Source organism: Chelonia mydas, chromosome 11 (assembly GCF_015237465.2).
Source record: "Chelonia mydas isolate rCheMyd1 chromosome 11, rCheMyd1.pri.v2, whole genome shotgun sequence".
Taxonomy (NCBI): domain Eukaryota; kingdom Metazoa; phylum Chordata; order Testudines; family Cheloniidae; genus Chelonia; species Chelonia mydas.
Genome location: NC_051251.2, coordinates 1900814 through 1970792, shown reverse-complemented (window position 1 = coordinate 1970792; position 69979 = coordinate 1900814). Strand labels below are relative to the sequence as shown.

At 55.5% G+C, this 69979-nt stretch overlaps 1 protein-coding gene and 1 non-coding gene across 5 annotated transcripts; one reads left to right on the top strand and one right to left on the bottom strand.

Moving 5' to 3' along the window:
• Positions 1-15908: 15908 nt before the first annotated feature.
• Positions 15909-67389, bottom strand: CFAP65 (cilia and flagella associated protein 65). 4 transcript variants are annotated; one of them, XM_037913094.2, is made up of 33 exons: positions 67334-67389; positions 66519-66600; positions 66084-66271; positions 64975-65077; positions 63015-63181; positions 60105-60304; positions 59363-59508; positions 53612-53834; positions 53012-53277; positions 51873-52073; positions 51057-51419; positions 50019-50156; positions 48831-49076; positions 44383-44607; positions 43692-43850; positions 43044-43209; positions 42223-42351; positions 41467-41692; positions 40445-40573; positions 39720-39896; positions 39011-39077; positions 30526-30636; positions 29726-29917; positions 28620-28778; positions 25211-25354; positions 24642-24758; positions 23914-24051; positions 23322-23387; positions 21541-21755; positions 19766-19912; positions 18739-19062; positions 18031-18168; positions 15909-16843 (listed from the first exon to the last, which is right to left on the bottom strand). In XM_037913094.2, the coding sequence occupies exons 2-33, from the start codon at positions 66591-66593 to the stop codon at positions 16720-16722; spliced, it is 5469 nt and encodes a 1822-aa protein (XP_037769022.1). In that variant the 5' UTR covers positions 66594-66600; positions 67334-67389; the 3' UTR covers positions 15909-16719. The 4 variants fall into 4 exon arrangements, with proteins under 4 accessions (XP_037769022.1, XP_043381523.1, XP_043381522.1 ...); XM_043525588.1 differs by lacking the exon at positions 67334-67389 and adding an exon at positions 66942-66987; XM_043525587.1 differs by lacking the exons at positions 66519-66600; positions 67334-67389 and having other exon boundaries at positions 66084-66480.
• On the top strand, positions 33399-33513 carry LOC114019621. The gene has a single exon (XR_003564651.1). It is a non-coding gene; the product is annotated as a U5 spliceosomal RNA (small nuclear RNA).
• Positions 67390-69979: the final 2590 nt, after the last annotated feature.

The following is a 69979-nucleotide window of genomic DNA, read 5'->3' as shown; positions in this document are numbered from 1 at the left end:
TGGCGTCTCCCGAGCCGGAATGCTGTGATGCTGGCAAAGCACCCAGGGGCAGTGCCAGCCCCTGGGGCGGTGCGACCCTCCTGGGTGGGGAGGACCCATTCATCACCCTCCTGAGAGCTGCAGGGGTGGAGCTGCGGAGCCGGCAGGCGTCCGCAGGGAGCAGCCTCTGCCCCGGGCGTCTGCACACCCCCGTGGGCAGCTCGGCTGCACCCGCCCTTCGTCCATCCGTCCGTCCGTGTCCCCCACGGGCTGCCGGAGAGGAGCCTTTGGAGGTGCCCCACTTGGTACTTAGCCCTCCCCAGAATCCCCCAGGCCCTGGCGCCCTGGGGAGCCTGTGAGCAGCCAGCATCTGCTCCCAGCCAGGCCGTGCCCGGCTCCACCTGGCTGCCTCTGCCCACGGCCTGCTTCCCCGCCAGCCAGCAGCACCTCCAGGGCACAGCACGCTGCAGAATCACAATCACACACACGCACAATCACATTCATACATAATGACACACATGCACCCTCACACACACACACAATCACACAAATGCACAAACACACGCACATACGATCATCCCACACACACAACTTCACGCACACACCATCACACATGCACACACCCAATCGCAGGCTCACACACTGTCCCGTGGCCGCAAGCACACACAGTCTCTCGCATACAGTGGGGAGGGGGGCAGCAAGACGGTGACAGCTCCTCAGGCTCCCCCCAGCCCTGTGGCTGCCTGTTGCCGTTGCCGTGTGGGTCCCAGGATATTAGACGGACAGGGTGGGGGTGGGACCATCCTTTACTGGACCCACTCCGGGGGAGACGAGGGCAGAGACTGGAGACGGGGGTCTCTCTCACCAACAGAAGCGGGTCCAGTAAAAGCTCGTCTCTCCCCTGCCCTGCCATTTGGGAAGACGCAATCGCACACACATGCCCATGCAAATGCGCCCAGCCCGAATCCCACACACACTCTGCCCCAGCCATGCAAATCGTCCCGGCCCAGGCCAGGTCTCATACCCACATACACAAAACACATGCAAATCCCTCCCCACTGCCCCAGGCTGAGCCCAGCCTGTTGGTCCGGGAGGCCACAATACCACGCACTCCAGGCTCCCTCCCGGTGTTGCTCACACCAGGAATCACAGCAATATTCCGGCTACGCCCAGCCCCAAAGGACCAGTCGCTTGCCTCAGGCCAGTTACACCTGAGATCTCACACCAAAGAAAACACTTGTAGCCAATCCTATAATAAACTATCTCGAGGTTTATTAAACAGGAAAAGGAAACAAGAGAGTTATTTACAAGGTTAAAGCAGGTAACCACAGCTACACAAGGAGTTTCTATCTTAAGTTTCCAAAGGTAAGGGAAGGGGCTGTGATAGACAAGCTTTCTATGGCCGCTCGGGCTAACCCAGGCTGATTACCAGCGCGAACACACAGGGGAGCCAGAAAGGGAGAGATAATGGACAGAAAATATCACAATGCCACTATCTAAATCCATGGGACTCCCACACCTTGAACACTGCGTGCGGATGTGATCGCCGCAGCTCAACAAAAGATACATTGGAATGGGAAAAGGTTCAGGAAAGGGCAACAAAACTGATGAGGGGGATGGAACGGCTGCCGTATGAGGAGAGATTAATAAGACTGGGACTTTTCAGCTTGGAAAAAAGACAGCTAAAGAGCGGGGCTGGGCGGATGTCACGGAGCCCCCGGGCGATGCTCTGGATCTGCTCCCCATGAAGCCAGGCAGGAATCTGGGGAAGTCTCCTCTCGGGGAGCAGCCTGTCTGCAGGACACACAGCTCCCCCGGCTCCACCTTCCTGGGTCTGACCTCAGAGCATTCAGCCTCCTCTGCCCCTCCCTGCGCTTCCCCCAGCGAGTCCGCCCGGTGGGGTCCTGGGGAAGCCAGAGGGTCCTGCCCCCCAACTCCGCAGTCAGACGGGACTCTCAGCCAGCCAGTAAAACAGAAGGTTTATTAGCCGACAGGAACATGGTCTAACACAGAGCTTGTAGGTGCAGAGAACAGGACCCCTCAGCCGGGTCCATTTTGGGGGACGGTGAGCCAGACAACCACATCTGCCCTTCACTCCATGTCCCCAGCCAGCCCCAAACTGAAACTCCCTCCAGTCCCTCCTCCTCTGGGCTTTGTCCCTTTCCCGGGCCAGGAGGTCACTGGATTCCTTTGTTCTCCAACCCTTTAGCTCTCACCTTGCAGGGGGGAAGGGCCCAGGCCATCAGCTGCCAGGAAACAGGGTGTCGGCCATTCTCTGTGTCCAGACCCCTGCACACACCTGCCCTCTAGGGCTCTGCAATGATCATACACCCTTACCCCACCCCCTAGATACTTCAGAACTGCATTGGGGAAACTGAGGCACCCCCACAATATTCAGAGGAAACATTAAGAACAGTCCCACTTCATCACAGCGGACATGACAGAGGTCTACAAAATCATGTCTGGTGTGGAGAGAGTGACTAGGAAAGTGTTATTTGCCCCTTTGCGTAACACAAGAACCAGGGGTCACCCAATGAAATTAACAGGCAGCAGGTTTAAAACAAACAGAAGGAAGGACTTCTTCCCTGTGACAAAGTGGGAATTTTTTGTAATATTTTTCCGGCGCCTCAGTTTCCCCAATATGCTGCATTGTTACCAGGGGGGTGGGAGATCTGTTCGCTGTCTGGGCAGGCTAAGACACAGGTGTGAATGGCTCCCAGCTGTCTGGCCTCAGGTCCCACATCAAGGGAGCTCTTGAGAAAACAATGGCAGCTCCAGTCGCCCAGACATGGACACCTAGCAACCAAGGAGGCAGAGAGATATGGACTTCCCCGCCTCTCAGCAGGGGGCTGAGTCACATCTCCGCAGCTCGGGAACAAAGGACTGGGTCAGGGGGGTGAGGTGACAGTCAAGTATGGGCTGTCCCTGCAGATGCTTACAGAGGTGCAGTGTTCCCTAAGATGGTACACGTCTCCCTCCGGGGCTGCCTCAGCTGGCTCGCTGACTGGAGCTCGCAGTGTGAAGCAGGGGGGCTGAAGGACCAGGGGCCCAGTCTGAGGAAGTGGTGAAGCCACAGGGCCTGCCCTGGTGGGGTCTGGCTCACTGACCCCCAAGAGATTGTTCCAAAGGTGGGGTCACAGCATTGGTCCTGTGGATATGTGACATTCACACAACGGCCAGTACACCTGTGGAACTCCTTGCCAGGGGATGTTGTGAAGGCCAAAAGTATAACTGGGTTCAAAAAAGAACTAGATACGTTCCTGGAGAATAGGTCCAGCACTGGCTACTAGCCAGGATGGGCAGGGTCACAACCCCCTGCTCTGGGTGTCCCTAAGCCTCTGACTGCCAGAAGCTGGGAATGGGTGACAGGCTGGATCATTCGATAATTGCTGAGTTCTGTTCATTGCCCTGAAGCGCCTGGCACCAGCCCCGTCGGACGACAGGACACTGGGCTCGATGGACCATTGCTCTGACCCAGTCTGGCCATTTTTATGCTGGCTCATTCCTGGACCCATGCCAAGCCTCACGCGTGAGTTGGGGACGGCGATGGGCGTGAACCAAGCGTGGCTGGTGAACTGTTGTTATTAATCTGTTCTGCGGGAGCCTGGAGCCCATGGCCCCGCAGAGCCCAGTGCCGCACACACAGACAGCGCAGGGATGGGCCGGCTCACGTCCCCGTCTGGGGACAAGACAAGAGATGGATTCTTGGGCACTGGGCCCGCTGCCCTGGCAGGCGCAGGGATCCCCAGGCCGGCTGCTGTTTGTTTCCATGGGGTTGGGGAAGCAGGACCTTGCGCACGCTCTTTGTGAATAAACAAGCCTGCCCCAGAGAACGGCCCTGGCCTGCAGCATCCATTTCTCCTCCTTGTGGAAGGCCCCAAAACCGGGGGAACTGCTCGGGCATCGGGCACGGCCAGGGTCCTCGCCCTGGTTCTGCCACTCCTCTGGCCTTGGGTGAGTCGCTGCGGTCTCTGCTGGCGCCTCGAGTTACCGTAAGGCCCCTGAAGACGCGCAGGGTTTGCCAAAGCACTGACGTGATTTAGGGGCAAGGTCCAGTCCAGTGGGACACAGTCCTACCCAGCGCCCGTCTCCCGTCTCTTTAGGGCGAAACCTCCCGAGGAGGACGAGCGGCGTCTGGGCCGGGTGTCCTTATGTACCTGGCTGCGGAGCTGTCACTCGCGTGCGGGGCTCTCCCCCGCAGCCAGGTGTGTTATCTGAGCAAGCCCGGCGTTAGTGAAGGAGGCAGGGGCCTTGGGGCGCCTGGCTTTGGTCAGGACTCGTGGCAGGGTGGGGTGGGGTCGGGCTGGTCTTTTTCTGGGCTGTGTTTGTTGCAGGGGTTTTTCTTTCTTTTAACTTTGTCAGACTTTTACTGCAAAAGGAAAAGGGGAACCGGGGCCAGAATCCGAACTCAGAGGGAAGCCCAGGGCTTGGCCACGGGGGAAACCGGCCAGTAGCTATTCCGGCTTAGCTCCTGCTGCAGCCGTACTACTGCGGAATAGCTAGTCCGGGCGAATCCCCACGCGGACGAGCCCCCAGAGCCGAGCTCGGCAGGGTACAAACAGTCCCTTCTGGCTGTAACCGAGACCTGTCCACTGGCAAGGGCCTTGCTCCGGTCGCATGCTTGGCCGATGGCCACCCCACGTCCCCCGGGGTGTGCGCTCAGCTGCCCCGGCATGGGGATGCCCTCCAGGGCCACTTGTGTGGGTCAGAGAGCCCACCAGGCAGGTGCACCTCAGACAGCGCCCCCCATGGGGCATCTGATGCCAGGTCAGCTGCATCCAGCCCTCAGACAGCTGCAGTCGGTCGAACCCACTTCTGTGCAGAGGGAACCCCCCGCCCCCTGGCAGCGCGGCCTCAGCCCAATGGGCCAGCAGGGCAGCGGGGCACTGCCCCCACATCCCAGCGGCTAGAGCTGCAGGAGGCCCATCAGGCTGGTCCCTGGTGTTAAGCCCGCATGTCGGAGTCGCAGGTGCTGGGCACTGGCTGGTTGCCTCGCTGATGCAGCCCCAGTGGGACCCCACCCAACCTGCAGGGCTTGGACTCCACGTCTTTCACCCACCCACCATCTCCACCCTGGCCCCTCTCTGCAGCAGGATCCCCGCTGAGCTTGCCAGGACTCCCCCGCTCTGGGGAGCCCCAGGCTGCTGAGCCAGAGGAGGCCAGCAGAGGTGAAGGGGCCACCTCCAACAGCTCCCTCAAATCACATCCCATCACCAAGGCGCTGCTCAGGCTGAGCAGGGCAGCCAGAGGCAAAGCGCCAGGGCTGGGGGGGAGCAGGGCTGGCCAGTGGAGGGCGGTGCTAAGGGGAAGGGGGCAGCGAGGGAGTGCCAAGGTAGAGGGAAGCATGGGGGTGTCAAGCTGCCCCAGCAGAGGCCTCTGTGGCTAAGCCAAGGGCCCTCCAGGGCAGCGCCAGGCTCAGGGGCTCCCCCCGGCCTTCGCTGCTACCCACAGGGACGTTCTGAGCCCAGCTCAGGCCAATGCTGCTCCTAGGCCTGTGAAACGGCTGCATCCCCCCTCCGCTGACCTTCCTGCAGACAGTTCCACAGGTTAACTAGGACCAAAGGCCTTGCCTGTGCTGTAACTGCCTTTTAACCTGCCCTGAGGTGGAGGCTGTGGGTATGTCTCCGGGGGAGGGGGGTGTCAGCAGGAGCAGTGATTTGTCCTGCAGTGTTGCCGAGGGGCCCTAGGCTGGGATCGGGGCCCATAGTGCTGGACAGGTGATGACAGGCAGCAGACAGTCCTTACCTTGCTCAGAGACAAAAACTGGAGCCAGCCAGCTGAGGGGGCACAAGGGACCAGGGCAAAATCCATCCTCCCCCTTCCCAGCTGCCCCAGGGGCCTCCTCAGCCTTGACTCGCCCAGGAGAACCGCCCTGTGGGTCTCCCCGCTACGCCACTATGGGGCAAGGTCCTCCCCAGGGAGTCCTAGTGGCTCTGGGGGACCTGGGCTGTGGAGCCTTCCAGCTCCGAGTCCCTGGCCCCAGCGTAGCCCGGGTTGCACAGAGGACAGCCCGATGGTGAAGTGACCCAGGGGGTCTTAGCTCTGGCCCTAGAGGAACCAAGGGGTGCACATCACACCAGGCCCTGTGGCTGGCAATCCCAGCAGAGAGCTCTCTCGCCCCCCAGGGTCCCTCTGGGGAAGAGGGGGTGCTGGGAAGCTCACCCAGGCACGGCCTGTGCTGTGGGTAAGGGCTTATCTTCCTGTACAGCGGTGGGGGTCGTCCCCCACCTCCCCAGAGGGTGGGCACTGGGCGAAGCTCTGTGCTGGCTGCCCAGGGGCTCGGTCGGTATCACTCCGTCGCCGGGGGCTGGATTTTTCACACCCTGGTGATGGAGTTACACCGATGGGTCTGCAGCATAGACCCAGCCTTCGGGGAGAGCAGGCTCCCTGGGGCCCCCAGCCCTGCCCTCGCCCCTATGCAAAGTCAGTTACCGAGCATCTGACTGGGCACTGGGGGGGGGGGGGTAGCACAGGTGAGAGCCAGGCGCCCACCGCCCCTGCAGCTGGGGCTGGCTAAGGGGACAGAGCCATGGGGGCCAGGCCCTGCTCTGTCACTGGGCACAAGGAAGCAGCTGGCTGCAAATACTTAATGACACCAAGTATGGGGGAGGGGGCTGAACTGAGAGATGCGACCCCCCACCCCATCCCCCTACCGCTGCCCTGCTCGCCCTCCCTGCCCCGCGGGGCTGCTGGCAGCTGCTGAGAGTCCCCTGAACTCAGGGGAACAGTGAGACCTGCCTGGGGCGAAATACAAGTGAGCACCACCCCGCTGAGCCGGTCCCCGGCGGCACGGCAGGTGAGCTCCCGCTGGCTTTGAATGGACGGGACTCACGGGCAGGGGGTAACTCTGGCATTCCCCTGTCTCTGCCCCCAGACTCTCTGCCGGGAGCTCCCCGGGGCTGCATGGTCCCTTGCACGCCGGAGGTGTGCACACTGTGTGGCTGGCACATTTCACGGGTGTACATTGCGTGTACCTCATCTGACATGTCTGTAGGGTCCCAGCATGTTGGCCGGGGGGCTGTATGCCACTCGTGTATAATGCATGTCACACATGATTCGCAGGTCATGGCAGTGACACGCTGCATGTCCACCGGGTGTGCACCTTGCACGGGCATTGCACACGTGTCACAGGTGTGTCACAGGCGTGCCGACAGGCTGGACCTGCCTAACGCGAGCCGAACGAACAAAACGTTCACGTCAGGTCTTGCACGTGGGGCTCGACGCCAGGCAAGTGCAGAGGTTGCTCCGGGCTCGGCCTGCTTGCGCCCGTCCCTGGCCCGAGCCGACAACCGGGCAGGGGGAAGACGCCTGGGCGGGTCCCTCTGCCCCTTGGATCTGACGTGCAGGAGCAGGGGTCCCTGCCATTGCCCTGGGCTTGGAACCGGTTCACCCCGGGGGAAAGTCCGGAAGGTGCAGCCTGGGGGAACAAACAGAGCAGGGAGAAGGGGAGTTAAACGGCTGGGGGCGGGGGCAGGGGCAGGAGAGCAGTGAAAAGAGAAGGAAGGAAATTAAATCCCCAGGGAGAGAGGGGCAGAGAAGGGCAGAGAGCAAGAGAGGAAGGGAAAAGCGAGGAGAGGGAGCGAGAGAGACACCGAAGGGGGCAAAGCAGGCGGATCGGTGACTCCGGCCGAGCCGAGCCCCGTTCCCTCTGCTCTCTGGGGCGAGTCCCTGGGGCATCGGAGGAAAAGTCCCTGGGATTTCAGAGCCTCCCTTGCAACCCGACGGTTGGGGTGCAGCCCCCAGGAGCCCTGAGCCCTGACCCCTCAGTCTGAGCCGAGGACAGTCCTGCTCCCAGCCGCAGCCCAGGCCCCGAAGGCAGCAGGGCTGGCAGGATCTCACCTGGTTCCGGGGACACGCTGGCAGCTGGCAGGTGAGTCGCTCACCTTCTCCGGCTGGCTCCCGAGCAGAAAATGAGGGCGCCGGCGGCTCGGTGGGGCTTTTATAGCCCTGATAAAAATAGCGCTGACTCCCAGGGAGCAAGGGGGGCCGGGGAGCTGGGGCTGTGCAGAGCCCGGGGAGAGGGCTGGGTCGGCAATGGAGAGCTTCTCCCAGCACACCTGTCACAGGCTCTGTGTTTGCTCAGCGCAAATATTGACCCAGAGGAGGCAGGCTGGGCAGGGGAGGTGATTAGCCCACCTAGATTAGAGCCAGAGCAGGGCTCTCTGCAAACTCCCCAGGGCTGCTTTGTTAATGGGAGCCTGATGGGCTGACAGGAGCCAGGAGCCTGGGCGCTGGAGGGGGGGCGGAGGGGGCCAGAGGAGGAGACACTCATTAACCTGCCCTGGAACAACACCAGCTGTCACTTTTCCGCCCACCTGCCTGGATCACTTTGCAGCCACGGGGCGGGGCAGGGGGGACGGGCGGGGGAGCAGTGGGGGTGCGCAGAGGAGCCGGGCCTGAAGGCAACCTGCATCGTTCCCAATGGAAAGGAAGGAAGGACGGAATGGGGCAAAGGAGCGAGAGATGGGGTGAGGATAAACGGCTCCCCTCCTGGGCAGGCTCTGCCAGGGCCTGGCAGAACATGGGTTTGGCTGGCACTGGGAAAGCCCGGGGAGAGTCCCCCGTCCTCCATGCGGCCTGCGTTCCCTGGATCACTCAGGATCAGGGACCTGTCACTTCATTATTTACCCCTCCCTCCACTCCTGTGTCACCTGCAGACCGTATCCGGGAGGTTTGGGGGTTTTCTCCCAGGTCATTGCCAAAGATGTTAAACAGCGTTAGGCCAAGAACCGATCCCTGCGGGACCCCACTGGACACTCCCTGGTTCGAGGGGGAATCTCTGTTCACAATTACACCTGGAGACCTCCCCGTGAGCCCGTTTTTAATCCATTTCATGGGGGCCCTGTTCATTTGATAGTGGTCTGGTTTTTTCATCGAAATGCCGTGCGGTACCAAGCCAATGGTAATGCCAGGGGATTAAGCAACCACATCTCCAGTTCCAGCAGACGCCCCCCAGAACGTGTCCAAGATACAGCAACAGGCTCCAGGAGAAACGCTCCAGAGCTCCCTGCCCGTAAGGCGCCCGCGGGATCCCCAGGGCCTGCTCCGACTCTGAACTACGCTGGGGTAAAGCAGGAGTCGCTCCCCTGCAGTCGACGGAGCGACCCCAGCGTGAACACAGTGGGGGTGAGGGGCTCAGTGCCAGGCAGCCATTGGATGAACTAGCTTCCCTCCACTGGCAGGAGCCCTGGCAGGCAAATCGATGCTGCGGCTGTGTGTGACCCTTTCTCCCAGACAGACCGCACTGGAGCCCGAGTCCACTATGTACCCACACAGCAGGGGCAGGACAAGCTTCCCCCAAACCCGCCAAGGGATGGTGGGCTTGTGATGCAGGCCCCTGGCCCCCCTAGGAACCAGACTGAGACACTCCCCGCACCCAACCCACTGCAGACACCAAGCAGCCATCAGGGGAAGGGCCTCCAGTCCCAGGTTAGACCAGCCAGGGAGGCTCCAGGCCCAACCCTTAGAGCAATCCAGTGCCCTGTCCCAGAGCACTGAGTTGCTGGAGCTGTTTGGCCTAGTGGGTGGGGGCTGAGAGTCAGTTCGATGCCTGGCTCCGCCACTGTCCTGCTGCGTGACCTTGGGGAAGTTACTTCATCCTCTTTCCCCTCTCATCCTTTGTCTGTTTGGCTATTTACACTGCAATCTCCTTCAGCCAGGGACTGTCTCGTGGCATTTGTACAGCACCATGCGCGCTGGGGTCCTGATCTGCACTTGGGTCTGTGCAGCACTGTGTGCACTGGGACCCTGACCTGCGCTGGGATCTGTACAGCATCATGCGCGCTGGAGCCCTGATCTGTGCTGGGATCTGCACAGCACCCGGCACACGGGGGCCCTGACCTACGTTGGGGTCTGTACAGCACCATGCGCGCTGGAGCCCTGATCTGTGCTGGGGTCTGTACAGCACCATGCGCGCTGGAGCCCTGATCTGTGCTGGGGTCTGTACAGCACCATGCGCGCTGGAGCCCTGATCTGTGCTGGGGTCTGTACAGCACCATGCGCGCTGGAGCCCTGATCTGTGCTGGGGTCTGTACAGCACCATGCGCGCTGGAGCCCTGATCTGTGCTGGGGTCTGTACAGCACCATGCGCGCTGGAGCCCTGATCTGCACTGGGGTCTGTACAGCACCCGGCGCGCTGGAGCCCTGACCTGTGCTGGGATCTGTACAGCACCATGCGCGCTGGAGCCCTGATCTGCACTGGGGTCTGTACAGCACCCAGCGCACGGGGGCCCTGACCTGTGCTGGGGTCTGTACAGCACCCGGCGTGCTGCAGCCCTGATCTGCACTGGGGTCTGTACAGCACCATGCGCGCTGGAGCCCTGATCTGCGCTGGGGTCTGTACAGCACCCAGCGCACGGGGGCCCTGACCTGTGCTGGGGTCTGTACAGCACCCGGCGCGCTGCAGCCCTGATCTGCACTGGGGTCTGTACAGCACCATGCGCGCTGGAGCCCTGATCTGCGCTGGGGTCTGTACAGCACCCAGCGCACGGGGGCCCTGACCTGTGCTGGGGTCTGTACAGCACCCGGCGCGCTGCAGCCCTGATCTGCACTGGGGTCTGTACAGCACCATGCGCGCTGGAGCCCTGATCTGCGCTGGGGTCTGTACAGCACCCAGCGCACGGGGGCCCTGACCTGTGCTGGGATCTGTACAGCACCATGCGCGCTGGAGCCCTGATCTGTGCTGGGATCTGTACAGCACCCGGCGCGCTGCAGCCCTGACCTGCGTTGGGGTCTGTGCAGCACCCGGTGCGCTGGGGTCCTGACCTGCGTTGGGGTCTGTGCAGCACCCGGTGCGCTGGGGTCCTGATCTGCACTGGGGTCTGTGCAGCACCCGGTGCGCTGGGGTCCTGACCTGCATTGGGGTCTGTACAGCACCCGGCAAGCTGGGGCCCTGATCTGTGCTGGGGTCTGTACAGCACCGTGCGCACTGGAGCCCTGATCTGCACTGGGGTCTGTACAGCACCCGGTGCACTGGGGTCCTGACCTGTGCTGGGATCTGTACAGCACGGTGCACGCTGGAGCCCTGATCTGTGCTGGGGTCTGTACAGCACCCAGCGCACGGGGGCCCTGACCTATGTTGGGGTCTGTACAGCACCCAGCGCGCTGCAGCCCTGACCTGCGTTGGGGTCTGTGCAGCACCCGGCGCACGGGGGCCCTGACCTGCGTTGGGGTCTGTGCAGCACCCGGTGCGCTGGGGCCCTGACCTGCGTTGGGGTCTGTGCAGCACCCGGCGCACGGGGGCCCTGACCTGCGTTGGGGTCTGTGCAGCACCCGGCGCACGGGGGCCCTGACCTGCGTTGGGGTCTGTGCAGCACCCGGCGCACGGGGGCCCTGACCTGTGCTGGGATCTGCACAGCACCGTGCGCGCTGGAGCCCTGATCTGCACTGGGGTCTGTACAGCACCCGGCGCGCTGCAGCCCTGACCTGCGCTGGGGTCTGTGCAGCACCCAGGGGCCCTGATCTGTGCTGGGGCCTCTAGGTACCACCACACTAATAATGAATTGTGCAGACCAAGGGGACATCCCCATACAAGGGAAAGGAGCCCAAGGGACCTAGGGAGCCATTCATTGCTCCTCGGCACACGGTGCCAGGTAACCCACGGCGAGGACTATCTCTAGGGCTGAGGCTCTCCCCGTCTTTCTGCCACACACGAGGCCGTGCTGGCGGGACGGACGGAGCGCGTCAGCAGCAGGCCCTGGCGGGGCTGCGGAGCCGTGCGGTGCAGACACAGGGTTCTCACCGGTGCTCCCAGCCCAGGTGCTGTTTTGTTCTCATCTCATTGTCTCCCAGACAATGGCATGACGCGCCTGGTGTTAAATGTTTTAAGGAGTCAGGATCCCTTCTGTTCTCCCCCCTCGGGCTCTCCCCAGAAGCGGGGCCCCGGCAGCAGAGCAGCGGGCAGAGAAGAAAAGGCTGGGTGTGCATATCGGATGAAATCCATGGCGACGGATCTCTCTGCTATCTAGCACCGGGCGGAGAGCATCTCATTAGCTGCGCCGCTGGTGAGAGCTCCCTGCTCCTACTCAGAGGAGACGTCAGTCCTCAGCCCGAGGAGATCTATCGATTGCCCTCCTGGGAAACATCCAACACCCCAACCCGCAGGGAACAGACCACAAAAGTGCTCCCTTCTTTCCCTCCAAACATGCCCCAGGCAAAAGCAGGGCCTGAGTCTGCAGCGCCTCCCAGGGCTGGAAATGACACTGCCCCGGGTGCTGGGCAGCCAGCATTCAGGCCTGGCCTGAGGGCAGGGTTAACGTGTGATTTCTCAGCAAACAGCAAGGCTACGTTCCCAAGCTTTCTCCCAGCAGAGCTGGGCAAGCAGGTTTCCAGTTGTCCCTCCATCCCTGCGGCTTCTCACGGTGTTTCCCTCTGTCCCTGGAGCTTCTCGTGATGACAGGTCACAAAACAATGGCACCCTGGCCCATCTTGAAATGGGCGCTTGGCATGTCTACAGCATCTTCCATCTCATGGCCCCACTTCCCAAGCCTCGGTGAATTCAGTCTCTCCTCCATGAACGAGCAAGTTTCCGTGTTGCCCATTGTACAAATGGGATAAACAAGATGAAGCCACTTGCCCAAGATCACATGGCAAACGGATAGAAAAGCTGGGTGTAGAACCCAGGAGTCCTGGCCCCCACTCCCTGTGGTGGTGCCATAAGGTTTAGCAGCTAGCTGGAGACACTCTCCAAGCTCTTTAGACCTTTGGCAGAAGTTTTGTAATTGTATGCACGTTCTCCTGTCATGCCTGGCTGTGGTACCGATGGCAACCTGGCTTTGCAGGTGGAGGGAGATGAAAACTGGCACCAAAGCAAAACGTTCAGCCACTTTTCTCCAGAACGGCCAAGGCAGAATCCATGATGGCGGGGGGCGCAAGCTCTATTTCCAACTTGTTAGCATCGTCTCTCAATCCCTCTAAAGAGATGCTCCCTGGAGAGCCAGCACCATCTCTGGCATAACTCTGCTGAAGCCAGCAACCCCCGAGATTAAAACGGCCCAGAGAGAGAGAATAAGATTAGTTGTACCTAACAGCCATGGACCAGTGTGTGAGAAAAGGCCAACAGGGCACCAGAGCTGGGGGAGTCTTGGTTCATCACAGCCTGGTGGCAGAGAACGGACAATAAACATCAATCTCCTCAATCTCCTCTTTCTTGAGAAGGGTCGGATCTGTCACCAATAACACCCCCCACCCCCACCCCCCAGTGCCCAGGACAGGATGTGAGCTGTTAACAACAGGAAAGCTGTTCCCCAGGCATCGCACTGCATCTAGGCTACACACACGGTCTGTTTGCTTTTCAATATTATGCCCTTAAACATATAATAATGCTTAGCACTTTCCAAACATTAACTTGGTCATCCTGCCGCCCCATGAGGGAGGGGAGCTGAGACCCAGAATGACTCAGCCCAGACAACAGAGCCCATCAGACTAGAAGGCAGGAGTGCTTGTTCCCATGCTCAGATGACTAGATCATCCTGCCTCTCTGAGCTTTCCAGGTCACCCCTGGTTCTGTTCCCCATCTCGATCCAGTGGGATCCCACCCATGGGGTGCACAGGTGCATCTTGGCCCAAAAGAGGTAGATCCAAGGACAGAGACGGAAGAGGGGAGCAGATCCCGGGCTGGTTTTACAGATCTAGGGCTGAATGTTGTGAACAAGGGTAGAGGACTGTGGAGAAATACCCCTTTGAGGTGATTGTCTGTCTGAGATGCTTGCTGAGCCCGGAGCGGGGGGTCCCCTGGAAGTCTGGGATCGTGCTGCTGGTGGGACAGGAGTTTGTGCATCGTTGTGCCGTTTCTCCCTACTGAATTTGCCCCAATCACTATATTTTAAGAGCACCATACAGGGCAGAGCAAAGACTCTCCTGCCACGCCACCTCTACAGAGCTTTCTTCCAAGGGACAGACAGAATCAGGATGCACCTGGGAAGAAATTAGCCAAAAGAATCCCTGTGAACCGCATGGCATGGGTCTGTCTGTCCAGGGGTAGCCTACTGTCTAAGTACTTCTGTGGCTCTCAGCACCGGTCTCTGGCTTCTCTGACAAAAGAAAAGTCTTGCTTTTCAGCCATTCTACTAGCCATGTGCTGTCACCAAGGTTAGAAATACCCACAGGAAACAGGGATCCCACCCACGACTGACACCCAGGAACCCTCCCTTTGCTGATTCAGCCCCATTCTCGCTGAGCTGGAGGGGCGAGGAAGAGCTCTCGCCACCAGGGAGCTGGCCTCCCCGGGAGTTCAAAGCAATCTAATGAATGGGATCCATGCTGCATGAGGATTGTCTGGGCCTTTCCCCTTCTAGGGGTCAGTTGGCTTAAGAGCCGTAGATTCCAAAGCCAGAAGGGACCATTGTGATCATCTCGTTTGATCCCCTGTTTAACAGAGGCCAGAGAACTGCCCCAAGTAATTAAGAGGGTAATGGTCTACTGCAGCTGCCAGCTAATGAAGTTGCCCCTTTAGCTCAAGCGGTAGAGGCCCGTGCTTTCAACCTGCTGGGCCCGGGATCACTTGCCACTGAGGAGCGGTTTGATGCCTTTGCTGGACAGCCCCCAGGATTCCTTTGGCCCAGGACTGCAGCAGGGCAGCCCTGAAGGTTATTACAGGAGGAGCCTGCAGCCAGCTGACATGGCAGGAGGGAGTCCCCTGTGTCAGGATTCCGCCTGGGCACTGGGTTCACCCCCCTTCGTGGTGTGATCCAGGAGTCCGCAGGTCCATTTCCCACCTCATTAAAAGAGTGTTCCCTCCAGCGGCACAGTGCCCCATACCCCGAGCTGGGACACTGAGGTCAGCACCGACTCAGAGGGGAGGGGGACAGCACCCCCTAACGATTCACCCACCCTGCTCCCTGCAGTACAGCGCCCCAAGACTAGAACCATGCTGGGTCAGCACGGACGGGAGAGTGCCCCCTATTGAATTACCAGCACCAGCTCTTCCCCTCCCCAGCCAGGGTGAGCTTGCATGATGTGCCAGGATCCCAACCCAAGCTGTGCCAAGCATTCCACTGGCCTGGGACAGGGTGACCCCGGAGCACAGGTTCCGCCCAGGCAGAGAAAGCAGCCAGCGCCCTGGTGCAATGAGCTGTGGATCACAATGGGCTGGGCTGGGCGGTGGGGGCACCTCACGCTGTGCTCTCAGCTCGGGCGAGCAGAAGGCCCCGCTGGGGAGAACTGGAGCCCCAGCTCAGAGGAGGGGAGCAGGCTGCTCAGGAGAAGGATCCAGACTCCATCTGGAGCCCCCAGGCACCTGGCTGAGCTCTGGAGCAGCCAGATGGGCCCTCGCTGTCTCTCTGACAACAGGAACAGCCCAGCCCTGCGGCTTGGGGACATTTACAAACATGCAACTGCTGCTCGTAGCTGAGTGCTGGGTTCAGCTGCGTCATGTCCCCGGGTACAGAAAGCGGGAGGTGCCTCCTGCACCCACTGCCAGCACTGCTCTGGGCACCTGGGGCAATACACCCCTCCCTCCCTCCCCAGGCACCAGGGGTATCGGGTCAGTACCACAGGACCCAACTACAGAGGGACATGCAGTGCCAGCGCTGCCCAGGCACCAGGCACAACGCACTGCCCAGGCTGCTGCACCAGGGCCATGGTGCCAGCCCGCACCGCCTGTGTGCTAGGCACAGTACGACTGGCCTGGCTCATGGCCAGGCACGTGCCCAAAAGATGGCTGGAAAAAGGGGTAGAGGTGGGCGGCCAGAGCTGTGTCTTGCATCCTCGTGTTACCCCACGCAGGAGCTGGCCGGAGGGGTGGGGCCCACTCTGGCTCAGCCGCACTCCTCAGTGACTCCCCTGCCCAGCCGCTCCCCAGAGCCCACAAAGCCTGGGAGCAGGGGGGGCCTTGGCCAGGCGTCTGGCTGAACCATCTGGTACTTTTACTAATGGTGCTGGTGCCACCTATTGGCAACTGCTAACCCTGCCTGTTTCGGGTGAATCTCTCTCCTCTGACACTCGGGTCTTGGCCTTGCCTGCCAGACCATGGGGTGCTGAGGGGGAGACACAGACAGGCATGCACAGTCCGCAGGGGTCCCAATTCCCCCCACCCCCGGGGGAGCAGCATGAACGGCTCTGCAGGGGCCCATGTGCCATAACAGGACTCTGAGCGGCGAGGGGGGCGCCCAGTGGTGGCAGGAGCTCAGTCCAGACACGTTAGCCACCTCACACTCTCCCAGAGAAGGGCACAGCCATACAGCGCATTTTATTTGGGAGTAGCACCCGGGGGAGTCAGTGCTGCAGCCAGCCAGGTAGCTGCACGGAGGGCGGGCTGTTCCTGAGCGGAGCTGCCCCAGTTTCACTGACGTTGGGCATTGTGGCAGCAGAAGGGCCCGGGTTCCTGCCGCCGCTGCAGAGAGATTGAGAACCGGAACAGCACGCAGGGAGGGAGTCATCAGCGGCAGGCTCAAATTCAAAGTAGGCATGTTCAAAACCCATGTCCCACCCACAGGGACGACCTGGGGCATGCGGGGGACACTTCACCGACAGAGTCCCGCTCCAAATGCCCAGCTCGCTGCAAGGCAAGATGCCCTCCACACTCAGTGCCAGGTGGCTGAACTCCCCTGGGCACAGCCACCCACCTCGGGTCTTGGGGCTGGCTCCTCTCTGACCTGGCCAACAGTGGAGAAGGCCTGGTCCCCAGGAGCCGGCTGCTGTGGGGGATTCCAGTAGGGGCTGTGGCCGCTGCCATTCCTCAGAGACCAGACTGAGCGCTGAACTCAGCTAGCATGGGCAGCAGTTCTGAGCCACGCAGGCCATCTAGGCAGACAGGACCATCTGAGGGTGACCCTCAGTTTCCTTCCCTTCAGTGTGGAGGCTGGGCCCAGGCCCTGACGTGCGCAACAGCGATGCAGGGTGGCCAGGCGTGGCTGGGCTGATGCCTCTGAAAGAGAAGAGATTCCCTTTGGATCTGGCAGCATCCGGCCTGCGGCCTTTCCTCAGGGCCTCCTGCACGTCACCCTCCTCCTCCACCACACAGCCCTGGGGGATCCAGCAGGAGGAGCACCCCCATAATGCCGGGAGATGGGCAGGTCAACCACCGAGCCTCTCCCACCCCATCCCAAACACTGTGCCTCTGGCCTAGCCCCGAATGCCGCTGCCCTGCCCATGCTCCCCTTCCTCAGCACCCACAGCTGCCCCTTCCCGCATGCAAATGGCTTCTCAGTGCCCGGCCCTGCTAGATGAAACCACTTGGCCTTGCCTCCCTTGGCCTCTCTGGCCCAACCCACAAGTAGTGGGCGAGAGCTCTGCCATTTAGGGAAGTGCCCCCAACCCCACCCCACAGGTTTCTCTCGGTGGGTCAGAGATCAGGAGAGGTGTGCGGGTTCTCAGCTGCAGTGAAGCCCTGGTGTGGGGCTGCCAAGCGTGAGTGTCGGAGCTTGGCTGCTGCTCCATTACGCTCTGGGATATAGATACCTACTGAGGATCGTTCGCCCGCTGACCCAGCCCAGCTCAGGACTTGTTGTGGAAATCCAGAATCGCACAGACACGCTTATGAAGGGTGGGATTTCGTCCTCACACACAGCCGGCCCCCTGGCCTCACCCAGCACCACCTCCTCTGACACATCCACAGGCGCTGAGACACGGCACGACTGCCCGCACATGGCGCCAGCAATTCCGCACGGACGTGGAGCGTGTGCCCAGGAGGAGGCTGGGGTTGGACCCACGTTCCTCCCACACCGTGCTCCCAATTTTAAAATGTGACCCAGCGTGAGGAAGGTTTGGATGTTTGCTCAGCCACCCCCTATTAAACAGGGGTGCACTGTAGGGCTCCAAACGACGGGTGTCCACCCATCCTCCCCCTCCCCCCGCTGGAAAGGAATTAAACGACACAAAGGGAGACTCCCCCCTGGAGCCTACACCCTTGGCCTGGATTCTCCAGTGCCCTGGCCATTCCTGCTGCCCCCCCCTGGATCCTGCAGCGGGGTGATGGTCGCACTCTCTGGGAGGAACCTGCCCATTTCACACCCGGCGCATGAGCTGCTGGCAGACGGGACGACAGAGTCAAGCCCTGTTGCCAGGAGTGGAGGTGTGCTACAGCCGGACACAGGAGGCACTCCCTCCCCTTACCTTTGGGCAGAGGATGGGGGCAGGGCGATCACCCTGGGACGGGCCGTCAGAACCACCTCGCCACGGCTGGCCTCCACCATTATGTTCTGGAGCGTGTTCTCCAGCACCAGCTCCAGCAGGTTCCCGAAGGCAGGCAGCCTAGAAAGCCCAGAGGTGCAGGCTGGGGATGTTTAATGCCGCAGAGAGGGCAGCTGAGATTCCCCCGGCACACACCGGGCTCCAGCAGGTGCTCCTAGCGCACAGGCGGGTGCCAAGGTGCCACGGCCAGCCACACGGAGAGCGGAGAAATGCAGCACCTGATCCCATGCCCTCCCCTGGAGTAGCCCAGCCACTTTCTCGGCATAGACTGTGCCTGAATCGGGGGCTGATGGGCAGGAGCCTCCAAACCGCCTCGTCTGAAAACCCTGCCTCGTCTGCACTGAATCGCTGTGTCCACAGCTGCTCTCATCTGCAGTGCTGCGTCGGGTCAGGAGCATTGCATGCTGGGGCTTGTCGCCTGCACAGGCCGCACTGCTGTACACAAGAGGAGGTGGCTAGCAGGCTGCGCGGGAGAACTCAGTGGGTGGCCACACCTAGTGCATGGCTAGCCCACTGGAGGTACAATGTGAGAGGGGGAGACAGATTCCTGTCCAAGGTGACACCAATGCCACGCAGTGGGCTTCCCATGGCCATGCTCCCTGCATCACACCAGCCGGGGCTCCTCCTCACCTGGTGATTGTCTCCTTCTCCTCCCGTAGCTGTTCCTGCTGAAGGATGTCACGCAGGCTATCCGGAGGCTCCTCCCCAGCCGCCCTGGGAGAGGTGACCAGGCTCATCTCACATTCTTCCTGTCTCTCCCCCTCCTCCTCCTCTCCCGACTTGTCCTTCGCACAAGGGGCTGGGGAAGGAGACGCTCTGGAGGAGCCACCCAGGCTCTGCTTCCTGCCCTGGTGCTTTGCTGATCCTGCAGCCCTGACCTGCTGGAAATAAGGCAGGGGCTCATCCAGGCTCCTGCTCGCCGCCTGGTGGAACTGGGTGTCCTCCAACAGGCCTCTGCGATGGGAGGGAAAGGAACAAAGGGATCAGAAACAACAGGCCATGGTCCCCTCTGACATAAGTAGACGCATGCCCGCGAGGCCGATGTCCTTGCCAGTGTAGTGACCCCTAGGGATCACTGTAAGCCAGCTGCTCACACTTGAGTCAGTGGCCAACTTGGCCCCCTGCTAGCCCTGGGGAAGATGGCATCGATCCCTGAGTGCCTATGCCCAGAGCCTGTACAGCCAGTTAGTCGTAATGTAGCATCCTCCAGCAGGATCTCGCACTCCGCAGGTGGGTGTGGTGCAAAGGCCACAGCCGGGGGATTGGCAGTGCCTCTGAAGCCAGGACAAACGACAGTTCCAGAATCCAGCAAGCAGCTGGGAGCCACACAGGAGGAGAAGTGGCACTGACATTTATTACAGCTCCTCCCCAGCAGCTGGTGGGCACGCGAGGGAGCGCACACCCTCTGGTCAGCCCTTGCGCTCCTGGCTTAGCATGGCTGGCGATGCACAACCCCCAGGGTAGGGCTCCTGCGCTTCTGTCTTTCGCAGGCCCAATTCCCCATTCCATGCCACTGGTCTGACACGTTCCCGCCAGTGGAAGGCCAGTAGAACGGAGTGGAGAATCGGGCCCATCTGCAGCAGTCCCTGGCCCGGCCCGCCCCGGCCCCCATTACAGCGGGGAGACACTGACTCCAAAAGGAAAGGGGAGCCTGTACCTGATCACAGCAGCCAGCAGGTCAGTCACCACCTGCATCTCCTGTTCGGAAGAGCCAGCCAGGGCCAGAAGAACAGGGTCTGTCCTGACGCCTCCCTCGTCCTTCCGCCTGTCCACAGCCTTGTCTCCCACCATCTCCTTGAGATGCCTTCAAAATAAGAAAAAGCAGAGGAGGCCTCAGAGACAAAGTACAGTGCCTGGAACTAGGGAGGGGGCCTGAGGGAAACCAGGACATGATCAGGTAATTAGAGTTGACAGCATCAAGCACATCACTAGGGGCTGGAGTGGGGCACCTGGCTCACCCAACCTTGCACCGAGTAAGTTTTGGTGCAGAGAGAATCGTTTTTACCCCAGCTCTGAGGATACATAACAACAGGGCTTTGGAAAGACATGGGACCCTGCAGCATCCATCGGAGGGATAATGCTGTAGACCAGAGGGCCTGCAGTGCTGGCAAACAGCTGGAAGCAAAGGGGAACAAGGGAGGGCACAGAAGCGTCCGTGTGGAGCAGAGAGGCACCTCTGGGTGAGAGAATGGACTGAAAGAGCGCCCCCCTGTGCCGCACGCAGGCACTGCTGAGACAACAGCAACCACCTCTGCTGACACATGCAATGACCAGATCAGCTAGTTCCACAGGGATTTACGGATGCCAATAAATTGCAGCCAGTCTGAAACCTGGCTCTCAGCGCCTGGCTGAGGGACCTGTGCTCCCTGCCTACGATTCCAAGCAGCAGCCTTGTGCACCAGCCGACATGCACTACCTGGGCCAACAGAAGACTCAGGGAAGGTGTGAGCAGGGAGGCTGCCAGCAGGAGAGCGGACATGTGCTGGCAGCTCACTCCTGAGAGCTATGATTGAAGCCCTCAATCACCATCCCCCAAAGGGCCCGAATTGCCCCTCCAGAGGAACAGCTCCTGATTCACATCAGGACCAGTGAGAGGGGACTCAGGCCCCAAGTGTCTGCCAGGAGCCTTCCCGGTCTGTTCCCAACTCCCCAGGCAAGCGCCAGTGCATGCGGGGGTCACAGTGCATGTACGTCGATGGCAGAGAGCCATGAGCTCAGGCCTTGCTCGGCTCCAACCCGGGGCACTCGGCGTTGAGGGATTTAATGCTGCTGACAATGAGCAGAGCACCTTGAGCCCCACCAGCATCAGAGCCCTGCAAGCACAGATCAGACGATCGTTTTTCCTGGGCGAGGCAGGGAATCAGCTGGTGGTTTCTGAGCCAGGGCTGGAGGCAGCAGAGGGGAAGACAAGGTGCCACTTGGTGGTTCTCAAACTTTTGTCCTAGTGACCCTTTTACACAGCAAGCCTCTGAGTGCGACCCCGCCATACAAATTAAAAACACAGATTTTTAAATATTTAACACCATTATAAATGCTGGAGGGAAGCAGGGTTTGAGGTGGAGGATGACAGCTTGCGACCCCCCATGTAATAACCTCATGATCCCCTGAGGGGTCACAACCCCCAGTTTGAGAATCCCTGAGATAAAGGGACACAGTGGCATTACAGATCCCCGGGTTCACTTCCCAAGAGCCAGGTGTCAAGCCAGATCTCAACTCAGGTTTCTGGATTCAGCCACCCTAAATTCCTCCTGCAGCTCATGGACAAACACCCTTTGTCACTTGCTGTCCCGATGCAATTGCTGTGCACTGTGAAACAGCTGCCATGTTTCTAGTCCAAGGGTTGAGTCGACGTACACAGGCATGCGTCGTAGCAGGAAGAGCTCTGGGTCAGGTGGAGATGTAATTCCAAACAAGAGGCCTGTCTTTTCTTACCGGCAAAGGAAGTATTTGGGGAGCTCGGAGCAGAAGTTACTCAGGAAGTCGTCCATGGAATGGGACCTGGCTGTCACTCCGAGGTGTAGCAGATGGGACTTGGGAGGCTCTGGTTTGGCCCACAGTCTACTGGCTTCTTTGTCCATCAGGTGCCTCCTCTGACTGCGGCTGACGGGTGCATTGGGCGCAGGGAGGTTTTTAATGGGGGGCAGAGTCTGTTGGGGAAGAAGAAAAATTAGCCTTTTACTGAGCCTACTGCTGGCACTAACTTCTCCTTCAGCACTGAGCCCTGGTGCAGGAAATGACCAGAACTGGGTGTGGATACCTGATCTCACATCACCATCCACACAGTGACCAGAGAAGGAGGAAGCGTCAAAACACGGAGGCCAAAAGGAATGAAATGGAGACTGACCCCTCTACCCAGCCTTGCAACAGGTTAGCAGCAAGGCCAACTTCCTCTTTACACTGCCCAAGACCCAGGGCCTCAGCTCCTTTCATGTCTCAGCTCCTTTCACCTATTAGCCTGGGTGATTGGCGCCCAGGTCTGAGTGCCTGGGTTAGTCCAGCCCACGGGTGAGCAGCCGCACTGCAAAGCCCTGCCCAAGTCACTGCGCATCCCCATGTGTGTCGCCTGGACCTCTGGAGGCAGACCCCAGAGTTCTCTGTGCTGCATTAAGCTGAGTCCCTCTGATTCTTTCCCAGTGAACTGGGGGACAACTTGTCTGTCCAGCTGGATACAGGTGGAATTGTGGGAAGGCATTGAAAGACTGTCGGCACTCGAGTGATTTAGCCTGCATCTTCACTCCAGAGTGGACTGCTACCAGCCCACGTGAAAGCCTATACTCCCAGTCATGCCAGCTAGACTCAGTTCCCAGCACCATCAGTCTCAGGTGAGAGGGTTCTGTGTACAGATGCGAAAGGGTTGGGGCAACACCCAGGGAAGAGTTTGTGTTAACTCTGCAGTGAAGTCAGATCCACAGGTGAAAGGGCAATTCAGTCTCTATGGTCATGCCCTGGCTTCTCCGCTGACAAGGGAGAATTAGTAACATTTCTGTCAAGGACGCCCAAGTAGGCAGAGATCTCCCTACACATTTCACACAGGGAAGGTGGGTCATTGCCAGCAGGTTCCAATCAGCCTGCAGCTTCCACCTAAACTGCTAACCCGTTCTCAGTCATCTCCCTTCCCCAGCCAACCTCCCTTCCATTCCAGTCTGATGTATGGTGAATGCCCCCAGCTCCCCAGCCCCACCCTCGGCCCAGGAAACTCCCCAGGCTGGCTCTGGCAGGTCGAGAGACTCACCATGCTAGATGCACAGACCCATCTTCAGTCTCAGTCTGTCCTACAGTCCCTTCTCTTGGAACTCCCTGGGTCCTGAGACCCTCTCTAAGGTCACACCCTTCATCTCACAGCCCTTTAGTACAGCCCCCCACAGAGCGGTCCACATTCGAGACACCCCGACACACTGCCGATGAACCGCATGGCAGGCAGAACCCCCTGTCCACGGTGCCAAAACTTTCACTCAGCAGCATCTTATCTCCAGCCATCAATGTACGTTTCGTTCTAATTTAACCCACCTCTTCTGTAAAGCTAGCAGCCGACAGTCACGGCCAAACAGCCTAATTCTTCTATGTACGAACATCTCCTCCCAGCGTGGCAGTCTAGCCTTTCAAGCAAGCGTTTTACTGGCTCTGTGCACCCTGTCCAGCCAGCCTCCTTGCCCCACAATCGCCAGTATCGCACTGCTGGGCTCGGTCTATTTCCGGGGATGGAGCCATCTTACCTTGCACTGTCTGGTCAGAGCGGGCGACTTAGTGAGTTTTTCTTCTGCAGAGGAGTCTGATGAGCTCTAAACAGAGGAAAGGAAACAAGAACCAGGTTCTGTTTTACCCGCTCCCAACCGCAACAGAGCAATCTCACTCCCCAGTTAGTCAGTTTCCAGAGCCTCCGGTTCTGCTCTTCACCAGGCTCTGATCAGATATTCCCTTCCAAATGTCAGATGATCTTTAGTAAATTCAGAGTTTGCTGGATGAGGATCATTTTGATTTCCTTACAAAGCTACCACATATGCCAGCCCTTCTCAAGTGTTACACATGCAGCAGAAGGGACTGAGTTATTCTTGTGGGTAAAACAAAAGACAAAGAGCCAAGATCATCTTGGGTTCTAGTAGCCATGGAGCAACTGACCACATGAAGCTTGGGAAAATCACATGACCCCTTTGCCTGTCGTCGGCCCAGAGGGGTTTATTTTTAGAGAAGGCTCCTCACTGAAACCCAGATGCTCCTCTGCAGCTGAGAAGCTGGAAAAACAAATTACACACAAAGAAGCGTCTTGTTCCGTTGGGGAGCTGAGAATTCCCAGAAACTGTTCCTTACTCTGGCATGCTGCTTTAGATTGCTCTCGGCCCCCAGGTCCTGCTCGGTGATGGTGAATTCCACAGTTTGCCGTTCCTTCTCAGCCTCCCATTCCTGGAGCGCCTTCTCGTACTTAGCCAGTGGCTGCTGCATGACAACCTAGGAAACTAACCAGAGATTAGAAGGAGCACGGCCAGCAGGAAGGCATAGAGAGCTGCCCATGCCACATTCTTCCTGCAACAGCGTAAGGCCATGGACAGTGTATGGTTCATGCTCTCTGGCTCATAATACATGATCGTCAATAGTCATGCGAACCAGCATTCAAACCCGCGGTCCTTTTCCCTTGCCGTGCCTTCCAGGATATGCCCTGAGTCCTGCAGAGAGGTGGACCGATCTCATATCAAGAGAACTCAAGAGAGTATTAGCAGCAGCGGTGTATCACACATTCTGCTCCTAGCAGTACAAGAAGCAAGTGCCCCAATTCAGTGAGTGCCCCAGCTCAGTACATTACTCATTACACAAGCATTTCTCACAGTTAATCTTAGTGTGACGAGCCACAGCCACACCTCCATCACGAGTGGGGATCGAACCCCAAATGCCTAGTGCTAAACACCAACGGCCTCCAGCCCATGAGCTAAAGAAGGACTCTGTTGTCAGCAGTAGGCTGTTAGTTGCTGGGGGCAGCCCTAGAGGGAGACATGACAGCATCACTGAGCCGATGAAAGAGGCAGGTGCCCCCCACGTCTCACCTCACACACCAGATCCGCGTTGTAGAAGCATGGGTTCCCAGATGCTTGCAGCGTGATGATGCAGTGGGTACCGTCCCCGGGCTGCACGACCCCCATCTCTGGTACGATCTGTAGCGTCTAAGACACAGTGTGGACTCATTACAGTGACCTCTGTCCGGTATGTCTCTCCTCACCGGCTGGGTAACACAGGCCTCGGGAATTCTCCCAGGCTGCCCTCCACATGAAATCACTAGACCTGGGAGGGATCCTGGAGCTACCACAGGTTTCACTGGTGTGGAAGGGTTATGGGGACCCAGGCTACCGAACAGGAGGCGTGATGCGCTGATTCTGCACAGCTAGAATCCACTCAAGTCCAGTCTCCAGACCTCCCATTCCCTATCTTCCTCTGAGCTCTGCTGCTTTGCCCAAATCCCCAGTCATCTCCTTCAGGTTTCTAAGTACCCTTCTTCCCCCATGTGCTAATGTACATGCCACCTCCATCAGACTGCCCGCACTCCCATTGTTCTGATGCAATCAGAGAGCAGGGCCCTTTCACGGCCCAGTGTTGCAGAGCTGAAAGCAGAACTTACCTCGCTGGCACTAGAAGCGCCAACGTGCCAGGCAAAGATGACTGCCTCGCTCTCGGAGGCATTGTTGAGAAAGATGAGCCGGCTGGACTTGCTGTAGACTGGGATGTTTCCAAGGCAAATCCTGTGCTGGGATAAGAAAGCTGTCTGGAAAAGAGAAACCAGGCAGGAACTTCAGCCAGAGAAGATGGGTGCATGTTCCAGAGAGACGAGCACAGCTCTACCCTGTATCTGCCTGATGTCCAGCAATCGATGGGTCACGTTTGGCTAGCACCAGATACACTAGTCATTTATATAATGCTGGACATACTGTTCCAACAAGACAATTACTGCCTGGTTCTAGGGCCATTCCTGTCCTCCAAGGTAGGGTTAGCAAACCAGGGCACTGCCCTGCCCAGGTTACAAAAGCTGTCTCTTTTCGGCAAGGTGGCAACCCTTTCCAGCAGCAGGAGGTTCCAGGCCGCGCAGTGTAACGACACGGAGGATGTCATGCTGCAGCTGGGTTAGGCAAGAGACATCCCCAGAGCACAAGAGCTGCAGCTAAGCCAGAGTCTCCAATCAGAGCAGCTGCTCTTTTGGCAAGTTCTGAAGACCCCCCACTCAGTAATAGCGGGCAAACCCTGGGGTCCTGACTTGGACAAAATCCCCACTGACCTGACTGCGAGTTCCAGGTAAGCACTCCATAACTCAGTCTGGTGCAAGGTGCTGCAAACACTAATTAATTACACTGAAGAGTTAGAGAAGTTTAACAAGCTTCGGATTACAAATTTCAGAACCCCCTAGGGACACTGATATGCATGGCATTCTAGAGCACGTTGTAAATTGTCCTGTTGGCTCTCCACAAGAGTGCAATCTTCCTTACCAAAAAATAAAAAAGAAAAGGAGTACTTGTGGCACCTTAGAGACTAACAACTTTATTAGAGCATAAGCTTTCATGAGCTACAGCTCACTTCATTGGATGCATTCGGTGGAAAATACAGTGGGGAGATTTTATATACACAGAGAACATGAAACAATGCGTGTTACCATACACACTGTAACGAGAGTGATCAGGAAAGGTGAGCTATTACCAGCAGGAGTGCAGGGGGGCGGGGGGGGATGGAACCTTTTGTAGTGATAATCAAGGTGGGCCATTTCCAGCACTTTACAAGAACAGTAGGCGGGGAAATAAACAAGGGGCAATAGTTTTACTTTGTGTAATGACACATCCACTCCCAGTCTCTATTCAAGCCTAAGTTAATCGTATCCAGTTTGCAAATTAATTCCAATTCAGCAGTCTCTCGTTGGAGTCTGTTTTTTAAGTATTTTTGTTGAAGATCTCTACCAAGCATTCTTACAACTACAATACCCACCTGCTGAAGTGAAGAAACAGATTGACAGAGCCAGAAGAGTACCCAGAAGTTACCTACAACAGGACAGGCCCAACAAAGAAAATAACAGAACGCCACTAGCCGTCACCTTCAGCCCCCAACTAAAACCTCTCCAACACATCATCAAGGATCTACAACGTATCCTGAAGGACGACCCATCACTCTCACAGATCCTGGGAGACAGGCCAGTCCATGCTTACAGACAGCCCCCCAACCTGAAGCAAATACTCCAGCAACCACACACCACACAACAGAACCACTAACCCAGGAACCTATCCTTGCAACAAAGCTCGTTGCCAACTGTGTCCACATATCTATTCAGGGGACACCATCATAGGGCCTAATCACATCAGCCACACTATCAGAGGCTCGTTCACCTGCACATCTACCAATGTGATATATGCCATCATGTGCCAGCAATGCCCCTCTGCCATGTACATTGGCCAAACTGGACAGTCTCTACGTAAAAGAATAAATGGACACAAATCAGACGTCAAGAATTATAATATTCAAAAACCAGTCAGAGAACACTTCAATCTCTTTGGTCACTCAATTACAGACCTAAAAGTGGCAATTCTTCAACAAAAAAACTTCAAAAACAGACTCCAACGAGAGACTGCTGAATTGGAATTAATTTGCAAACTGGATACAATTAACTTAGGCTTGAATAGAGACTGGGAGTGGATGTGTCATTACACAAAGTAAAACTATTGCCCCTTGTTTATATCCCCTCCTACTGTTCTTGTAAAGTGCTGGAAATGGCCCACCTTGATTGGTTTCAGAGTAGCAGCCGTGTTAGTCTGTATTCGCAAAAAGAAAAGGAGGACTTGTGGCACCTTAAAGACTAACCAATTTATTTGAGCATAAGCTTTCGTGAGCTACAGCTCACTTCATCAGATGCATTCCTTTCCATCTTGATTATCACTACAAAAGGTTCCTCCCCCGCCCCCCGCTCTCCTGCTAGTAATATCTCACCTTTTTGGTCACTCTTGTTACAGTCTGTATGGTAACACCCATTGTTTCATGTTCTCTGTGTCTATAAAATCTCCCCACTATATTTTCCACTGTATGCATCCGATGAAGTGAGCTGTAGCTCACGAAAGCTTACGCTCAAATAAATTTGTTAGTCTCTAAGGTGCCACAAGTCCTCCTTTTCTTTTAACGGATACAGACTAACACGGCGGCTACTCTGAAACCTGTCATCTTCCTTACAGGAAGTCTGCTCCGCTCTTACTAAGACCTTGTCTACATTACAGGTTATATTTTCGGTCTAACTTTCACACCCCTGCGTGATGTAAATAATCCACCCCCTAAGCTATGTGACCTAAGTGCCGGTGTAGACAGAGCTCTCTCAGCAAAAGAGCTTCTCCTGCTGACATAGCTGTTGCCTCTAGCCGAGGCAGCATTAGTAAGCCAACCGGAGAGCTCTCTCCCGCCAGCTTAGAGCATCTCCACCATAAGTGATCACATTGAATCCTCTCAACTTGTGTTACACCACTGGATCCGGGCTCTGGCAGGCCAGCTCTCAGCTGGGCCAGGCAGCCCGCAACCAAGTCTCACGACACTTTTCACTGTGAACAAGTTGTTAGTTGCCTGTTTAAGTAGCAACCCTGCTGTCTGTGTCTGGATCAAGTGATGCCTAGTGTACTGCTGTTAGCACATGGGTGTGTGAGCCTGGCCCAGGGACGAAAGGAGCATAGCTTTCTTTTAATGAATAAATGACCATGGAAAAGCTGCTGTACTCACTAAAGGTGACCGTTAGCTAGCTTTAATCTTTAATAATGCGATGGTCACATGACAACACCCCAACAACCATCTTGATTCTGGTTCCAGTGGAGATGGAATTGCGAGTAAATCGTCTTTCGGGACAACAGCTACCATGGGCAGGAATCTGGCTTTTCCAATATCAGGCCAAGGCGCTCCCCATGCAATCAGAGCCTCTAGAAAAGAGGCCACCCACCAATTTCAAACCTTTTCATGCACTTCTGGAATGATTGCCTTTATCATGCTGTGGCTATGGTAATATCACACCTGGTGCTTACCTGCCCGGGCACTGTTAGTTTTGAAGAACCTGGAGTCACTGAAGGAGACAAGACTTGGTCGAACTGGGCAGTCTGTCCCATAATATTTGGATCATAGCCTATTCCCTGGAAGGTGATCAGAGCCGAATCTCCCTCCAAGATGTGGATGGGAACATCCACCTGCCACAGAAAGGGCAACAGGGATAAATTCAGGGCTGCATTTTGAGGGACGCCCTTACAAAGCAATGTCTTTGCTAATGGAGCTGGACTGCAGCCTCCTCATTTGGAATAAGTGACCTGTGCAGTGGGATTCTTAGAGACACTGACTAGCCAAGTCCCCCCGAGACCCACTAAGTGCAGGGACACTAGCTGCCTGCTGGGTATGTGGGTTACGTAACAGTACTGTGCAACAGATACCTCTTTGGAGTAACTACTTTTGAAAGACTTCCCAGTCTGATCCTATAGCCAGTTATGGATGTGTTGCAACTTCAAGAGCCTGATTCTCCTTTGCACCAAGGCCCCTTTACACCACGCAGACCCAAAGTCTCTAGTATTTAGGCTCTCTCTGTTCTCATCCTGATTCCTCGCCCCACAGTTTCATGGTGGCGCTACAGGGGGTTCCCTGTCTGGCCACGGGGCCAGTGACACTAGATCCCTGCAAGCACAAGGTGCAGGGAAAGCTAAAGTTCTGGCGAGGTAGAGCAGAGACCCCTGGCCAGGGGCACGAGGAGGAGGACAAGACCCCAGCTGTGGGGCACACCACCCATTGCTGAATGGCTCCTGCCAGGGGATGGCCCTGCACTCCCAGCAGCGAGTGCGTGAGCAGGGTCATGGCAACAGGGCTGCAGAGGGCAGGTGAAGAGTACCAGACCCAGGAGTGACACCAGGCCCCTGCAGGTGCTAAGTCCAGCAGGGGCTGTGCTTGCCCACTGTAACGAACAGATTTTTTTTTGTCAGTGTCAGCGTGCCAGGTGAAATCAATGTTTCGCGAGGACAAATGATTTAAATCAGATCCTACCAAGCCAATTTCTGATGTGAACAGAGACGGCTGCAGGATCTTGGCCTCTTCAGCCGCCCCAGGGAAAGCACTTTACACGATCACTCGTTTATACTGAGGAGCATCTTACCGAGTATGTTCTGGCTTCCAGTGGTGAGAAGACCCACTCAATGTGGCTTGTCATGCCGGGAAGGATCTCCCCCTTGGGATTCAAACAGACAAACACGGGGTGCTGGAAATTCTCCTCCTGGATTTTCATCACAGAGTCCAGCTGAACCTCATAAGCCACAGCCATGGAGCCCCCGTTGTACAGCTCATAGATCTGCAGGTAACAGAAGAGGGGTGCAGGGCTCACTGTACCACACTGAAGTTAAACTAGTTAGCAACAGCCCTCAGGCCTGAGGTGAGGATTAATGAAGTTCATAAGTCAGGGCATTTAATAGAACAGAGGTTCAGAGGGAGGAGACCCCATAACCCCAGAATTTATAACAAAGGGTCTGGTAGGTGACCATACAAAGCCAACATCTATCACCACATCTACATACACTCTTTCTGCTACAGCGCCTCCCACACACTGCCCACCGAACGCAGTTTTACTCAGGTCCAGTGGCAGCAGGCTGCAGGAATCAACAATATATGCTAGCATCTTATGGGACAATCAGTCCAGTCAGATCTTTGGAGATGGGAACCAGAGTTCAGAAATGGTGACCTGCCGCCCGCCTCCCCAGTGCAGAACAGGCCCTACCGCCCATCTCCAGGGTTTGGGCTAGTTCCAGTCTCAAACCACCCATGTGATGGGGCCTCACTACTTCCCTTGAGAGGCTATTTCACAGCCTAACAAGGGCCATTGCTTCCTTCCCTCCCCAGCACAGGCCGGCATTCTAGCTATTTTGCTCTGCCTACTGGTAGGTAAGAGTCATGGCCGCTCACCTGTTTGGGCGGGCTGGAGCTGCCGATGGCGATGGAGGTGAACAGATGCTTAGTGGAGGTAAAATGAACGTACCGCTGCTCCTGTTCCACCGTCACGCCAATGAAATTCAACTACAGTGCAGGCCAGGGAAAAGAACCAGTAATTCTCTCCAGGAAGAAAGCATCATGCTATCACAGTTACAGAACTAAATCAGTAATAACAGGAGAGGCAGATAGGAGCTAAGAGGCATAAGCAAGGAAGGTAAATATTACTGACCTGTACAGTCTTCCTCTCGGAAGGTTTGAATTGCACCAATCCCCACCCCCGCCCCAGAGGTGCACACTCCCAGCCCGACAGCTGTGAGACAGAGCTTTGGCGCTTTATCCCCTGTACCAGGAGATGGTACCAGCCTTATCAGGGAAGAGCCGTAAGTGATTCCCTTCCTCCAATTCTCAGTCACAGGCCCTCACGCTCGGACAGTGACCCATTCCAGGGAGCTCTCTAATGCGGGGGGGCCTAGAAGCTGCCACAGGAACCGACAAGCATAAATGTGAAGTGGCAAACCAGTGGAGTTATCAACAGTGTCCCCTCTGCAACGCAGCAGAAAGGAACCTCAGAGGCTGGATGTCCTCCCCTCACCAACTCTACGGAGCCCCTGAGAGGGCAGACCTCGAGCCACATGGGGCAGGGAACTGCAGGCTATAATTTCCCGTTGGAGTGCACCGGAGAAACCCAGAGCTGTTTGAAACCCAGGGACAAACCATCCCGATGAGTCGAAAGAATAGTAAATATGGCAGGCGACCAGCTTGGCTTAACGGTGAAATCCTGGCGGATCTTAAACATAAAAAAGAAGCTTACAAGAAGTGGAAGGTTGGGCATATGACCAGGGATGAGTATAAAAATATTGCTCGGGCATGTAGGAATGAAATCAGGAGGGCCAAATCGCACCTGGAGCTGCACCTAGCAAGAGATGTCAAGAGTAACAAGAAGGGTTTCTTCAGGTATGTTGGCAACAAGAAGAAAGCCAAGGAAAGTGTGGGCCCCTTACTGAATGAGGGAGGCAACCTAGTGACAGAGGATGTGGAAAAAGCTAATGTACTCAATGCTTTTTTTGCCTCTGTCTTCACGAACAAGGTCAGCTCCCAGACTGCTGCGCTGGGCATCACAACATGGGGAGTAGATGGCCAGCCCTCAGTGGAGAAAGAGGTGGTTAGGGACTATTTAGAAAAGCTGGACATGCACAAGTCCATGGGGCCGGACGAGTTGCATCCGAGAGTGCTAAAGGAATTGGCGGATGTGATTGCAGAGCCATTGGCCATTATCTTTGAAAACTCGTGGCGAACGGGGGAAGTCCCAGATGACTGGAAAAAGGCTAATGTAGTGCCAATCTTTAAAAAAGGGAAGAAGGAGGATCCTGGGAACTACAGGCCAGTCAGCCTCACCTCAGTCCCCGGAAAAATCATGGAGCAGGTCCTCAAGGAATCAATCCTGAAGCACTTACATGAGAGGAAAGTGATCAGGAACAGTCAGCATGGATTCACCAAGGGTAGGTCATGCCTGACTAATCTAATCGCCTTCTATGATGAGATTACTGATTCTGTGGATGAAGGGAAAGCAGTGGATGTATTGTTTCTTGACTTTAGCAAAGCTTTTGACACGGTCTCCCACAGTATTCTTGTCAGCAAGTTAAAGAAGTATGGGCTGGATGAATGCACTATAAGGTGGGTAGAAAGTTGGCTAGATTGTCGGGCTCAACGGGTAGTGATCAATGGCTCCATGTCTAGTTGGCAGCCGGTGTCAAGTGGAGTGCCCCAGGGGTCGGTCCTGGGGCCGGTTTTGTTCAATATCTTCATAAATGATCTGGAGGATGGTGTGGATTGCACTCTCAGCAAATTTGCGGATGATACTAAACTGGGAGGAGTGGTAGATACGCTGGAGGGCAGGGATAGGATACAGAGGGACCTAGACAAATTGGAGGATTGGGCCAAAAGAAACCTGATGAGGTTCAATAAGGATAAGTGCAGGGTCCTGCACATAGGACGGAAGAACCCAATGCACCGCTACAGACTAGGGACCGAATGGCTAGGCAGCAGTTCTGCGGAAAAGGACCTAGGGGTGACAGTGGACAAGAAGCTGGATATGAGTCAGCAGTGTGCCCTTGTTGCCAAGAAGGCCAATGGCATTTTGGGATGTATAAGCAGGGGCACAGAGAGCAGATCGAGGGACGTGATCGTTCCCCTCTATTCGACATTGGTGAGGCCTCATCTGGAGTACTGTGTCCAGTTTTGGGCCCCACACTACAAGAAGGATGTGGATAAATTGGAGAGAGTCCAGCGAAGGGCAACAAAAATGATTAGGGGTCTGGAACACATGACTTATGAGGAGAGGCTGAGGGAACTGGGATTGTTTAGTCTGGGGAAGAGAAGAATGAGGGGGGATTTGATAGCTGCTTTCAACTACCTGAGAGGTGGTTCCAGAGAGGATGGTTCTAGACTATTCTCAGTGGTAGAAGAGGACAGGACAAGGAGTAATGGTCTCAAGTTGCAGTGGGGGAGGTTTAGGTTGGATATTAGGAAAAACTTTTTCACTAGGAGGGTGGTGAAACACTGGAATGCGGTAGAATCTCCTTCCTTGGAAGTTTTTAAGGTCAGGCTTGACAAAGCCCTGGCTGGGATGATTTGACTGGGGATCGGTCCTGCTTTGAGCAGGGGGTTGGACTAGATGACCTCCTGAGGTCCCTTCCAACCCTGATATTCTATGATTCTATGATCTAGAGCGTGACTGCAGCGTTGAGGTGGAGACTGCCGAGGAAGCCCCAGATACAGCTGTTGGACAGGGTGTAGGCAGGGTTCACAAGAAGCTTGGAGGCCTCAGAACTCCACAGCGAAATCGTTGAGCCGGTTTCTCTTCCAATCGTATAAATCTTTTGCCTTTTACTAAAGATTTCCGTGGAGAGGAACATTTATGAGTTTCTACCCAATTTTTTTGTGAAACTTTTTTAAGAGCCCAGGTGGGAGAGCTACTAAAGCAAGGGGGAGACAGGAGCTGCGATGATCCACAGAATTCCTGGGTTCTCAGAAACCCACGGGAGATGCTGATGTAGTTCTGTAGTTAAATAAGAGCCGAGTAGACAAGAGGCTGGTGGTGCCTCTAAAGTATCTCCTCACCCTGATCAGGAAGCTGAGCCTGACACAAGAAGAGAACAGGCACTAACGGATTCCCAAGGCATGATATCAGTATTTATCATCTCAGAGCACCGTACAAATACTTAGCGTCCCAAGGATCAGGGCACCATTGTGCCAGGCTCTGCACAAATACAAGGGAAGACAGTTCCTGCTCCAGACAATTCACAATCGAGACAGACAAGCAAGAGTGCCTGGGCATGAGATAGTCCCCAAACCCGGCACTCCGATGAGAGTGGGAGATTCCATTTCCTGAGCTTGACTCAGGGAGCCAGGCCTGCTGGCTTTATCCAGCGGGCCCTGCTTTCACAGGACTCTGATCCCCAAGGTGAGACACCTGTTCCCCTGGACACAGGGGATGTTACCTACAGGCGGTTGTCTCCATACAACTGACAATCAAAGTAGCAGGATGGAACTTAGAGATCAAAAGGCCCAGGCTTGCTGAGATCAATACTTTCAATCCTGGCTGAGACCAATACTGATGGACTCTGTAGGCACTGGAAGTCTGACCGTGATGATCACTGTCTGTCTAAGCATGCAGAGCCCAGAGACGGACACCCACGCAGGGAGCAGGGTTGCTCAGAGAATGCCAGCTCCAGGTAACTATATGCAATGACCAGTTAATAAGCTTTTGAAAGCTTGAAGCATTTAGGGGTCCATCCTGTGGATTCCACATGCCAGTGGGGATTCCCCCAAGATCCTGCCCTTCAGTGGAAGTGATCAAGCCCCCGCTCTGATCTGCGCTCTGGGAACCAGGCTCGATGGCTCAGACTCTCTCAGCATCTATAGCCTGCAGTCGGCTTCCTTTCAAAGCCGCTGATGGCAGCAAATTCTGTCCAGCCCATTCTCCTGCTCCACCGCTGTGCTCTGACAGTGAAGTCAGAGCTGCAGTGCCTTGGATAATGGAGACTGGCCAAGCAAAGGGGTTTCCCATGCCAAAAGCCACCACCTCTCTGGAAGAGTGGGGCACGCAGGTTCCCAGAGCTGGGGATTTGCTCCTGAAAAAAGTTTCCTGCAGGAAATCAGTGTGGTTTCCTTCAACACCCCCACAAACCTAGAGTCACCTCAAAGCCAGAACAAGTCACTTTAGACCATTAGCCTGCACCCCAGTGGGAGGGGAGGGAGTGAAGGCCCCATAAGAGACCAGACTCCAGATGGAAAAGGTCACTTATGAAGAAAGGCAGTGCCAGGGGAGGGAGAGAGAGGTGGGAACAGATCCATCATCTTGATCCTTTCTGGGCTGGCTTGCTAGTGATCAGCACCAAGCTGTGCTTAGGCTCAAAGATGGACAAAGAAAATCCATGCCTTGGGTTGGCCCACATGCCCCTAACATCATCATACAGACCCCGGCCTGCAGGCAGTCTGCTCTCCAGTCTGGAAGCACACAGATGGCAACGACCCCCACCCCAGAGCTGCTTACTGATGCCATCTGAGATATCCCAGGTCCAGCTCTTGGGAAAAACACTAAAGCAGCTGTTTCCCTTGAGGCTACGATGGATTCTCCAAATGGCTCCAAGCCTCAATGAATTCCCAGGCATGTCTCTGTTCCCCTTCTTTCCTATGAGTGCAGGCAAAGAGCAATCTTCTGCACCATTCCTGCTCCTCTTGAGGGGGAGGAGCCATATTAGCAGGAGTGTGGTAAGCAATACACAAGAAGTAATTGTTCCGCTCTACTCCATGCTGATTAGACCTCAGCTGGAGTATTGTGTTCAGTTCTGGGTGCCACATTCAGGAAAGATGGGAAAAATTGGAGAAAGTCCAGAGAAGAGCAACAAAAATGATTAACGGTCTAGAAAACATGACCTGTGAGGGAAGATTGAAAAAACTGAGTTTGTTTAGTCTGGAGAAGAGAAGACTGAGAGGGGACATGAGAACAGTTTCAAGTACATAACAGGCTATTACAAGGAGCAGGGACAAAAATTGTTCTCCTTAGCCTCTGAATAGGGGTCAGCAACGTGTCCATGGTAAAAATTTTGAGGTCTGTGGTCATTTTGAAAGAAACGTTGAATGACTGATTGACATAACCCCCCCACAGTGTCTGTCACTAAATACGGTAATTTTGTCAAGTGTCCATCGCGCAACATGGTGGTGCATAGGACAAGCAGCAATGGGCTTCAATTGCAGCAAGGGAGGTTTAGGTCGGACTTTAGGAAAAAAGTCCTGTCAGGGTTGTTAAGCACTGGAATAAATTGCCCAGGAAGGATGTGGAATCTCCGTCACTGGAGATTGTTAAGAGCAGGTTAGACACACCCCGTCAGGGACGGTCTAGAGATAATACTTAGTCCTGCCATGAGTGCAGGGGACTGGACTAGACGACCTCTCAAGGTCCCTTCCAGTCCTACGATTCTATGGTTCTATATCATGCTTCAGCTCCTGTCTAGCATCCTCCATGTGCCATGGGCAGTGGGGGGGGCGGCATGCAGAAGGGTTTCCTCAATACCTCTCCCTGTTCCCCTTCTCTCTCTCCCCACAATATATCAGCGCAGGAGAGGGAAAGTGTGAGGACGGGCAGCTCCTTTCTGATGCAGCATATCAGCACCCTTGACACACGGGTGCACCGTAGCCTGTGCTACAGTTGTGAGTGCACGGGCGGGTGGTGTTCCCTTCAGTGCACAGATGCTGCATCTGCCCCTCCACTGGTCCAGGGCTCCCTGAGCACGGGGGCCAGCGCAGCTCTCTGTGTAGTGGCTGCGGCAGCTCCTACAGCACTGAGCTCTCTCCAAGACTCCTTCAGCATCGTTCCATTCTCACTCTCCTCTGCACCTCGGTCTGGGGCAGGATGGTGGCCACTAGAGTCTCTACCGGGCAAGTCAGGGCCATGTGCCCCACTGTCCTCTGGAGCTCTAGGCCTAATCCCTTCATGGCTGGCTGGCAGAAAGCTGCCGGCCCCTCTCTGGAGTGTGCCAAGCCAGCATCACACAGGGAGCCCGTCCAAGGGCTTCAGGGGAAGGTACAGTTAAGCCACTGTTTGAACAACTTGTTCAACGGGCTGGATTTCCAGCTGACGATAGCCCTGAAAGAAAGGAACGGAAAATAAAACACAATGTGAACACAAAGCTCTCCGAGGAAACTTCAGAGACAGACAGGAAGGCTCACAGAGGTCTGAGCCGTGCCCAGCAGAGCACAAAGTGACTTTGGCTTTAACTGAGAAAGAGAAATTAGTTCCAATCCCAAGGAAACCCTCAGGGAAAAATGCAAAACAGGAGCAGCTCTTAGCTGTTTTAGAGATCTGCAAGGCAGGGAGAACAAGTGGCAGCTCCTCACTCATGGTTGCGGAGAAAAGAACTGACAGATGAAGGCACGTGGGCTGCTGTCCCCACCTGTGTACAGGCAGGACAAAATGTACCACCTGCTGGCCCTGAAGGAATAGCTGCCTCCACACCTCAGAAGCTGTGGGAGATCCCGACGATCACATGCTGGAGCTCAGAGCAGGGATCCAACGCAGCTGGTGCTTTAGGAGAAGACCCATCTCAGAGGGATTTGAAGTGAGACAGTGTTGATGAGGAGGAGTGATGAAGGGAGGGTAAATATACCAGAGAGAGGGCATGAACTGCAGAGGTGAAGACTCTTGCACCAAATGTGTGGAGCGGCAGAGAACCAGCCAGTGTGAGACTAGGAAAGAGAGTCTGGAAGCAAGTAGAGAAACAAGGTCCATGAGATACCGCAGGGTGGGCAAGTGTGTGGAAGACTGAAAAACCAGGAAGGCTGTTCTGAGCTGGCTCCTGAAATGAGTGTGGAGCCGTGGAAGGATGGGGCTCCTCTGCACCAGCTGTACCATGTAACAATCCTCAGGGCAGAATCCCAGACCCCCTCCAAGCAGAACACCAGCGGGGTTCAGGTGGCAGGACGCTGGCATCCATGCGGGAATTTTGCCATGGCGCTGACATTTGTAGCCCACTCTACAGGGTTCAACTGATAAAGGATAGGAACTTAATTAACGCCAGTCAACGTGGCTTATGGAATATTGGTCTTGTTCAACAAAGCACATTTTAAATGCATTGAGAACTGACTAACTCACAGATCTCCAAAAATAGCCATCAGGGGGAACCCTTGTCGAATAGGGCATTTCTATGGGGTCCAGCAGGGAGCAGTTCTAGGCTTGATGCTATTCAACATTTTCATCCACGATCGGGATGTAAATATAAAATTGCTGCTGATAAAATTTGCAGATGACACAAATGTTGGCGGAATGGTAGTAATGAGGGAGGGCTGTCCTACAGAGAGAGCTGGATCACTTGATGAGCTGAGCTCATTCAAACAAACTGCATTTCATTACAGCCAACTGCAAGGTCACACATCCAGGAACAAGGACTTCAGGCCACACCTACAGAATGGGGGACTGGAAAGCAGGGATGCTGAAAAGGGTTTAGGGGTCAGAGTGGGAAAGCAGCTGAACGTGAGCTCCCAGTGCGATGACATGGCAAAGAGGGTCCATATTTTAAAGAGGACGTTGAAAAACTGGAGATGGTGCAGAAAAGAGCCACAAAAATTATTCCAGGGCTGGAAAAACACCCTAGAGTGAGACTCAAAGAGCTCAAAAAGAACAGGAGTATTTGTGGCACCTTAGAGACTAACAATTTTATTTGAGCATAAGCGTTTGTGAGCTACTTATATGCTCAGATAAATGTGTGAGTCTCTGAGGTGCCCCAAGTCCACCTGTTCTTTTTGTGGATACAGAGTGACAGGGCCGCCGCCACACTGGCACCTGCCAAAGAGCTCAGTCTGTTTCGTTTCTCAAAAGGAAGGCCGAGGGGAGAAAACGCTAGGTAGTAGAGGGCCTGTAATCTCAGCAGTCAGGGAAAGGCAGAATAAGAGCCAAGAGCTGGAAGCTGAAGCCAGACAAAGTCCAATTCCAAATAAAGCACAATTTTTTAACAGAAGGTGATTAACCAGTAGAACCAACTCCCACGGGAAGGGCTTGATTCTCCTTCTCTTGGTGTCATCAGCTCTAGACTGGAGCCTTTCTGGAAGCTGTTCTAATCAAACGAGTTCTTGGGCTCAATCCTGGTGTAACTGGGTGAATGTCAATGGCCTGTGCCATGCAGGTGGACAGACTAGACGATTTAGTGTTCCCTGATCTATGAAAGGTGCCATGGGACTACAAACTGATTGAATCTGGGTTTCATGCCTCATCCGCAAGAAGGCACCTCCATCACAGCGCCCCCTAGCCCCAGGCTAAGGTACTGGTTCGGTACTGACCCCACGGGAAGGCCACCATTTAGTGAATGTTTCGCGGCTCCTGTGTAAAGTGCCTCCGTGTGAATTCAGCTCCTGGAACTCACTGGCCTGCTAGCTGCGCGACAAGCAACGCCTGCTATCTTACCAGAATCTCTCGGCCATGGGAGACCTTCAGCAGGACCGGGAGCCGATCAGTGCCGACGAAATCATGTCTAGCAGGGCAAGAAAAACCACCAGGGTCAGCGAGAGAGAGAGAGGAAAACATTAAAAATCTAACCCTGTGCCTGGAATGACAGAATCAAGGGTCACACAGTGAATGCGAGACAATTCGTCTCCCTGCTAAAGAGAGTCACCGTAGAATAAGGGCCATTGACGCAGGGAGGGGCACAACTGTATTTGATATAGACACGCACCAATGTACAGGCCCGAGCCCTGGAGCTCCTGGAGTCCAGAAGAGGTAGGGGCAATCAGGGTTAGACCCCAAAGCTGGTTCATTTTTCTATACTGCGCCGCTGTCGCTGACACAGCCAGTCCCTGGGCCACCCTGATTTTTTGAAAAACTATGAATCGATAAAACCACACAAACCGGCTCTGGGAAGCAGCTCCCCAGCCACCTTTCCAGTCCCCACTCTGTCCAGCTAGCACAGTTTTAAAAGATATTAACGTGATTGCTGTAAAGACCACATTGGGGTCAGAAAAAAGGGGACAAAATCAGAGGGACCTCTCTGGGGGCCTGCTGGGGACGCACCGTGTGATGAGAGTGTTTCCAGCATTGAGGTACAGGAGGATCCTGGCAGGTACGCACTGACTCCTGTGGAAGGGAAGGCCCAGGAGAGGGAGATATGAACTGTCACCTGTGAGAGAGCTGCACTGTTTGCTCCTGTCCTGGGAAGAGTCTTCCTGACTTTGGGGAAACACTGAAGAGCTGGTTGTCCTGAACTCTCATCTGGTGCAGCTCACTGGGGTTGAACTCTGTGTTTTCTGCCCAGTGCTCCACATCAATCTTCTGGTCAGACGGGAACAGAAAGGTCCTATGGACCCAGCAAAGCCAGTCAGCCAGAGCAGGAATGAGAATGGCCATCATTCCCCTTGTTCTGATGGTAAATATGCCAAGGTCTGGGATCATGAAGGTATCAGCTTTAGCACAAGGCATGGAAGTGCTGGAAACTCCTCAGCACTGCCATCCTGCCAGTCCCCCCCAGGCTTGGTCTGCAGAACCCTCTGGAAACCCAATCCTGGGTTCCCCACACAGATAGAGCCATGAGTCTCAGGCCTGACCTGCAGGACACAAGATGGAGCCATGAAAACTGGGACAGTCCCGCACAGTTTGTGATGGACAGCGACCCTTGCTTTTCCTCTGTAGAAGGGCCCCAGGCGGGTGATGGGACGGAGTTCAGCCCAGCCGGGTATTCAGAACCCTCCCGCTGAAGTCCCCTGTCAAATCTCCTCCAGCTCACCCCCTCAGAACATAGAGCCCCTTAGATGCCAAGTGCACTCAGTGCCCTGGGAGCAGCTCCGTGTCCTGGGGCAGCAGCTCTGATTCCAGAGGAAGGCACTGAGTTTCACGAGAGCTACGTACCATTCCACCGGCACCACCCCATTGTTCTCCAGCATGAGGATCACCACAGACGGCTCAGCTTCGATTGGAGCAGCCCCAAAGTTGAAATCCAGCAGGACGGGGGCGTGCACGGGAGGGACGGGGCAGATACTGTGCAGGGCAGAGAAAGAGGAGATGAAATCAAGCCAAGAGGAAGGAAAGCTCACTGGAGGTGCTACAGGAGCTGGACGTAACACAACTGCTGGGAGGCTCCTCCCTTGGGTACCAGCAGAAGCTAGTGACCTTCACTCCTCTCGAGGACTCCACGCTCCAGGAACATCAGCTGCCCAGAGAGGAGGCACCCAGATGCTTAAACACTTTCCCCTCCTCCTGAGAGCTGCCTCTGTCTAAGGTGGCTCTTCCCTCCACACCCATAAACTGCCACATGGGGAATCTCAACACCCAGTGGGGGCTGAGGGCGCTGGGTAGGCACAGCACACTTAGTGCCTAGAGCGGGCACAAAACAGGTCATAGCAAGGAACCCCCCTGACTGACCCAGGAGCGCTACTGCCCTCCTGAAAAGAGAGATGACTCCACACAGCACAGCCAGAATGGCAGCTCAGCCAGACGCTGGGCCCTGGAGAGGAGATGGGGGCCTGAGGGAGAGCAGTGCCCATCCAGGCTCACTGCATCATCTCTGGATGGCTGCACGCCGGGGAGCAGGGTGGGACTCATTCCCATTCTCCATGCCCTGCTACTATCCAGCAGGCTCACACACATGCAGCAGGGCAATGCTGAGTCCATGGAGATGGGCCCGAGAAGAGAGGGAGAAAGGAGAGGTGAAATTCCAAGGTTTACAGCCTCCCCGCAGAGGGGAAAGGACAAGACAGGGCACACTGGCAGCGGGCCAGGGGGAGGTGAGGAGCTGCCTGCTTTGGGGCTGAGAAGGAGTCAGCAAAGATTTCTAGGTGACACCGAGCTGCAAATCAAACCCTCTGGCCATGCTTTCCCTGCCTGGATTGTACTGCAGGTTACAGACTCCTTTGGGCCAGGTCTCAAGTCACCTGTGCCTTGTGGGAACCCTGTAGGTGAGCTCTGCAGAGGTGGGGTCTCGCTCCAGGTACTGGTTCAGAGTTTCCAGTGCAAAGAGCCTCCAGAGGTGCAGCTTGCTGATGCCGCGGGCACTTCCTGCTGCACACACATCCGTGACGCAGACAGAGGGGTAGACACCTGTCGCTACTACACAGCAGAGGGCCTGCTGCTCCCCTACAGTGTTTGCAGGATCCAGAGCTTGCGGGAGGAGAGACAAGAACTAGTCAGTGCAATGTTGAGGGAAGCTGCCCAGGCTGGGCTAGAAGTAGGGTCTGGATCCCCAACAGAGAGCCAGACCCCTGCCTGGCATGCCCGGGCACAAGTTTCAGAAGCAACCAACACACGACCATGTCTGTTATAAGACATATAAAGGGAAGCTGCCTGGGTGGGGCATCAGCATGTGGAGGAGAAGGGACAATGTGGGGCCTGGGTGGACTGGGAACCATCTCTACCTCAGCACCCCAGGGCTCAGCTGTGTCAAACACCATCTCTGCAGACAGCATAGGGGCAAGGGAGAAAGCAAAACATCCCCTGTGAGTCCAGCCAAGCCGTTCAGCACAGAGACTCCCGCCGGCAGGAGTAATCCGCTGGGATGGATGGAGGGACGCAGCTGGGAGCTGACATCTTCGCAGATTCAGACACGGTTTATGTCTGGCGTAGAAAGGGCCCCCTGGCTGGATGGGATGGAATGGCCTTTTTGGTCCTTCCCGGCAAGCCAGGGCTCTCACCTTTAGGCATGGAAATGGTGTAACTGATTGGCCAGGTGTAATGCAGTTGACGGGCTGGGCTGACGGTTACTTGAACAATGGCCTTTGACCTTGCAGGAATCATCCCCTTGTAATGATCCAGCTCTAAAGCTACAAGAGAAAGGAAAGGGAGTCAGTGCCGGGAGGGCACTGACCTCTTGGTCTAAGTATCATTCTCTCTCTATGTATATATCACTCTATATCATGTATATACCGTGTTCAGAATGTACATATTTGTTCTGCACACACCTAGTGTGCCATTTTCAGTCCAGACCAAACACGGACACACACGAGTCCTCATGGAGGACTGTCCAAGACAAGCTCCAAGTGTCAATCTGGAGATTGTTTTGCTTCTAGCCCTGTTTAAAAAGGTGTGCACTGATATTATTTTTAAAAGAAAGGTTTTTTTTCCCCAAATCCAAAAACTTCTGAATTGATTTTGCTCAAAATTTTACCCTTTGAGCTGAAACTTTGAGCAGGACCCCAGCATGGAAATTTTCAGCTGAAGTGAGCAATACTGGTGGAACTGGTGAATGATGAGAACAGGAAGCTTTTGTTTTAGTAGAAATTTGTTACACCTTTAACAATAGTGGCAGAGGTTTGTACTAGGTACCCAGTATAGAATGACAGACAGACAGACAGACAGACACACCTGCACCTTCTCAAACAGACCAGCTGTCACAGAAAGAATAGGTGTTTCTCGAGCTGGCAAGAGCAATTCATCCATTTTAGAATGCCTTTGTCTGCAATAAAAAAGAGGCCCAATGCCCCCCACTCTACCTCCCCAAACATTCTTTCAATACCTAGCGGATCGCTGAGGACTTCCTCAGGGTCACACGGTCCTGTGATCATCTGCTCCACGTGGAGGATGTAGTTCAGAGAACAGGTCCCATTATTCAACAATACAAGGTCACAGGACTGCAGGCCGCCAACCAGAATGTTCCCTAGGTCCAGCTGCTCCTCTTGAGCCTACAGCCCAAAGGCAGCACACAAGAATCAGGGTGGTTTTGTTACATCACTGCCGACTCCTCAGGGGGCAGGACAAGGCTGCTATTTGGCTAGGCCAATATACACAGTGTAACGCAGGGATGTGCAAAGTTTGACTCCAGGACCCAATATGTCCCAAGGAGATTATAAAGCATTGCCTGCTGGGACTTGTAGTCTTACTATGGACCTTTGCCCAACACATAGAGCGGGGGAGCTGCATAGGCACCTGATAACAAAAGGACGGATGGGTGATGGATTCCTGCTGAATGCAAGGCCAACCTAGAAGCACAGCAGAGCGGGAGTAACATTCTTTCCTCTACCACCACCTCCCTCTCTCTGAAAAGAAGCCGCCACTGGGCTCCAAGCACCATCCTCTAGTACATTACTAGGAGATTCTGCTTAGCCAATTAATCCCCCGGGGAGATACTCATTCTCTTCCCCCTCTCCCACATGCTGGTACTTACCCCAATGGTGCCCAGTGCCCCCTCGCCAATAACCCGCAGGGTGTAGCGGGTGCTCTCAGGAGACTCAGGGGCTGAACTCCCTTGGGGTCTCCACACTGACACCCAGCTTCGCAGGAGATACTTGGTCTCCTTGCCAGGAGTAAAGGTCCATGCCTGAGCCTAGAATCACAGGAGGGAGAGGGCATTCACTGGTGTTCCCAACCTCTCTGCTGCCCGGGCCAGGGAGTCAATTCCAAACACATTATGGAGCAGCTGACAATCCTGAGTGTATAAGACAGACAGCACCTTCCTCCCTCACTGCTGTCTTGGTCACACTCCAGCTACCATCCTTCCATTCAGCTTTGGCCTGATCCTGATTGTGTCTCTGCCCATTACCTGACCCCTGTTTTGGGGGTTCTTACTGGGAACACACGCCCAGACACTCACAGCCAGGCCTTCTCAGATGCACCAGTTCTTGCTGCCCTCCACAATATATTTGCTCCTAGTGTCTGGAAGGAAACAAGCATGTGGTGGAACAAATCTACTTCAAGATCAAGCTGGAGGAAGCTGGCTAGCTACCCTACCCAAGACATGTACTGGCACCCTCCGCCCTTGGCCTATGGGGCTGTGAACTACTGCCATGTGTTTTTGCTCTCAGCTCTCTACAGCTCTATGGTGGGTAGCGAAAGAAAATGACTTCAGCAGAACTCACCAAGGCTTCGCTGGGCTGGATGACCCCTGTGGCAGGCTTGACGGACAGGACCTTGCTGTCAGACTCCTGGATCTTCCACTTGAAGTGCATTGGCAACCTTGTGCAGTTCTTTATGGTGTAAGTGCGTGTGGTTGAGGTTCCCACACAGGTAGGCTTGAAGTACAGATTCCCATCTCCTTCTAAGAGCAACAGAAGGGACTCGCCATTGCTCCGGAGCAGGATCTCCTATGTGACTCAGGGAAAGGGAATATACAGTAGCAGAAAACCTTAGCTGAGCTCTGAAAGAATCAGGCAGATTTGCATCTCCTTCCAAAAGGCACCTGGGATCACAGCAGGGCTGAGCTCAGAGGGGGAAGGACTCCGGGCCTGCCTGTTGGACAGACAGTTCTGAAGAGAGCTTGGCACAAGGCAGGCAGGACAACAAGGGGCACCAGGCCCTGGAAGGCACCTGCTGTGCCAATAAGAAATGGACACATTGATAACACCCAAAGGACATTTTAGAAGACTTTTGTCACGGAGTGTGGGGGAGTCCAGGCCCTGCACCCCTCTTCCTGGAATCCGATGAAGTGAGCTGTAGCTCACGAAAGCTCATGCTCAAATAAACTGGTTAGTCTCTAAGGTGCCACAAGTACTCCTTTTCTTTTTACGAATACAGACTAACACGGCTGTTACTCTGAAACCTGGAATTCACTGAGACTCTCAGCCAGCCAGTAAAATGGAAGGTTTATTGGACAACAGGAACACAGTCTCAAACAGAGCTTGTGGGTACAACCAGGACCCCTCAGTCAAGTCCTTCTGGGGGAGCAGGGAGCTTAGACCCCAGCCCTGGGGTTCCCTGCGTTCCACCACCCAGCACCAAACTGAAACTAAACCCCCACAGCAGGCTCCCTTCTGCAGCCTCTGTTCACATTCCTGGGCAGAGGTGTTACCTCCCCCTCCCCCTCCTGGCTCAGGTGACAGGCTCTCAGGTCTCCCATTGAAACTCCCCTGCCACATTCCCAGGTCAACACTCCCCCCTCCCTGCTGCGTCACATCTCTCCCCCCTTCGAGACTGAATGGAGCGGGGTCACTGTGACCAGTGACCTGGGGAAGTTTAGGGCCCCCTCTCCGGGACAGTGCATCCACTATCATGTTGGCACGTCCCTTCACGTGGACTACGTCCATGTCGTAATCCTGCAGGAGCAGGCTCCACCTCAGGAGTTTGGCGTTGGCTCCTTTCATCTGGTGCAGCCAGGTCAGGGGAGAGTGGTCGGTGTACATGGTGAAGTGTCGCCCGAAGAGATATGGCTCTAGTTTCTTGAGGGCCCACACCATGGCCAGGCACTCCTTCTCAATGGCCGCGTAGTGTTGCTCCCGGGGTAGCAACTTCTTGCTCAGGTACACGATGGGGTGTCTCTCCCCCTTTCCATCCTCCTGCATTAACACCGCCTCTAGTCCCGTGTCTGAGGCATCGGTGAACACCATAAAGGGCTTGTCAAAGTCTGGGTTTGCCAGAACCCCTTATCCCACAGGAACCTCTCCTCATGGTCCGTACCACACTGAGGTCGGCCAGGTCCCTGAGCTTCCGCAAGGAGGGATCTTTCCTCAACTCGGCCTGGAACTCAGGGGCTGGGGAAGGGATGGGGCCCGGTTCCCTCTCACTGGCTGGGTCTGAGGCCACAGCCTCTCTGAGCCGTGCCCCTCGGCGCTCCCTCCCAACCAGGGTAGGGTCCTGCGCCTCCGGTGTGGTACCCTCCCCAAGGTCAGGGCGCAGTGCCCCTCGCCGGCTCTGGCTACGGGTCACAACCAGGGCGGTCTGGGGCTTGCTTGGCCAGTCCTCTAGGTCTCCCCCCATCAAAACCTCAGTGGGCAAATGGTGGTGCACCCCCACATCCTTGGGGCCCTCCTTGGCCCCCCATTTCAGGTGTACCCTTGCCACGGGCACCTTAAATGGGGTCCCGCCCACCCCCGTCAGGGTCAGGTAGGTGTTGGGCACCACCCGATCTGGGGCCACCACCTCGGGCCGGGCCAGCGTCACCTCTGCACCCGTATCCCAGTATCCATTGACCTTCCTCCCATCCACCTCCTGGGGAACAAGGCACTCACTCCGGAGGGACAGCCCCACGCCCACCCTGTAAACCGAGGACCCTGAGTCCAGCCCTCTGGTGGAGCTGGCCTGGGGTACTCTTCCCTCCGGAGCAGGTGGTAAGCTGGCAGCCCCCCTTGCCTGGGCCGTCTGCCCCTCGTCCAGCTGAGTCCCTACCCAGTTAACCCTGGGTAGGTTGGGTCTGTTCAGTCTGTCCCTGAGCCTGGGGCACTGGGTCCGTACGTGGCCTCTCTGGCCACAGTGATAGCAGCTCAGGTCATGTTGGTCCCCTCGAGCGGGTCGGAGGGTCCCGACACCAGGCGTTCCCCTTGGGAGGGGGTTCTCCACATTTCCCCGCTGGGAGGTCCCAGGGTGACTCTCTCTCTGCATCGGGGGGGGCCTGTTCTTTTGGGACTCCTCCCTGCTACCCCCTGACCGACTGTTCACAAACTTGTCGGCCAGCTGCCCTGCATGCTGCAGGTTCTCTAGCTTTTTGTCCACCAATCACAGCCTCAGGTGGGAAGGGCACTGTTCATACAGTTGCTCCAGTACGATTAGGTCAAGCAGGTCCTTTTTAGTTTGGGCCCCAGCTGTCCACTTGCGGGCATATCCCTGCATTCGGTTGACCAGTTGTAGGTAGGTGACCTCAGGCGTTTTACGCTGACTCTGGAACTTCTCCGGTACATCTCGGGGGTCAGCCCAAACTCACGGAGCAGGGCCTGTTTGAACAGTTCATAGTCCCCGCCTCCGCCCCTTTCATTCGGCTGTACACCTCCACGGCTTTGGGGTCCAGTAAGGGGGTGAGAAACTGGAGCCTGTCTGCAGGGTCAACCCTGTGCATCTCGCAGGCATTCTCAAAGGCCGTCAGGAAGCTATCTGTGTCCTCCCCCTCCTTCCGCTGGGCCAGGAGGCACTTATCAAAGCTCCTTGCAGTCTTGGGTCCCCCCGCACTCACCGCACTCACCCACCCCCCTGCTCCTCAGCCTGGCCAGCTCCAGTTCATGCTGTCTTTGTTTCTCCTTCTCCTCCTGCTCATGCCTACGTTGCCTCTCCTTCTCCTGACGTTCCCTCTCCTTCTCCTCCTGCTCATGTTGACGTTGTTTCTCCTCATGTTGACATTACTTTTCATGATCCTCCAGCTCCCTCATTTTCATCTCCCTCTCCCATTCCAGCCGCCTCCGCTCCAGGGATGGGGAGCTCCATCGGGAGGATCCCCTGCTGGCTGCCGGGGTCAGGGTGCCCTCGGTATTCGCTGGGCTTCCCCCAACCCCTCCCCCAGGCCTAGGTAGGAAGGGTCTCGGGATGTCCTCGGCAGCAGTCTGACCCCTCCCAGCCCGGTCAGGCCCCAGGGCCCACGCTGCGTCCACCGGGCGGCTTCCTCAGGGACAGGGATTGGGTCATCCCTCTCCTCCAACTGGGCAATCAGCTGTACCTTGGTGGACCTCCCGATGCGCAGCCCCCTCTGCCTGCACAGCTCCACCAGGTCGCTCTTAAGGCGTTTAGCGTACAGCTCCCTGCTGGCCACTCGCAGGCCTGGGCAGCTTTCCATGGTTTCCAGGAAAAACCCCTCGTGTGCCAGTCCTTCTTGAGGTCACCACCTCTTTGCCAGGGTCGAGCTGCAGACTCCTCCGCCCCTGGGACCGCTCGCTGCAATCCCCCGGGGGACCCTGTTACTGCAAAAGTCCTTCTCTCTGGTCACACACTCCCAGGGGTTAACCGCCCCCTGAAACCGTCTCTCTCTGAATCTTCAGCACGCCTGGTCCCCGTCAATCCCCCTTCGTTTTACTGCTCCCCAGTCACTTACTGCAGGAAGCGCCATCCACGGGGTGCAGTAGATCCCACCGCTACCACCAATTGTCACAGAATGTGGGGGAGTCCAGGGCTTGCACCCCTCTTCCTGGGATTCACTGAGACTCTCAGCCAGCCAGTAAAACAGAAGGTTTATTGGACAACAGGGCACAGTTTCAAACAGAGCTTGTGGGCACAACCAGGACCCCTCAGTCAAGTCCTTTTGGGGGAGCAGGGAACTTAGACCCCAGCCCTGGGGTTCCCTGCATTCCACCACCCAGCACCAAACTGAAACTAAACCCTCCCCCCCCCAGCAGGCTCTCTCCTGCAGCCTCTGTTCACATTCCTGGGCAGAGGTGTTACCTCCCCCTCCCCATCCTGGCTCAGGTGACAGGCTCTCAGGTCTCCCATTGAAACTCCCCTGCCACATTCCCAGGTCAACACTCCCCCCTCCCTGCTGCCTCACAACTTTAAATTCCCATTTTCAAAACAGAAGAAACAAACTACCAAAAAGGAGAAATAACCAGGCCCACGGTGAAGGTTATCATAAAGGGAGAGACCAGAATACAAAACAGCCCTTCTACCCTCGCCCTACCTGGGTGTACTTGGGATAGGAGTTCAGCTGCAAGGACAGGATGTGCTGGTGTGTGGCCATGTCCACCGGCTGCGTTGAGAGAAGGAAGATTTGGTGGGCTCCTGGGGCTACGTACCCTGAGCAGGGTTTGACCAAAACGGAGGGACAGATGTCCTGGTTCATGCAGAAGGTGATTGGGGAAGTGCCAACGTTCCAGAGCAGCACGCTGCGGTAGGTGTTGGTGTTCAGACCCACCGCAGGGAAAACCTGATGGACAGAAAGCGAGCCGGGAGGGCTGGGTTCATTTCAGAAGGCCAATTTACACAGGAAATGTTTGTCTAGTTGAATTTCCCTTTCCGAAGTCTGACAAGTGCCAGCCTGAGCCCTAGGTGAACCCTGCCACTACTTCTAAGGAAGCAAGAGAGGAAAGTGAATTCACTCTAAGGTGGGCAAAGTGCGGCCAACAGCAACCCATGGAGCTGTGAGGATTGCACCTGCCCACTCCTTTATTTATCTGAAGTGGCCTGCTGAGACTCCAAGCCCAGCATGCAATGCTTCTTACCAATCCAAACAGCCAGGCTGCACACTGGGACCAGCGACCTCTGCAGGCCCTGCTTCTGGGTTAAAGACAAAGATGGCTGCAATCTGCTCCACTTTATGCAAATCACATGTGGCTATTGGGTTCTGGGCAAGTTACCCAGGCAGCCCCTGGGCTAGCTGGGGAGTCTCGCCTGACGTCTCAGGAGGACTCTTCCTAGAAGGCTGCAGGCTCCTGGAGTCGGATCTTCCTTAGTCTCATGGGAAGGATGACAACCCCTGTGCGGGAGAAGCAGCAGCAAGAGCCCGGCTTACGTCACACTTTGCCTTGCAGGAGACCTCTCTTCCAATGAAGTCTTGGTGCACTGCTCTGCTGCTGACCCCCCAGCCCAGTGGACGGAGAGGGGAGAGGGGCTAACTCAGCAGTCCTTACCAGTGACGAGATCAGCTTTGACAGGAAGGACCAAGATGTTCACTGCAAGCTGGGACACAAGAGAACTGGGATACAGGGGGACCCCCCACCTGTCCTAAGCTGGGAGTCTCCATACAGTAGGAAGCCACCCAAAGCATGTCTCTGACTAGGACAGCAGGAAAGAGGGTTCTGTACTCCAGGACTCTCCACATCAAAGATTCACCACATACTTCCATGTGACACACGCTGACCACACTCACCTTGGGGGAGTCCAGGACATAATGCGGAATGAAGTGCTGCCGATCTGCTTCAAAGGTGTGGCCCCTCAGCCGGATGGTCAGGCACCAGGATGGACACATGGTGCTGTCCTCCTCAATGTTACTATAGTGTCTCAGCACCTGCAAGCAAAGGAGAGAGAGAATCGTGCATCTGTGGGGAGGGAATGTGTCACAGAACCGTCTTTAAATGAGATAGCACATAGGCCAGCATGAGCAGCCATTCATATGATTGCCACCCTCAGGGGATATAGAGGAGATGACATGTGTCAGGGAAGCAGGGCCGGTCAGGGCGGGATCAGGAATGACCTCCAGAGAGTGACATCCCAATGCCTGGAGACCTTCGCTGTCTATCTTATGTACTTATCTGGCCCCCACTACTGCAGGTATCTGAGCTTCACAATCTTTAATGCATTTACCCTCACCACGCGCCTGTGACATGCTCTTATCCCCATATTACAGCAACTGAACCCCAGAGAAACTAAGTGACATGCCCAAGGTGACACAGGAAGCCTGTGGAAGAGCTGGGAACTCAACCTTGGTCTTCTGAGTCCTGGACGAGTGCCCCAACCATTGAACCAACTCTTCGCTCCCCAGCCATCCTGCCGCTCACACTGACTGGCCTGAACTCAGGACATGGCAAGAGGAGGGTGTCAGTGAAATGATTCTCAACCATTTTGTTGCCAAACTTTGTGGGTACTTCCAAGCCTGCCCACAGACCGGGAAGGATCAGCAATGGAACAGGCAGCTGGTTGGGGAGCATTTATCCTCCTTAGGTTACTCACTAAGAGAAAAGTCTGATATAACAAAATGCCATTTAAAGAAAGCCAACTCAGCCTAACCCACCCAAACAGTGTTGTGGCAATGTGATTTCTCCTTAACTCACTCCCTACCTTGGGACTGGAGCACTGGGGTGGACAGATCTCAGGCCCGACAAGGTGAAAGCCATAGGTCTAGATTTCAGTCAAGCCCTTGACGTTAATGCTGCTGCATTTGGTGTGGATACTGGTAACTCCCACTGACCTTGTAGAAGGCAAAGCCTTCCAGCTCTGCTGCATACAGAGTGTTGAGCTGAGAGGGCTGGAAAATGAGGCGAAAGGCTGTGGATTTCAGAGGTGGGATGTCGCAGGTTTCAGGGGTCACTCGGAAGGGACTCTCCGGCCTGCATGTCCACGTAACAGTGATCTTTCCTTTGGTGTGATTGGTCAGGCAGAGAGGAAGTGGTTCCACCTCTTGGAGCCGCACACAGCAACCAAAATCAAACTCCCTAACGCTGACACTGACGTGAGGGGGAAAGATGGTGAGGTCGCTGGTTATGCCATCATGGAAATATTCGGTCATGGGGTCGATGTATGGGTACTCCTCAGGGGGCTTGTCTTCAGGGACCTAGAAGAAGGAAACAGATCTCTGTCTAGCTCAGGGGTAAACACTATAGTAAAGCACACTCCCTTGAGGGAAATGACTCTCAAGACATGGGAGCCAGGTGACCCCACAGCCCTGACTGCCAATGCAACCGACAAGCTGTAGTTAAGCACAGAGGACTTCTCCTTTATAGCATGTTTCCCAGGAAAGCTCAGCATTTAGGATCCAAGAAGGCTCCTGCTTTTTAGCCAAATTTCAATCTGAGGTTGACTGAGGCAAGAGAAAGTCCAGCGATTCACACAAAGGCACACAGTGGGCTACTAACTGAATCGGGATAAGAACTCAGGCAGATGAATGCCAATATATACTATGTACATTTGTAACTGCACAATTAGCATGAAGGCATCTGCAGTGAGCAACCGGTACCCTGCTGGGCAGAGCAAGGGCAGCGTGGCATCTGCCCAGGGCAGCCCATACCTGTGGAGGCAGCTTGAGGGCTCTGTTTTCATCCATCTGCAGCTTCCCCTCCCTCAGCATCGAGCTCAGGATGTCCGGTGGGTAGAAGGTCAGCCCTCGCGCCATGTTGGTCCTGTACCACGAGAGGTGTCTTGGCCACAGGATGGCTGGTTTAGTTGTATCAGAATGGCAGGTACCAAACAAATCCAGGAACAATGGATTCTGGGGAAGTGCCAGAAACACTTGCAGGAAACAGGCTACTTTGACTGCCCTCCAGTTGGCTGCTTTTCCTGTTACGCAACACCCCACCCCCCACAGACTTAGCACTGTGTAAACACACACCACCATTGACATTGCCTCTGGATTTGGCCCAATATCTTTGCTAGAATTAGGGAAGGATGTAGGTGACACACGATGCAAGGTCAGTGCACCAGACTTTCACTTCCAGACACCTAACCTGACTCACAAGGGAGAGGTGTTTGCAGATCTCCCTCTAGTACTGGTGAACATCAACAATCTACCACACCACCTGGCAGAATACACCCCAGTGAAGAGTCTGCTCAGAAAAGGCCCAGGCTGGATTAGCAGGAGACGCAGTGATGGATTTACAGGGCTACATAGGGGAGCCCAGGACTAGAAGAGAAGGAAGCATTGCAGACAGGTCAGGGTTGAGGTGGGGGGCCCTGTAGGCCAGGCTGTGAAAGAGAGCCCCACCCTGGAACAGGAGGGTACTGCAGGTCAGGATTGAGGTGCGCTGGCAGAGCCATGTGGGGGAAGCTCGTATAGCACAGTCTGTGTTCATAGCCCTACATTCATCAACAAACAAGGACGGGGAGGCAATTTGTGTTTCATTTTTTAACCTGGTGTTGGAGACAGACGTCTTGCTCTGAAATGAGCGCAGTTGCCTGGTGCCTAACACGGCCAGACCGAATAGATGACACTAGCCCTTGACCCTATACACATCTCCTCAGCAGAATGACGGGCAGCACTCTCCTGCCACTTACAGATCCCTTCCTTCTCTGGAGACACATAACCATGAGATGAGCAGGGCTCTGCAACAGCATGTTACCCATCCCCTCTCTGATGCAAGTTCCCAAACAGAAAAGGTTTCCTTCATTCTTGGACATCTCAGTAACAGCGTCACCTGTTGCCCCTCCTACCTGGTGATGGACGAGGCAAACCACTCTGCGGTAACAGATGATAGGGTGAGCAGGCCGAAAGGTCACCCTCAGGATGAGAGTGGCCATCCCGCTCAGAACTCCACATGGGCAATCAAAGGAGAAGACGCTCTCTCTGCCATCAATGTCAAACTGGTAATAGGCAGGGACATCCGAAATGTTGCTGATTTCCAAAGGCTGTGTCAAACACTCTCCAAGGTTGAGCCAGCCAAAGTTCACGAAGGACTGTTGCAGGAACACTAAAGGACCTGGAACAACAACCAATGCCTGGGTCTTTCATACCAATTTCTGTCCCTGCAGCACACTCTATTCCAGCCAAAGTGGATCATCCCAAGTCAGAAACGAATCATCTGACAGGTTCCCCAAATCAATCTGCCTCAGCAAACAGCTGGACATGCTCTTCCAATAGCCTCATGCCCAAGCACAAGCGAGTGGTAGAATTTACACCCCACTACGGCCAAGAAGAACATGGAACCCTGCAGAAGGCCAGTCCCAGCCCATGTACTGGGGCACTCCGTCAGCCACTCCCCTACCCCACAATGAGAAGGAGGCCTGAAGACATGGGGGACTGTCCTTTGATACCTTTGCATGATCCAATCACCTTCAGGACCGTTTGGGTGAGGTTCCCTACCGGCTTGATGGTGAAATAGTCCACACTCTGCACCCCTACTGTGTGGGGGCTAAAGCGCACAGAGATAAGCAGCTTCCCATTGGCTGGAACAATGGCCTGTGTGACATCACAAGAGAAGACATAATCCCAGAGCAGGGGTTCCTTTGCTCTCTCAATCCTAAACGGGACGCTGACCTGTGAGGGGAAGATGAGCAAGTTCATACAGTTCTGGTCCAGACTAGGCTGCTCTGCATTTTGAAGACTATCAGTTTAAGATCTGTGTTCTCATGTCAGCTGAGCCCTGCGTAGGCAAATGTACTTGTCTTCCCCCTTGGAGAGCTGGGTCTTATTTACAGCGAGTCACAAGTGACGTGAGTTGGAGAGAACCTCCCCCTGGTTTCTAGTGGGCATCTGCCTACGTTCCCAAAGCAGCAAGGTTAGCTGCTTCTGTTCAGGAGACACCAAGACCGGGTTTGCCACAGGGTGCGGCAGGTCAGAACTGTGGTGCATCAGCCCTGCTGGGTGAGGTCCAGCACTGGAATAGCAGCTCAGAACTGAGGTGCATTGCAGAGCTGTCTGAGGAAGCCAGCACAGCACCCACCTGCATGGTCACTGACTATCTGCCCCTCAGTCTGTTCAGCAGCCAACTCAGCCAAAACACTAAGCAGCCAATGACGCCTGACAGCAAAATGCCCATCCGGAGAAGGGAGCTCACCCTCCTTTGGGGTCAGCTGGCTACACAGTGTAAAGAAGGTGCCTTTCCTGATTTCCCAGGAAATGCTGCCATCTGCTGGGCTGCTGTTAGGGACGGTAGAGAGACAAGGTCAGCGAGGTCATATCTTTTATTGGACCAACTTCTGGTGGTGAGAGACCAGCTTTCGGGCTTACACAGAGCTCTGCTTCTTTAGGGATGGTTGTCATTTGTGTCCCAGAAAGCATCAGCCAATGGAATGTAAAGCTGCAGAAGGGTCCGGCTAACTACTGTTATTCCCACTCAGACTGATACCCATCTCTACTGCTTCCTGTCCCCTACCCCCGTCTGGCTGTTCAGCCACCTGTTTTACCCTGTAAGAATCTTAGACAAGGGCAGGGACTGACTGACTAACAGGGCCCTGGTCCCTGCTTGGGGTTTCTGGGTGCTTTCACAACAGAAACAAGAATAAAGGAGAAGGCTTCCTTAGTCTGTTTCTCAGGCTTTACAACCTGTGGTTGATTCTCCCCTCCTCTGTGCTCTTATCTTCTAAATCGATGATCCCCTTCCACATCCAACCCGTAAAGTGGGTGAGAACCGGCTGGCCTAACAGTGTGAAACAGGCGGTTTGTTTTGATGGAAAACAACCAAGGTTCTTGAGCCCCAAGATAGAGCATGTCCTCCTCGCCAGCAAGGCTCAGCCAAGCCCCGAGGGCACATCAAACGAGCTGCAGGAGAGGCACTTGGGAATGAAAAACCACCAACCCAAGAATGACACCTCTCTGGCATCAGGACAGACAGGGATCACTCTGAAACCCAGGGCAGGCTGGTTTTTCCTCTCAGCTAGAACTATGCAACCCCATCGAAGTCAGCAGGGCTCCTGGGCGTATCAGAGCAGATTTTAGCCCCATCACTAAAGAGCATTGAAAGGCAGTTTGCTTGGCGAGTTAGGACACCATGGTATTATTGTGGTATTATTTATGTCGTGTGTTGCCACCTCTAACATTTGACTGATCAGCATTGGCAGATCAGGGTGCAGGGTGGCCAGGACCAGAATAGCAGGGTGTCAGGAAACAGGGTGTTGGCCATTCCCTGTGTCCAGACCCCTGCACACACCTGCCCTCTAGGGCTCTGCAATGATCATACACCCTTACGTCACCACCTAGATATTTAAGAACTTCATAGGGGAAACTGAGGCACCCCCACACTATTCAGAGGAAACATTAAGAACAGTCCCACTTCATCACATTTCTCCCCCCTTCGAGATTGAACTCAGCGGGGTCACTTTAGCCAGTGACCTGGGGAAGTTAGAAGCCACCAGCGTTCCCATGGATGCCCCAGCATCTCTCCCATTCCTTGGTAGGAGTTACACCAGGCCCTTCCAGTTTCATGCCCTCCCTTAGGGCGGGGGTGATCGATAGCACTCGCAGGCCGCATGTGGGAAGGTTTATCCGGCCCGTGCCCTTTGGCCAACCCAAAACCCCAGGGGGTCAAACTGGGATTGGGTCTTCTCCCCAACAAGCTGGCCAAACATAGCCACTTGGTTATTGGACTGTTTAACTTTCTTAACAACTTTCACTCCATCTGAGATCTTCTCAAAGCTATCCACACTGGATCTTTCAACAGGAAAGTCAGTGGATCCATTCACAACAGAAAATTTCTGGCTGTTAGGAACTGAAACTGTCTTAATTAAATCACTTTCACACCCTTCAGTTGCAGTAAACTGCTTGCAAAGACTCCATGAGGATTCCTTTCCCTCGGGCTTTTCTATGCAACAATTCACCCCTCACAGAAATTCTGCTCTTACCCTCTTCACCTAGGGCTTCCTCTAGAGGAACGCTTTCCTGAGCAACAACAGACTCTTTCTGGGTCTCCCTTACATCCAGAATTACCTCTGGCCCATCCAGCGGATTCCTACACTATCCCCTTTCAGGCAAACTTACAGACTTCCTAGATAAAAGGTCAGAAGCATTCTCCTTCCCTTTGCCACACACAAGTTCAGGAATCTTTTCCTTCTTGCTTCAGGTTTCCACACCCTCAGTAGGTAACACAATCACATCACCTTCATGCTCTCCTTGTGCCCTGGCTAGGATCTCACCTTGATTAGACAGAGTTGCTACACCCTTTCCCAACAACACACTAGCAACAGGCAAAATACAAGCACCAGAATTGTCTGGGCTCTGGGATTTTACATAGACACTAACTGGATGCGACCTAGTTACAGGGCCATTCTCCCGAGCAGACACAAACTTAGGACCCTTCCCTTCCTGGGCTTTAGCTGAATCCAGAACCAGCTCTGAGATAACTGCACTACCCTCAACCGTCACAGGCTGAAAGGCCCCTTCTGTCTGCTCCACAGACAAAGAAGAGCCGGACACACTTTCTCCTTTCCCAGACACACAGCTTGGGATCTCTTTCCCCTGGTCCCAGCACACAAGGCTGGTCACAGACAACTGCCTGGAGACCAGGGTAGCTCCCTCCAGAGGCAAGTCAATACCCCTGACAGACACAGGCACATTTCCTTCACTGTCACAATTCTCCACCCAGGTAATAGGTAAGGTCCAGGGACACTCATCTTCCACTCTCCTCGCCTTCCCACGCTGCTGACTAGACACAGCCATCAGCTCACAAGGCTGCATAGGCTCATCCAAACTTTCCTTACCAAGCACCTTGCCACTCCCAACAGATACCCTGCCCTGCCTGTGTCTCCTCGCGTTCAGCTGGGATCTCAGCTCCCACTGTGCTCAGCACTGCCCTTGCTGTCCCAGTGGGGGTAGGCAGCAAGCTCGCTGCTTTCCTCACTGCATCAGAGCCAGCGTGAGCCCCCTCTCCGGTGTGAAAGGGGGACAGGGAGCCCCAGGGGTCTGGTTACAGGCAGGCAGGTAGCCTGAGCCCAGCAGCTCCTCCCTGCTGCCAGCCAGGTCATCTGCATTTTCACTGACCATTTCCCTCTCCACCAATTGGTTCCCTGGATTCAAATTCAAACCCTTGGCAGTTACCGGAGCAGGGCCTGGATCCTGTCCCAAAGAGACACAGTCACCCCACAACAGGGTCTCGCAGCTGGTGTCCTGGAGCACCCCAACAGCCAGCCAGCCCCACCCCTCCTGGGTCTGCACAGGGATCTGGGTCATGGGCAGGGCGAGGGGCTTCATCCCTGGGACTCTCAGCCAACTCACACAGCCCCTCAGCATCTGAAGCTGCACCACCCAGGGCCTGACAACAGTTCTCTCTGTCCCAGGATCTCACCACCCCAGGAATGTCTCCCCATTGACCATCACCTTCTCCTCCCACTGGAGGTCCGAGGGGCCTGGCCCCAGGAAACTCCACACAGACATATAGGTTGGGGTCAGGAGTGGGAGCCTGTCCACCTCCCCACCCATCTGGCTGACGGAGTCTATGGCCTTGCGACCCAGCAAGGGAGCTAGACACCAGGGCTTTTCCGCAGGGTCCCCCTGGTTCAAATCACCAGCCTGCTCAAAGGCAGTGAGTTGGGCATCCACATCCCCCCCCTCCTTAACCAGGGGCAGCAATTTAGTCTCGAGGTTCCCTGCGGAACTGGCACCCCGGGGTCTGTCCCCACTCACCCCTGGGAGGTCCCCTAGGCCTCTCCGCTCCACCACCGCCAGTTCATGCTGCTGCTGCTTCTGCAGCTCTTTCTTGGGCTCTCGCTGTCTCTCACAGTCCTCTTGCTCTCTCAGACTCAGCTCCAATCCCGTCCGTCTCCCGTTCCCGATGGGGAACCCGATCGTGAAGACCCTCGTCTGGTCGGGGACAGGAGTCTTGGCGATGCCTGGCTCCCACTCCAGCTGCTCCCAGATCCTGCTATAGCCCCATTTGGGGTCAGGAATCTGTTCCTTAGAGCAGTCATCCTCCTCCAGCTGCACGATTAACTGTGCTTTGGTGAACTTTCCAATGCTCAACCCTCTCTTTCTGCACCGGGTTACAATGTCCTTCTTGAGGAGACGGTGACAGGCCATCACTCCGCTGTTCCCAAGTTGTTGTGAACTCACAGGCCAGTGTGCTCTCAGCTCCCCACAGTTTCCAGGGAGAACACCTAGTGTGCCAGCCCTTCTCGAGGTCACCACCTCTTTGCCAGGGTCGAGCTGAAGACTCCTCCGTCCCGGGACCGCTCACTGCAATCCCCCGGGGAACCCTGTTACTGCAAAAGTCCTTCTCTCTCCCAGGGCCAAGCCGCAGGCTCCTCCGCCCCTGAGACTGTTCCCCGCAGTCCCCAGGGGGACCCCATTACTGCACAGTCCTTCTCGCTGGTCACACACTCCCAGGGGTTAACCGCCCCCCGAAACCGCTCCTCTCTGAGCCTTAAGCACGCCTGGTCCTCGTCAATCCCCCTTCGTTTTACTGCTCCCCAGTCACTTACTGCACGAAGTGCCATCCACGGGGTGCAGTACATCCCACCACTGCCACCAGTTGTCAGGAAACAGGGTGTTGGCCATTCTCTGTGTCCAGACCCCTGCACACACCTGCCCTCTAGGGCTCTGCAATGATCATACACCCTTACCCCACCACCTAGATACTTAAGAACTGCATAGGGGAAACTGAGGCACACCCACACTATTCAGAGGAAATATTAAGAATAGTCCTACTTCGTCACACAGGGGGCTAAGGGTCAGGAGTGAGGTGCCCTGGCAGAACTGCAGGGGTGCGGGAAGCCTGCGCAGTGCCTGTCTGCACTATGCCTGGCTCGAGCTCACTGCTAACCGCACCCCCCCACGCTTTCCTCAAGCGTATTATTCATTTGCAAAGTCCAGTTTTGCTCTGAGAAGTGGCTGATGCCCAATGAAACAAGAGAGAAATGCATGGCTTTTCTTCACTGGTTATCAATCGATTGGTCTCTCTCGAATTCATCAGCCTTATTCCGTGCCCACGCTCCCAGCTTCCTGACACAGATCCCCCACCTCGCTCTCCCCTGCACACACTCATGTTATTTGTACAGCTTTGGTAGGGAGAATAAAGCACGCTAGCTGCTGAGGTCTGGGAGGAACACAGACTTACACCCACCTTGCCAACTCACCATGGATGGGTTGCAGATCTCCACGTGTCTCTCCACGGTGGCACCGACGGCCACAGAACCAAAACACAGCACATCCCGGAAGTCCCCAGGCTCGACATCTTCACACAGGTCCCCAAGCACACTCACCAGAAGATGAGGATATTTGGCTATTAAAAATTAGAACACACAATCAAGAGGCAAGTCCTTTTGTTTGTCACTCCACTGATAACGCACGTCAGGCCCCCAGCTGTTCTCTTTACGTCAGCAGGGCCCTTGGCAAAGAGCAGTTCTATATCTTAGTAATTGTGGTTATTCAAGATAATCGCCCACACAGAGCCACACTTTGGCCTTAGAAAAAAACTCCCATTGGCAGCACTCATGAGAGCCCTAGTACAGGCAAGGCTCCTGCCATGTCTAGTGTTTTTACTACTGTGAAAATTAAATCATCTTGTCTACCCTCATCAAGTTACTGAAGAGCAAGAGAATTGCCAGTTTGGACCAAGCTGCAGCATTGCATGCTGGGACCTGTAGTCTCCAAACTCTCTCTGTATTATAGATGAGGATGACCGCAAGTCATATTACAGAATTTCATGGGCCAATTTCAACCTGCGGGCTTCACTCTGGCCACCCCTGGTTCGCATGGGACAACAGAAGGCCATTAGTCATGGCCTCTTGATGCATTTGTCTTGAATATGATCCCACAGACTCCTGCGCTTATGGACTGTGCTGGCTTGTTTTGCCTTTACACTCTAGAAAGCCTCACCGATGGCTCTTAGCTTGATGGTCCTCTTCCATTCCTCATTGTCTCCAAACCAACACACTGCTATCGCATCATACACCAGTGCCATCTGGGGCTGGAAGGTCACCTTCACCACGCACTCAGAGCCTGGCTCCAGCATGCCACTGACAGGAGTCAGGTGAAAAGGGCTTGCCGTCTCCCAGTTAAATAAGGTAATTAGATCGCTAGGGAAATGGAGATGTGTGGTAAGCAGACATCAAAGCCCCAACCCATCTCTTGGTGCTTCTCTCCCAGAATATTCACGCCAAGGCTGTGCCTTCCCAGTTGGCCCTTTGGGGCCAGTGCCCCGCCTCCTGCAGCAGCCAACCCCTGTGGTTTCAGCAGAAGGCAAGAGCCCTCCACAGTGCACTTGGACACTCAAAATGGTTTGTGGCAGATCCATCTGCACCTGGCTCCCTTTGTGCCATCTAGCCACAATTTACTGCCAACGGCCCCACACACTCACCATCCCAGGTTTAGAACATGTTAGAACACGTGACAGTTTCCAAACAAGAAAGGCCATTTCACTCCAGGGGAAGCCGGGCTCGTTCCAGCTGGCCTGAAGCCCACCTACCTGCTTTCCCACCATAGCCCTCTTTCCACACCTGCCCTGAATGTCCTGTCACTGCTGTTCCCACTGCTTTGGTGATCTTCTCTGGTATGACACCCCCTGAGCCTACTGCCCTTTCATTCAAAAATAATCAAACCCATGACGACTCCTAGTTTCCTTATCTTAGATGACATCCTCAGGTGGCTGAGTCCCTCACCAGAGTAACCGGTTTGTACTGAGAAACCGTCAGCCCACTTTACAGCATCCCTGGGGCACCCATCCAGTTCAAGAAAAGATGACGTAAGCACAAAGCAATTCAGTTACTGTGTGTGCCGCTGCAGCATGGCGAGGAGCTAACCCGTCCAATTCTCGAGTGACAGTCCTTGGCATGGAGAACAGAGACGTAAGGCGCCGGGCCAGAGGATACCAACACACAACCAGTACTTGATGCTTGCTACGCTTTCCTCTTCGCTCTCTCTGCCTTCCTTTCTCTCAGCCACCTCTCTTCAGCCTCTTTGAGAATAAGCAGTTTCTATGCTGTCTGCCTCAGCGTGGAAGTGATGCACTAGAGAACGGCCTCGGTCCTGAAAGCCTTGCTGTCATTTCTGTGCTGCTCATTTGCCAGGGGATGAGAGGCAAACTCAGAGAAGGGCTGAATGAACAAGCTCAGCCACCAGCCCATCTGCCTGTTCCCTAGGAAGGGGTGGGAATTTCCTAACAAATATCTCCACCCTTTTCTGTGGGCTTGGGCATTGTTCAGGATCCCGACTCTTTGTGCACGGGGAAATCAGGGTGCACACATGGAGGCTGGAGGCAACTGAACCCCGGGGGCTGAACAGTGAAATCAGAGACCTGCTCACACAAACAGAGGGGAACCTCACGCCTCAGTGAAATGTATTGTACAGCGATCTCCAACACTCCCCTCCCCGGGCACACCTGTGCATTACAAAGAGAAGCAGTTGTTAGCCAGATATCGGAGGGGAGGAATGTTCAGAGAGGGAAGGAAATGTGGTTGTTTGGACAGACAGTTATTGTGTGCGATTCACAGAGAAAGCACTTCGACCCCGGAGCGGGATTCGCTTTTTCAAATCAGATACATTGAAAGACAGAACTACGGACCACTGGGCCCGGTTGAAAAGCTGTGTTGAGGAACAGACACTAGAGTGCCCTGGAGGTTTGGATCCCTTGGATAACTGGGCATCTCCCTGCCACCATTCCCAGCATCAGAACGCCAGCCCGCACAGGAGACACTAACCGCCAGCAGTAGGGCCAGCCGGCGTTCACTCTTCTTTTGCTAGATGAAATTAAGGCTGGATTGTCAGCCCTAGAGACTGAAGGCATCTGTTCACTCACAGAGCAGGCTCAGTTCAGCAAGCTTCCCACACACTCTGCCCTGCCAGCGTGCCCCAGCCCTGCCCTGGAGAGTCCACTTCTAGAAGTGAAAGGAGAGTTCAGTCTCCAGGGCTTCATTAGCCAAGACTCCCAGCAGGGTGCCAGGTGCTCTGGTGGTGGGTGATGTAGACACCTGCCCTGTGAGGAATCACAGAAATATAGGGGCTGGCAGGGGCCTCGAGAGCTCACCTAGTGCATCCTCCCCCATGGCCTGTTATGCAAGTCAGACTGGATAGAACAGTCCCTTCTGGCCTTAAAATGTAGGAGAGCCTCCCAATGCATTCCCCAGGCCAGGTAACAGGCTACAGAGATAAGACTTTACTTTCAATCAACAAAGGCCTGGGCTACACTAGAAAATTCGGTCAGCTTAGTTATGTCAGTCAAGGGTGTGAAAAATCCACACCCCTGAGAGACATAGTTAAGCTGACCTAAGTCCCTGCGTAAACAGTGCTAGGTCGACAGCAGAAACCGTCCGTTGACCGAGCTACCGCCTCTCAGGAGGTGGATTACCTACACCGACAGGAGAACCCCTCCCATCGGTGTCAGTAGTGTCCACACTGAAGCGCTGCAGCTGTCCTGCTGTAGCATTTCAAGTGTAGACAAGCCCTAACAAAATAGTGACCTAGATCTGAAAGGCTGTTTCCCACTTCCGTCCTCTGGAGCCAGCCAGTCCTCTTGATCAGGTGGAACTGGTGCACAGCAACGAACTGGTGCCTCATATCCCAGTCCCAACCCCTGAGCCCTCCCCTTTAGAACCTAACCCTGGAAAGTCTTGCACTGCAGAGGTGGCTTTCCAGAGGAATGATGTCAGCCTACAATGGGAATCGTGGCAAGATCTAAACAATGAGCCAAAGAAGCCAAATTGGCCCGAGGGCACAAAGAGGATGGCTCAGCCCCGGCAGGTCTGGAACTTGGTTCTGCTCAACCTGCGGCAGCCTTGCAGACTCACTCACCCAACATTGCACAGGGGAAACGAGGCTTCTGTAAAATCGTGGACGGCACAGAGAGGCAGCTGGATGGTGTCTGGGAAGAGCAGCTTGTGGCGTGGAAGCGTAGCCCGCAGGGCAACAGAGAATTCACCCTCAGGCTTTTCAAAGCAGATGCTGTCTTCATACTCCTTCTGCACAAAAAATAAGGAGAGAGAGAGCTGGGCAGTTAGACAGGACCCAGCTCCCACCTCACCAGCTGGGGCTCTTTCCCTGGCCACTCACCCTCCTCTGGGCACAGGGGATTCTGTCATTCCAGCACCTTAGGAAGAGTGTTGGTGATGGAGTATGCACGATGGAGGGTAGGACGTGAGAGGTGCTAGGGACTGGCAATCACTGTCTCATGGAAGTGAATCATGCAGCCCCAGAGAGCACAGCGTTTGAATTACCAGATACATTCATTTAACCTTTGTTTGCTTCCCGGCAGTTTTCTTTTTTCAACCTCTTTAAGACCCTGATCCAGCAAAACACTTTTGCATGTACTTAATTTCAGCCTGCAAGACCTCCCCTTGCCTTCAGTGGGGCTCCTCTAGCACAAGCAGTTATGCATGTGACTAAGTGCTTTGCTGGCCTGGGGCCTAGCTACAATTTATGTGGGTGGAAGGTGCCAGATTGAGTGTTGCAGACTGATGGCCTCTGTTTATCCAGTGAAGAGTCACAGCACAGGGAACTGCAAGGCACACATCCTCCACACACCACAACCCCAGCGGGCCACACTCATGCCTTGGAACTAATCCTTGTGTAGGTGAGATGGCACCCCACTCTCTGTGGCCCAGTCAATCCTTGGTGTCTCTGCCAGCAGGCGGACAATTGCACAGGTGGCACGGTGTGATGTGCCTGCCTGAAAATGGAACGAGACCATCCACTCATTTCACACAGGCCACCAAATCAGAAGCGGAAGGTAACACCTTTCATGTCACCACTGACATAGACCTCTAGGCGAAATGTTCCATATCCCCTGCCCAAATGCCTAAGCCAGCCAGTCCACCAAACTCAGGCCGGAGTGGAACCAATGCCCTCAGGTGAAAGGCTTCCTACCGTATATCTGAGCCCCCACAGCATACAAGTTCATAGTACATAGAGTTATATAAAGTAGCTGTGCACCTTGGCCAAGTTATAGATGCTGTGGGAACCAGCACTTTGAATCCCTGACTTTTGTTTACTCACATATCTTTTTTATTTAACATTCATTCCACACACACACCGCCCCATCACCATCTCTCTAGTCCCAGCACAAGGACAATACACATAAAAGCACACAATAATAATCAAGATTAACACACGACCAAAATGAGACTAAATGAATTCCCCAGTCGACTGGAAAAAACAGTGGGGGGGAGGTTCTTGCCACTCAACCTGTCCTGCAGCCAATCGACAGCCCACGCACTGTACCCAGAAGGTCAGTGGACTCAGGCTTTGTCGGGCCAAGGGGGAAAGTGAGTTCCAGAATCAAGGGTTCTTCACTAAACCCCCCCAGTTCCAGGCCCCATATGGACAACAAGGGACTGTCAACTCAAGCATCACTGAGTTGAGAAGGGAGAGGCAATGTGTAAGATACAGAGACTGTACCCTGTGGAAACCACGTGTTGGCAAACTCTGCAGAGAAGCCATGCTCCCTCCATAGGAGGTCCCTTCAGGGCAGGCCTGAGGCATACTAGCATGGGGTGTAAAGTTACCCTGCTGCTGCCCAAGCTGTACCCATTCTGAGGATGGACAGAAGCTGTTGGTCTCCAGGGCTGCCATTTCAGCATCTTCCCCCAGTGATATATTTGCTCAAGAAATTTAAAAAAAACCCTAAAAAACCCCAAAGGACATCTGAGAAAGGGATCTGCTGACCCCCACGGCCCATTCTCTCCCTTCCCAGAGTCTCGCCTGGACGCAGATGTGATATAAGCAGCAGAAAGGGCTGTGGGAGGTACTGTTTTACCTTTTCCAAGGGGCGGAAAATGATGGGAAGAGTTAAGGACATCCCAGGGCTCAGGACAATCGGTTGTGGGAAAACAGTGATGAAAAATCTTGTGGCAGGAGGTCTAGAAAATCAAATCAAAACAAGAGAGCCATCAGAGGAGATGATGTCAGCACCTGGGTCAATTACCCCAACCATGATAACTTTTACCCTTCCGTATCACTTTCCTCACTCTCATCTCCCCCCGGCAGGCAGGGAAGCAGCATTACCCCATTCAACAGGGCACGGAGATGCTAAGGACAGTGTCTCCAAAACCAGCCTCTAATTTCAGGTGTCCAGATTGAAAACCCTTAGATCTCATCCTCAGGAATCCTGGGCACCCAAACTCCAACCAAAGGCAGCAGGAGCTGCAGTTGCTCAGCACCCCTGAAAAAAAATCAGGCCCCGGGTGTCTGAATAGGAGCATCCAAATACTTAAGGAGCCCAAAATTAAAGGCCACTTTCAAAACTTGAGTCCAAGGTCACTCAGCAAATCAGCAGCAGAAGCAGAAACAAACCCCTGGTGTCCTGACAATTCCCATCTCTAAGCACTAGACCCCTTTCCTTCCCTGAATAATATTTTTGCACTGCCCCTCCACCCAGGCAACCCAGCATGACTTATAAAGCTGCAAAGGGCAGAAGCATGACAGTCAGAGCTGAGATGGTCTCAAGGCATCCGGGAGTGGTGGGCTTACCAGATGCACTGGTTCCAGGCCACACCAGCGAGAACCTAATACACATCCTGCCTGAGTTTCTATCCCCACTGGAAGCTGATTCTCCTTTGGGTTAGAAACAGCTCAAGGGCAGAAGTATTATTTTAAAGAAAAAAGCCATTTCACTTGAACACCTATTGCCAGGAACAAAGCTTTCTGTATCCACGTTGGCACGTTTCAGATGGGGCATGCCCTGAAGCAAAGAGCACAGCCCTGCCCTGCGATTCGGAATGCCCATTCTCCATCCCACAGCAAATGGGAGAAGGGAGAAGGGGCAGAAGGGACCCATGGAAGAGTCCATGAGGGTATCAGCATGGTAGGAGGGATGGGGATGGATTGTTCCCACTAGTGAGGGGGATCTCTCCTCCCCCCACCTACCTGTAACTCAGCTTCTGGGTTTTCACGTGAACGTTTTTCAAGGATAAATGTTTGGTAAACTCCTTTCCCAGCTCCCAGCCATGCCAGTGGAGAGCCTCTGCCACTTCAATGCCCCAGAAAGTGCCTTTCTTCTCCTTGGCCTTCCTCGCAGAGCGTTCGGGAGGCCTCAGTGGGGACATTGGCTCTTCCTGAAGGATGAGGGAGAAGTCACTCATACTGGTCACTTGCTTGTGCTGGGATCTCCAACTGCCACAAGGGGGGCGAGGGTCCATCCATCCTACAGCGCAGCCCCGAGGGTCGCTGGATGGCTTTCATCACCCGGTTTCACGACAACGCAGTGGCCTCCCCAGAAAACCCACAGAAGTTATAGGGCTCCATGAAACAGGCAAGTAGCAAAGAGAATGTCCCTGAAGGCCCCTGGCTTTAGCCACTCACCTGCCTGATGCTGCTGCACCCAAGTCTCTGGCCGGAGTCGGAGCTTGGCAGCCCCCTGGGCATCTGAGCGAGCATCAGGCACCTGGAACAAATGGGGGCAGGTTGTTTCTGCGTCCTGAGGGAACGTCCCGCAGGGAACAGCCAGGCCCGGGAAATGGGCTGAACGGGGCTGTCCAGCTCCAACCGACAAGCCCCATTTGAGCCACTGCCCGGGGCCAGGCTGTTCCCCCATGCTCGCTCCAGTCCGGCCAGGCTCCCACCCTCGACACCCGGCAAGCTGGGCGCGGGAGCAGGGCTCCCCTCGTGGGTCCTGGTCAGGCCCAGGCAGCCTGCAGGGAGCACAGTGCTCTGGGCTTTGGGCAGGTGCTACCAAAACAGTGAGCTCCCAGGGTGGGGGGTCCCTGTCCAGGTGGTGAAGGGTACCTGGGGCTCCCTGGGGGGCGGGGGTTCAGCGGGGTCCTGGAGTGGGGGTGGGGTTACCTGAGGAGGGGGAGGGGTGGGGGTAGCTGAGGAGGGGGGAGGGGCGTGGCACCTCAGGAGGGGGGAGGGGTACCTGGGGCTCCCCGGGGGGCGGGGGTTCAGCGGGGTCCTGGAGTGGGGGTGGGGTTACCTGAGGAGGGGGAGGGGTGGGGGTAGCTGAGGAGGGGGGAGGGGCGGGGCACCTCAGGAGGGGGGAGGGGTACCTGGGGCTCCCCGGGGGGCGGGGGTTCAGCGGGGTCCTGGAGTGGGGGTGGGGGTAGCTGAGAAGGGGGGAGGGGCGGGGCACCTCAGGAGGGGGGAGGGGTACCTGGGGCTCCCAGGAGGGGCGGGGGTACCTCAGGAGGGGGGAGGGGCGGGGGTTCAGCGCCGCGGGGCCCCGCTCGCCGCCATCTTGCCGTCTCTATGGAAACTGGACGCGGCGGCGGCGTCGCCCTGAGCAACGACGGCGGCCGGGAGGGGCCCGGCGAGCAGGAGGCGAATCGCGCCGCGGCAGGAGCAGCCGCCAGGGGGCAGCGCAGAGACTCCCCCCCCCCGGCCGCAGCGCCCCTGGGGGCTGGTCACCCCGGGCCGCGGAGCGCTGCGGGGGGAGCTGGGGGCCGTGGGGGGAGGGGTGTTAGATGTTGGGGGGGTGAAGCAGTGGGGGGAGCTGGGGGCTGTGGGGGGAGGGGTGTTAGATGTTGGGGGGGTGAAGCAGTGAGGGGAGCTGGGGAGGGGCTGGGGGAGCTGGGGGTTGTGGGGGGAGGGGTGTTAGATGTGGGGGGGGTGAAGCAGTGGGGGGAGCTGGGGGCCGTGGGGGGAGGGGTGTTAGACTTGGGGGGGTAAAGCAGTGAGGGGAGCTGGGGAGGGGCTGGGGGAGTTCGGGGCAGGGGTGAAGGAGCTGGGGGGCTGGCGGAGGGCATGGGGAAGGGATGTTAGGGGTTGAGGGAGAGGGGGTTGGAGGGGCTGTGGGGGGGTGAAGTAGTGGGGGGAGCTGGGGGCTGTGGGGGGAGCGGTGTTAGATGTTGGGGGGGGTGAAGCAGTGGGGGGAGCTAGGGGCTGTGGGGGGAGGGGTGTTAGACTTGGGGGGGTAAAGCAGTGAGGGGAGCTGGGGAGGGGCTGGGGGAGCTGGGGGCTGTGGGGGGAGGGGTGTTAGATGTTGGAGGGGTGAAGCAGTGGGGGGAGCTGGGGGCTGTGGGGGGAGAGGTGTTAGATGTTGGGGGGGTGAAGCAGTGGGGGGAGCTGGGGAGGGGCTGGGGGAGCTGGGGGTTGTGGGGGGAGGGGTGTTAGATGTGGGGGGGGTGAAGCAGTGGGGGGGAGCTGGGGAGGGGCTGGGGGAGCTGGGGGCTGTGGGGGGAGGGGTGTTAGACTTGGGGGGGTAAAGCAGTGAGGGGAGCTGGGGAGGGGCTGGGGGAGTTCGGGGCAGGGGTGAAGGAGCTGGGGGGCTGGCGGAGGGCATGGGGAAGGGATGTTAGGGGTTGAGGGAGAGGGGGTTGGAGGGGCTGTGGGGGGATGAAGTAGTGGGGGAGGGGCAGAGGGAGTTAGGAACTGCGGGGTAGCTGGTTCCAGGCATGAGAGCACTGGGTTACCCAGGTGGGGCCTCCAGCCCCATGGCCCTGTGTGGGGCTGGCTATTAAGCTGGCTCTGGGGAGTCCAGGCGGGCCGTGTGGTGTGGGAATTGGGCCCAGTGATGCCGGGAGCCTCTGGCCTGGGATGGGCCCTGGGAGAATGGAGGGATTTCCACAGCAGTGGGGCTGCCAGCCGGCCACATTCCCCTTCTGACCCTCTCATCATTAAGAAGCCAACAGAGCCTCTGGTCCCATCCGCTGTCTCCTGCATGGACTAGAGCAGCCCAACGGCCCCTTGAAGTCGGTGCCCATATCAGATGAGACTAATGCTCCATCTAGGTGGTTGACCCTGACTCCTGTCTCTCCTGGTTGGTTCAAATTCGTTGGTCTATCTGGAGCAGCAGCCCTGTCTCCTGCCGAACCAGATCAGACTAATGGTCCATCCAGCCTTGTTTCCTGGCTCCGTAGGACCAATGGTATCAATAATTAACAGAGGTGAGGTTGCTGGTGCACTCATACCGCTGCCAATCATGCTGACCCATACTGGCTCATTGGTTCCTTGAAAACCGCGGTCTGTCTGCCTCTCCCCTGTTGTCCCTTAGCTGATAGTGAGGTTCTGAGCTCTTTGGGGGCAGGGGTTGAAAGTGGCTCCCCAAAGGCAGACTGAACATGACAGGACAGAGTTCCCAGGGAAGGGGCCACACGTATTGCACCCCATTGCAGATGGGCAATGGGGATTCCCTCCCCCACCCATCCTGCTTTTCACAGGCCAATACCATGTCCTGCAAGCTCAGGTAACTGGCCTTTAACGCGTCACAGAACATCTCCTGGCCCAATCCGAGACGCTTTCTAAAGTGGAGGCCCAGTGCAGTGGTAGTGCTGGGTGGATCTCCTGTCCCTGGTGGGGTTAGCAGAGGTCTTTGAGTCGGTACTGCCTGGCCAGGGTGCCCTTGGCCTGGCAGAGAGTCGCTCGGGTTGGAGACCTGCATGGCAATGTGGGCAGAGGGGGTCGGCAGGGAAGAAATGTGTCTTTAATGGCATTTGTCTATGTTTACATCATGAGTCATGCGGATAAGTGGCTGTAAATCAGCCCCCATCTCCCCCAAGACATCGAGAGCGTCCCCTCCCCTCATCCCCCCAGAACTGGATGTGTGCCCGGATCCTGCAGAAACAGCCTCATAAATAACAGCAGCAAAATAAACCCTTTTCACAGCAGCAAAGGCCCCAAACACACTCGGCGCAAGATTAACGCCTCCCATTCATCACTTTAATGGTTGTACTTTGGAAATTAAACCTGTCACGGCCCATCAAGGTGAACATTTTAAACCTGTGACATCCCTACGTGCCTCCCCGCCTCCCATCTCATCCTGGAGCGTGCTCCCTCTTTCTTCTCCGGCTCGTTCCCACGTCCTTGCTCTCCTGGCCGGCCAACCAGCC

Coding starts and splice junctions, on each gene's coding strand:
- CFAP65 (XM_043525587.1), bottom strand. CDS start 66,355: ATGGACCCTCGCCCCCCTTGTGGCAGTTGGAGATCCCAGCACAAGCAA. Junction 53,835..59,362: donor AGATCTGCAACCCATCCATG/GTGAGTTGGCAA, acceptor TTCCCCTCACAG/GTCAGCGTCCCGTTTAGGAT. Junction 39,897..40,444: donor GGGGTGGTGCCGGTGGAATG/GTACGTAGCTCT, acceptor CTGGGTCCATAG/GACCTTTCTGTTCCCGTCTG.